Source organism: Globicephala melas, chromosome 8, assembly GCF_963455315.2.
Source record: "Globicephala melas chromosome 8, mGloMel1.2, whole genome shotgun sequence".
Taxonomy (NCBI): Eukaryota; Metazoa; Chordata; class Mammalia; order Artiodactyla; family Delphinidae; genus Globicephala; species Globicephala melas.
In genome coordinates this window covers 12,111,389-12,183,253 of record NC_083321.1, presented here as the reverse complement: position 1 = coordinate 12,183,253, position 71,865 = coordinate 12,111,389, and the positions used below count along the sequence as shown (strand labels likewise).

Sequence of the window (71,865 nt, the reverse complement as noted above, 5' to 3'; positions counted from 1 at the left end):
CAAAGACCACCCAATCTCCTCTTCCCAAAGCCATTTTCACGCTGAAAAGCTCCTGGTTTCAATGCCTCTATCTTGAGTCTCAACCCAGAATCATTTTGTCTTCTTCTCAGCAAAATACGTAAAGGGTTTTCACATCTTTGTTCTTTTAGGCACTGAAACGGATCCTAAGACAATCTTAGTGCTGGCAAGCACAGCTGCCATTCAGAGATGGAAGTGCACTGTTTTGCCTCTAATAACGTGTAATAGATATAACATAGGCTGAAATTAGGTTCCCAAGTCCAAATCATACAGGGATCTCCAATTCCAATGGTTCCAGGCATCGGGCAAGGACAGAAATGAATGAGGCAAGTACGGCCACAGACAGCAGGGACCGACGGCGCATACACTGTGTCTTAAGAAGGCTTCATACTACATACTTATACTACATCGCCCAGATTTTCTGCTTTTTCCAGAGAAGTCAAAAATCTGGACTTTTACATAATGGCAATTAATTCAAAATTTGAGAAGCACTAAATGAACAGAATAGAACATGCATCACTGTTATGACCTCTGCACCCCACCACCCACCCATCCCTTCACATGTCATCCACAAACCGTGTTCCTCACCACCTCCCTAGCCATGGTGCAGAGACCAGATAGCCCTTCCAATTCCAGGTAGCATCTCCCTGGCTGTCGATACGTATGGTTCCATTTCTACGCCTCTGCCATTCTTCAGATTGGATTGTGAACTGATGATAGAAGAGCTTTGCCTCTAATTCAAGATCCCATTTCCTCTCTGCTCTCTCCTCATGCTTGGCAACAGTGATGCTCATTTTCAGAATCATCCCCCAGAAGATCTCCCATGGCACACCAGTCAGGATGAGCTAGGTTACGCTGTAACAGCAAACAGCATTAAAATCCCCGCAAACAGCATTAAAATTCCCGCAAACAGCATTAAAATCCCCACAAATTTCCCTGAGTAGATCATGCTAGTAGCAATCTTCATCCAACACGATAGCTCCTGTTTTTGACGTCTATCAGATCAGCTTCTCTATCAGTGTGTGTAAGGTGTCACAGGATAGGTTACTCCTGGTTCCCTGAAGGTAATTTTGAACTAAAAATATAGTAATCTTTCCCCGAAAAGAGCTATAATAATTCTCTTTATTGATCTTTCAAGTCAGAAACTAAATCCTGCTCATCAAAAGACATAAAAAAATATGCAATGTTACATGAAGAAAATATTTAAATACTTGCTTAGAATAAAGATGTAGGGGCTTCCCTGGTGGCGCAGTGGTTGAGAGTCCGCCTGCCGATGCAGGGGACACGGGTTCGTGCCCCGGTCTGGGAAGATCCCACATGCCGCGGAGCGGCTGGGTCCATGAGCCATGGCCGCTGAGCCTGCGCATCCGGAGCCTGTGCTCTGCAAAGGGAGAGGCCACAACAGTGAGAGGCCCGCGTACCGCAAAAAAAAAAAAAAAAAAAATATATATATATATAGCATCTAGGGTAATTTAAGACTTTTTCCTTTTTTTGAGCCCTCAAAATAAATATGAATTTGAATATTTTCTTTTTTAACAGCTTTATTAGAATATAATTTATATATAATAAACTGCATGTATTTAAAGTGTACAACTTGATAACTTTTTATACATATGTATACTCCCTTGAAATCATCACTACAATTGGTAATAAACATATTCATCACCCACCCACCCCCAAAAAAAATCCTGTAGCTTAAAATCACAAATGTTTCTTGTTCACCTGTGCTACAAGTCCATGGGGGTCGTCTGGGGCCTCTGCTCCTAGCCACTCCCACACTAAGGCTGGTGGAGCAGACACCGCCTGAAACACTGCCACCGTAATGACGGAGAAAGAATGTGATGAACTGTACACTGACTTTCAAATCTCTTCCCCAGAGGTAACACTCATACCCTTTCTGCTCACATCTCATTTCTCAAAGATTATACGGCCATCCATAATTTCAAAGAAAGTAAAGGAATGCCATTTCCATCAACGCCTGGAAGATAGAAACATTTAGGAAACAGCACTAAATGACTTCCACATGTGGTATTTCCACTTTTCAGGGAGTTTTTTAGGTTCTCTTCAATGGTTCTGAATTCATTCTTTTATTCATTTAACAATAATGACTGAGCAAAGCTCTGAGGTGAGCAATCTGCACGTATGAATAAGAACTTGCCTCTGCCTCCAAGCGGCTATGACTTGTCTAGGGGGCATCAGTAGATCTGTGCCAGTAACTTGGAAACAAGGTACACACAGCAAGTGCCCCAGGCAAGCGTTAGCAAAATAGTGAGCATAGAGAAGGCAGTAAACATAGAGAAGGGGGTATCTGAGCAAATGCTCGGAATGGAGAAGGGTAGACACAGCAGGAAGGATGCCTATGCCAAGCTGAATCCCTCCACCCCAATACTTGTGACCACACAGCAGATCAAAACAGGATCCACTTCCTGGATAACTAGTCCTACGTCTATCCATAGGATGCAGGCAAGGAGAAATACATATGGCAGCCAAAGCAACCCCTCCCCCTATCGTGGTTCCAAGCGCAGACTGGAGCCAATCGCTTAGATTTGAACTTCAGGTCCTCTACTCATTTGCTAGATGACCCTGAGCAAGTAAGTCAATGAACCACTTGTGCCCGTTCCCTCATCTGTACAATGGGGTATTAATAGTACTGACCTCAAAGGGTTGATATGAGAATTGAATATGTGAATGTGGGTAATGTAACGAGTAAAAGGAGGCTGGGTACATGGCAGGCATCCTGTCAGTGGTAGCTATAGCATCCTCATCCTGCCCTGGTCACTGCCTCAATCTCGTTGTCTTCTTGATGTTTCTTCATCCTTCAACACCTTAGTCACAAGACTGCTGTTCCTGAAGTGTGTGCTCTTGGACATTGATGGAGACTGCTCTCAAGGGTTCCTCAGAAGGAGATTTGATCTACATAAAAGCACAGGACAGAGGCGAGAGGGCTCTATGCCCTCAAGGTAGGTCCCCTGAGCACTAGTCTGCATCCCATCTCTGCCTCATCACCAATGAACTTCTTATAAATCCATTTTCATATATCCCCACCCTCTGTGAACTTCTAGCTAAAGTCACATTTTTCATAGGTGTGCCACAGGGCACAAATCCCAAAGATAGACTCGAGAGGAAAAAAAAAATAACTTCTGTCATATGCTGCATATGGAAAACTCCCTCTCAGAGATGGGCAAAGCACAAAGCAAAACCCAAAAAAAACCTGTTTCATTTTATTTAATCCAGCATTTTCTGGGTTCAATTCTGACCATGATAGCTTTATTTTGCATGTTACACACTTTGGGGAAAGTTGTGCAAAGGCAAGAACTGTTTCTTATTGATCCACTTATCCACAGAAATGCAGCTAATGCTTGGAGTATAATAGGCATGAGAAAATAGTCAATACACTGAACTGAATTGCTTATGTAATCTCGGGAGAAATATTTATTTCCTCCCTGGGCTTCAGTTTTACCATTTTTTAAATGAGGGAATTGGACTAGAGAGCTGCTAAGATCCTTTCTATCCTCAGTTACTAGCCAGTCTCTCATTAGATGTTTTTTTCCTTGCTCTCTGCCTGGTCATTATTGAGCCTCGTCACTTTATTCAAGGTGAGAGCAAACGCAAAACCGTCAACCCCCGTGAGCAGGAAGCTAACAGGAAATGATCAAAGCTGACATTCACTGTACGCCAGCCACTGTGCAGAGGGCTTTACCGGGATCACGGCATCTAGCTGCAACAAGACAAACAGATAAGTACCATTGTTAAAATCATTCCCATTTTACTGAAAAGACTGAGGCACAAACAGACTAAGCTATCACTTAAGTAACTCTACCCAGTTGGCAGAGATGGGATTTGAACCCGAATCATGTGACACCAAACCCCATACTCTTAACCTTTAGGCAACACTGCCTCCAGGGGTGGCACGAGATAGAGGAGCTGCAAGGATTCAGAGTCTAATCCGCTCTGATGCCTGTTAAGGGAGGATTAAAAGCTTTAAAGATTTGCTTCATTTCTTCAGATTGATTCAACATACTTGTCTATCCCTATATTCTACCATTCTTTTGGCCTCAGCTTTCAGGAAAGAAGGCAGGGAATAGCATATTCCATGCACTTATTTTTATCAGTTACCATTATAATAATAATTATCTATAGAATTTCCAGGAAGCAATTTCATATCTATTATCAAGTATGATTTTTCACGCCAGCTTTTTGAGGCACACAGAGAAAATCAATATCACTGTATTGATTTTACAGTCGATGAAACGGAGGTTCCGAGAGATGAAGGAGTTTGCCTAAGACGCCAGGCCAATAAATAAATTGTGGATCCTGGATTTGAACCTGGCCTTTGGGCCTCGAGGAGAAAGTACTCAAGGGCTCAGTATGATCCAGGGCACTTGGCTCCCAAGGTCAATCCCAAGTTGGGGATGGGAAGTAGGCAGAGTTAGTGAAGACGTGGGTGTGAACTAAGGGGGAAAGTGACAAGGAGACCCTGGAGATAGAAGGAAACCCAGTTTGACATCCAGAGGGAAAGGAGTGTCAACCCTCTTCCTTGGCGTTGGCTGAGGGTACGTTCAGGGTTTAAGTGCCCTTCATGAATCTACTCTTACTCTGCTTCCTTCTCTCTAACCTTCTGCCTCTTCAAGTCACTATCTATCCATCATCTTAGCCACCTCCCAGACCTGGGACCATTTCTGCTTCACCTACAAATATTCGCTGGGTACCTACACTACGCCAGGTCACTGTTATTAGGCATTAAGAAGGCTGAAATGAGAAACGTACAAATCATTGAACTCCAGGGAAGGTGCTGACTTCACGCTCAGGAAAGACTTGCAGAGGTGGTATATTTGATCTGAGTCTGGTGGGTATATAGGAGCTCTCCAGAAGGAGGACATGGGCCAGAATAAAGATTGGACAAAGAGTATCCCAGGCAGGGCTTCCCTGGAGACGCAGTGGTTGAGAGTCTGCCTGCCGATGCAGGGGACACAGGTTTGAGTCCTGGTCCAGGAAGATCCCACGTGCCTCCCGTACGCAGAAACCAAGACCCAACGCAGCCAAAAATAATAAAATAAATAAATAAAAAAGAGAGTATCCCAGGCAGAGGGAACATGTGCAGGGATTTGGATTGAAATGTGATACACAGAAGGGGAGTGTCAAGAGCTGAGGCTCGAAAGGAAGGTACAGCCGGGTCCTGATGGGCCTTGAGGCCCAGCTGAACATATTGCACGTGATCTCTCCGGCAGTGAGGGAGCGATGACTGTTAGGGACAGCTACCCCTCTGTGCTAGGGATGGTTTTGAACCTCCCTTTGTTGTCTTGTTCTTCTCATAGGACGTCCTCCCGAGAACCCAGAAATGAATTCAGAGATTCTCATTGTAATTAGAAAAGAATAGGAAGATCAAAGAAGAGAGAAAAAATATCACTCCCCTTGGTCAAAGAGGTAAGCATATCCTAAGGTGTACCATGCCACGGGGGCAGGATGCCAACGGGAACAGACAGAGGTCTCCACCCCTCGCCTAGAGCCCAGGAGGCTGGTAGAGGCAGGTCCTCCACGTAGACCTGTCCCCTCACCTCACGGTGACTCTGTGTGCGGAAAGGAACATGGGTGCTCGTCCTGATGTCGTTGCTAATGAAATCAGTCTCCCAACTGAAAAACTTAGTGAGTGATGGTGATGAGCATCGTGGGACACGACTGACACCCTGACCTCTCCATCCGCTTCAGCCCTGGGGGAGCTGCTGTGCTGCATGCGATACACAAACCCAACACAGGGAGGCGGTGTGGGCCCACGGTCGCCTCAGCCCAGACACCGCAGAGCAGGGAACTGGGGACAAACAGAGGAGGGAAATGGACCCAGATAACAATAGTGAGAGGAAAACGGGGGGAGTTTCAACAACAAATTTGTGGAAGTTTGCTCTTACTATAAGAGACTTTCCTCTAGCAAGTGCCCCTAGTCTACCAATCCGGTCCTCTGAACCTTATAACAAACCCTTCCCAAGCAGAAATTTTATGGAAGTTCTCCGTCCCTGCTCAGTTCCTGGGCCTGGAACTTAATATCACTGCCCCCTGGTCCTAACTGCTTCCCCAGCTTTCTTTCCCTGTTTCCCTCGCCCTGCATGATGCTCAGGTCTACTTCTATTCCCCAGGCAGGTCCTTGTCTGTGCCTGTGCCCACGCTGTTCTCTGCAGCTGGAGCAGCCTTTTTCAAAAGACCCCACCTCCATATCTGATCTAATCCTAATGACACCAACACCATGAAGCCTTCCCTGACCACCACCACCCTAAGCCAGAAAGCACCTCTTGTTCTCTCTCTCTCATTCTCTCCAGTGCCCACCCCCCCAGAACATTCTCTGCTCCTCTCTGCCACCCACCTCCATCTACCATCTACCCTATGTGGCAGCCATTTGCACATGGGGGCAGAAACACTTCCAAATGTGAGCCCTGCTTCACAGTAGCTCCACAGGATAAAGGAGGTTAAATTCGATCAGAGGAGTGTCCAGAGATGTGCCTGCTTGTCAGGTGAGCTTTTGTTTTCTTATCTAGAGAAGGCTTAAGATAGAAAGATAGATCAACTGGGAACTGATTAACTAAATTATGATATATCTATGCTACAGAAAACGACACAGCTTTTAAAATGAATGAGAAAGTCTGTATGTGCTGGTATGGAAAGGCGTTCAAGATATATACTTTTATAGAAAACAAAAATAAAAGGTATGGGACTTCCCTGGTGGCGCAGTGGTTAAGAATCCGCCTGCCAATGCAGGGGACACAGGTTCGTGCCCTGGTCCGGGAAGATCCCACATGCCGCGGAGCAACTAAGCCCGTGCGCCTCAACTACTGAGCCTGCGCTCTAGAGCCCGTGAGCCGCAACTACTGAAGCCTGCGCACCTAGAGCCCGTGCTCCACAACAAAGCCCGCACACCGCAACTAGAGAAAGCCTGTGTGCACCAATGAGGACCAACGCAGACAAAAATCAATAAAATAATTAAAAAAAATAAAATAAAATAAAAGGTAAACCACTGAATAGCTTAATGACCTCATTTATTTAGGAGAGAAAACAATATTCTGTACACACACACGTAATCTTACATACATAGAAAAACTCTGGAGAATATACAAGAAACACTCACAGGAGATAATGCAGAGGAAAAGAACTAGGGTGATAAAGGAAGAAATACTTTTTCTTTGCAATTTAAGTCCTATGATATTTTTACTTTTTGCAATTGATTAATTCATTCAGTAAATATTTGTTTAAGGCGCTGTTCTAAGCACTGGGATACCTGGATATTATAAAAGGAACTTTAACCTTTCTGTAATAATTAAACTAGTTTAAAGATGGAGTGAGGGGCTTCCCTGGTGGCGCAGCGGTTGAGAGTCCGCCTGCCGATGCAGGGGACACGGGTTCGTGCCCCGGTCCGGGAAGATCCCACATGCCACGGAGCGGCTGGGCCCGTGAGCCATGGCCGCTGAGCCTGCGCGTCCGGAACCTGTGCTCCGCAATGGGAGAGGCCACAGCAGTGAGAGGCCCGCGTACCGCAAAAAGAAAAAAAAAAAAGATGGAGTGAGATTTTTCCACCTTGTCCCCCCTGCTGAAAACAATGATGAAGTTGGGCAAACTATATGAGTCAAATGTTCTGAGGCATTATACAATAGGCAACACACGACTATAATCCTTGAGAGGCAAGCCCACAGTCACCCAGCTCTCGGACCGCACACACTTCCCTACTTTGGTGCATCGAGGAGGAGCCCAAAGGGGGCTGTAATCTCACCATGCTAAGAAGGCAGATGTGGGAGTGCTGGGCAGCTGAAGCAACTGGAATGTGTAGGGTCAAGTAGCTGTTCAGAGGGCGTAGCCCAGACGTCTCTGTGGAGACTCATGGAGGGTTCTTAGTGGCAGGCTGGGCTGTGTATGCACAGGGCAAGACTCTACAAGGCTGAGCAAAGACTGATGACAAGCTAAGAGCTGAGTGGGACTGCCAAAGTGGAGGAAACCTGCTGAAACCTCAGGCATTCAGTTAAGAACTCAAAAAAAAAAAAGAAAAAAGATTTTAAAAAGCCAGGCCTTAGGAAAAAGGATCATGCCTAAGAGTTAAGTTCAAAAATGATACAGACCCACCCTATAAAGAATAAAATCAAGACTGGCGGAACCAAAGAGATTCACGAGTAACTTAACCTTTCAGAACAAAAATCAACACCCATAAGAGAATATGGCAAAACATAGACTCGATATAATGTATCATTCAAAGTAGTCGGTATACAATAAAAAATTACTACATATGTGAACCATAAACAAGGGGGGGGAGCAATCCATTCAAACAGACCCTAAAACGACCCAGATGTTGAAATTAGCAGACAAGCACTTTAAAGCAGCTATTGTAAAAATGTCCAAGGACTTAAGGGAAAGGATGGTCATAATGAGCGCAAAGCTAGGAATCACAGTGGAAGAATGAAAAATGCTAAAAATAGAAATTGTAGGACAGGAAATTACAGCACAGTACCTGAAACAGAGAAAAAATAAAATTTAACGTACAAAATCCCAGTGACCTCTGGGATGATATTAAGCAGGCTGATATACATATAATTGAAGTCCCAGAAGGGGAAAGAGAGAATAGACAGGAAAAAAAAATCTTTGAAGACAAAATCACCAGCATTTTCCCAAATTCAATTATTTTTAATTAATTTATAGATCCAAGTAATTCAGCAATCCCTAAACAGGGTTAATACATTGAGGACCATAGCTAGACACGTCATAGTCAAACGGCTGAAAATCAAAGATGAAAAGAAAATCTTAAACACAGCCGAAGAAAAAATAAGCAAAAATACAAATATCGATTGACTGCTCATGGTAAACAAGAGAGGCAGAAGACTAGGGAACAATGACTTTAAAATACAGAAAGAAAAATAAGTCCTCCTAAACTGTATATTCAGTAAAAATATCCTTCAAAAATTAGAGCAAAAGAAAGTTATTTTTAGGTGAACATAATGTGAGAGAACTCATTGACAGCAGACTTGCACTATGAGAAATGCTGAAGGAGGTTCTTGTTCTTTAGGCTGAAGAAAAATGACACCAGATGGAAAGTTGGGTCTACAAGGAAAAAATAATAACATTTTACTGTGTGGTAAATTACATGTGAGTATTTAATGTATAGGTCAATACTAGCACAGGAGATGGGTTGAGGTAGGTGGTGTTTTACTGTTGTAAGGTTCTTACATTTTACATGAACCAATGCAATATTAATTCAAGGTAGACTTGGTAAATTTAGGATACTTGTATTGCCTAGAGTGGTGCCAAAAAATGCATAGAGTTATATTTTAAAAGCCAGTAGAGAAATTAAAATGGACTGCTAAGAAATAGACGATTAACCCAAAGAAGGAAGGGAAGGAGTCAGAGAGGGAAAATACACCAATGGGACAAATACCAAGAAGGGGGATTTAAAACCAACCATATCGTTCATTACCCTAAACGTATTGAATAGATGGACTAAACCTTCTAATCAGACAGCAGGTGAGACTTCTGGTATGACAGGTAAGGAGGTCAGCAAATCCTCTCTCCCAAAAAGCAACTATAACACTAAAAACAAAGTTGTCTAAATAACTATTTCTGGGCACTGGAAATCAACCAAAGCCATACAATGAATTCATGGAAAACTTCTAAACTCTGAGTAAAAATGGTGGGAGTTTGTGACGTTCCTGCTTGGAGCAGTTTTCATCTTCCCCCACAGCCCAGCAGCTTTGCCTCCAGAGCCAGCTCACTTGGTTTGAAGCAGAAAGCCAAAACCCATGCTCGTCAGCACTGTCAGTAAAACTAGCCATCTTGGTGGCAAGTATAGGGTGAAGCCCAGTGGTCCTCCTACCTGGAGATTGGAGTCCTGGTTGGAGCAAGCAACAGACCAGAGAACTAACCAGAAATTTAAGAAGGTGATTCAGTAAGCAAGATAGCCCAGAAGAAGCTTGATAAACCCTCCACATATCCCTGGATGACCAGGAGACTGAGCACACATGCAGAAAAGACTAAGGATGGCCTAGCTGAGAGTAACAGCCAGGGTAGACTTGAAAACCACCTGAACTTTGATAAGTTCCACAACCCACATAGGCACGATAAAAGAGTGTGGAAGCCTTGCTGGCTTGAAGGGTTCAGTAGACCCAGTAATGCCCCCGATCCCACAAAGATGTCCATGTCGTAATCCTGGAAGCTGCAAAGGGTACCTTATATGGCAAAAGAGACGTTGCCAATGGGATTAAGGTTAAAGACCTTGAGATGGAGAGATTATCTTGGATTATCTGGGTAAGTTCGAGCTAATTACATGACTTCTTAAAAGCAGAGGACATTTTCCAGCTGGGTCAAAGGGATGCCACGTGATTAGGACCTGACCCTCCATGCTGGCTATAAAATTGGAGGAAGTAGACCATGAGCCAAAAAAGGCTATTGCCCTCCAGAAATCGGAAAAGACAGGAAATGGATTCTTCTTCCCTAGAATCTCCAGAAAGGAATGCAGGCTTGTGCACCGTGATTTTAGCCACAATAAGAAACCAGTTGAGCACAACTGGTGAGCAAACATGGGCTGACCACTAAACTATGAAGAAACAGAAGGAACCTATCCAAGGCTAGGAATACAGTGAAAACCAAGACAAAGTCCTTAATCTCATGGAGTTTATTTCTAGCGGGATTGGACACAACCAGAGCAAAAACAGTAATAAGAGTAATCAGGTAGTGAGAAGCACAATGCAGAGGTTTAAAGTAGAGCAATAAAGCAGAACGATTGCATGTGTAATTCAGATGAAGGAAGTGATATTTATGCCGAAATCTAAATTACAAGAAGGGACAACCACATAAAGATCAGGGAGAATAGTAGCGCAGGTAGAGGTAACAGTGCAAAGGTCCTGGGGCAGGAAGAGCCTTGGTATGTTGGAGAAAAGGTCACTGTGTCTGGAGATGTAGTGTGGGCACCGGGGAGGGCAGTATGATGTGCAATTAGACAGAAAGGATGTAAGGCTGTGTAAACCAGTGTAAGATATCTGCATCTATATGATAGGAGACGATTGGAGGATTTCAAGTCAGTTAGTGATATAACGTGATGTACATTTTCAAAGAACGCTCTCATTTCAGAGAGGAGCTTAGGGCACAGGGCAGCAAGAACAGAGGCAAGAAGATGACCTGGGAGTCCCGGCCACAGTCCAGGAAAGAGGGGTGGCAGTGCTTGAAGTAGGCTGGTGGCAGGTTAGGTGGAGAGAAGAGGACACATCTGGGATAGGTTTTGGAGGTAGAGCTAATTTGGTGATAGACTGGGTTTAGGATGAGGGAAGAGACAGAGAGAAGTCAAGGATGAGACTCCTGGGTTTGGAGCTTGAGCAGAGGGGTTTGGGTGGATGATGGTGCTGTCTACCAAACAGAGGAAGACGGGGGTCAGGATATATTGCTCAGGGCAATGAGATCGAGATGGGGACCTGTCTTAGCTGTGTTAGAGACGAGAAACTTATCAGACTTCTTAAACTATTTACTAAGTCTCGTCAACAATATAAAGATGACCAAGACAGAGTTCCCATATTCCAGGAATTCACAAGTCTAGTAGGGGAGAAGAATGAATACATAAGAATTCAAGAAAAACTGTAAATACTTTCTGTAAAAGAAAACATGAAAGTATGGGAAAGGAAGAGAGAGGATCCAGCAGGTTGGCAGGGCATTGACATCTAGGAAGGCTCCATGGAGGACGGGAGCTGTGAATTCAAATTCTAAGTGTGGGGCTTCCCTGGTGGCGCAGTGGTTGAGAGTCCGCCTGCCGATGCAGGGGACACGGGTTCGTGCCCCGGTCCCGGAAGATCCCACGTGCCGCGGAGCGGCTAGGCCCGTGAGCCATGGCCGCTGAGCCTGCGCGTCCGGAGCCTGTGCTCCGCAACGGGAGAGGCCACAACAGTGAGAGGCCCACGTACCGCAAAAAAAAAAAAAAAAAAAAAAAAAAAAATTCTAAGTGTGGTTGGACTGGAACAAGCATCACTGGAGTGTGGGTAGATTCTAGGCAGAGGGGAAAAACTTAAAGTGAGATTCTCAAGAAGTAAGTCACACTCGAGGAAGTTTGAGCAGACAAGGGTTATGAAGGTTTAGTATGTGCTGGGGAGAGCCATGGAAGATCCTGGAAAAGTATATTAGAATCAAATTATGAGAGACTTCGAAGGCAGGCTGGGGCCAAGGGTTTTATCCCGTGGCCTAGAGTGGATGGGGAGACACAGAGGACTGGTCGGCAGAAAAGTGACTTGCCTGGAGCATTAAGGTCACTGTGGCAACAGTGTTTGAAAGGTGGTGATGGATGGCAGAGAGGGAGACAGGCAGGAAGAAACAGAGCAGGAAGCCAATCTGGAGATTATCCTCTAGTGCAGGTGAGGGGTCAGGACAATCTGAAGGGAAGCATCAGGAATGAAAATGAGGGGCTGGATGGGCACGGCAGAGACTTACAGATACGGTTCAGCAATTGACTCGACGTGGGAAAAGAAGTCCAAGATAACTCAGAGATTGAGCGTGACAGTCTGGGAGAATCACGGTGCCATGAACCAAGATAAGGGACAGGGAAGGAAAGCAAGATAGCGGGGAGAGAAGAGCAAGTAAGGGAGACGATGGGCTTGATTTAGGTCCTGTTGAGCTGGATGTGCCAATGCAACATCAGTTTCCAGGTAGAAAAGATCAATCAGCACGTGGATACTTGGGCCAACGCACAGGAGACGGGTCTAACCTCAAAGTAAAGTCTTGGGAGTTCTTGGCACCAATAATAATAGCTCGTTGTGTATCAGGAGCTGAGTTAAATCCTTTACATAATTATCTCATTTCCTCTTCCATGACAGCCCTGTGAGGCGAGTACTATTGTAATTCCCACTTTACAAATGAGGAAGTTGAAAGTTCAGGGAAGTTAAGCCACTTGCTCAGAGTTACATACAAATTAAATGGTGAAGTCAGGATTTTAACGCATGCGCTTGGGCGCTGCCCTGCGTGCTAAAACCAGGGGTAAAAGGGGCTCTGGGGGCTCCCAGGGAGCTCTCCTTGACTCTGCTCAAATATCCATGGAACTTTGGGACCCGTGGACCTTCGAGAGCTCATTCTCCCAGCTCACAAATAATGGCAACTGAAGCCCAGAGAGGGAAACTGATTCACCCAAGGTCACCGTGAAGTTCCAGCTGGCTTCCTGCATGCTCAGGCCTCTCCACCTCGCCTCATTATTTCACTGTCCCTCGCAAGCCAAGCACATTCCCACCGCAGAGCCTTTGCATCTGCAGTTCCCTCCACCTGGTGCTCTCCCTCACAGATTCTCAAGGCCCCTTCCTTCTTATCAGGGGATCCCAGCTCCAGTATCACCTCCTCACAAGCACCTGCTCTGACCAGCAGACCCGATGTAACCCCCGCCCATCCACTCGCTGACATCGTACATGATTCAATTTTTTCACGCAGTTACAGCTCTCTCAAAGCACCTTATTTATCTACTTAATTGGTGATATTCTTCTCCAGCTGGCAGAAGGTACAACAACGTTTACCTTATGCCCTGAACTTGCAGCAGAACTTAGCAGGGTGAGCCCTGAACAGATGAAGCTAGAAAGGAAGGAGGGAGAGAAAGGAGGATGGAGGGAAGGAGGGAGGGAGGGAGGGAGGGAAGAGAGAGGGAAACCTCCTGTGGACAGAGCAGGCGGGAGGGAGTTTATCCAGTGCCTTTAGTCATGAAGGACCAGCCCAGGCCTCCTTTGAGCTCCACCGCCTCTACCGTGGTACTTGTACCGCAGAGACCAGCTGAGAGTCGCGGCTGGGGAAAGCCGTGGGCTCACTTGCAGGGTCAAGAGGAAAAGGTCGTAGCAGACACTGCAGACAGGCCTGGCCAGCTGGGACCAGAGCCCCACTACTGCATGTCTGTGTGCGTGTCTGCGCCAGCCCACTGGAGATCGCCCTCTGCTTCTCCCTTGAATACCCACCCCCGCATTCCCCATGGGTCCCCCTCACTGTCCCGTATCTGCCTCCTCTCCTCTTCTCCATTACCTGGCTCCCAGAGGGCTTCTCCCTTCCATCTCCCCCACCTCCCTATCTTACTCTTTCCCCCCACCCCAGCCCATTCATATCTGCCTGCTTTCAGCTCTGCAACCCCTTATCAGATGCCCCTCTCTCCACCTCTGTCCCCTTATCTGCTCAGCCCCTCGCCCACACGCACTGTTATTTTTTGCCTTCTTGATAGAGACCCACAATAAACAGCAGAGGCTCAGAGACTTGCATTTCAGGCTCTGACAGATGGGCTGAGTGACAGGCGCTCAGAGTCCAGGGGAGAGAGCGTCGCAGGGAGCACAACCCCTGAACTCACACACAAACCAAGACGTGGGCTTTGGAAAGGGTCGGGGTTCAAATCCTGCGTCTGGAGCTTGGACCATTTTTCTACCACATGCTAACTGAGAGATGCTGGGCAAATAGCTTCAACCTCCCTGAGCCTCATCTGTAAAACAGATGTAAAAATACTCCCTCCAAGGATCACTGGGGGCCAAGGACAGTGAGTGACAAATGCTAGACATGCTTCGGAAGCTCCGTGTTATTCTTCACCACCTGTGTTAATACAGGTGGAGGCACCTGTATTAACTCCTATAACTGTCTAACTACCGTACACCTGTGTACCTCCTAGCAACCCTATGTGATTGTTGACAGGCTACAGATGATGGAACGGAGACCCAGAGAGGTTGACTGACTTGCCTGAGGTCACACAGTCGGCCCCCAGTTGGCCTGCAGGGGGCCCCTCAGGCTCCCACACGGCGAAGCAGCTCTCAGTAATGAGGCAGGGACCTCCCAGCACCACCACCCCGCCACTATCCACTGTGACTCTCAATTCCAAAACCAAATGAAGTCTGCGACAGCCTTGCCTTCACCTGGGACACCCGCTTGGTTCCCAGGATAAAAGGAGAAGGCAAGAACTGAGTTTCCACCAAAGAAACGGGAGGACCCAACTTCTCCCACTGGGACCTCAGGAAATGCCTTCAGCTGCCACACGGGGCCAGTTTTCTGGGTTAATCATTTTCTCACACCAAAGAACACATCGTCCCCACCTCCTGAGCCCTACTCTTCCTGACTGTAATGAGGGGTGTCACCCGGGCGTTGCTGGGGAAAGCGACACCCAGAGCCCTTCACACGCCTGCTCTGGAAGGCACTGGTGGCCCGGCCCTGAGCTCAGCAGAGAGCCAGCTGCCGCCACCGTTCCGGGTGGGGACAGCAGCTCGCAGACCGTGTGTCTTTGCGCCGCGTAATGATCGCGCTTCCGGGGCCAGTCTCGGGCTGCTGGACAAAAGGGTCCTTAGGGACCACCTACGGCAACCAGACACCTTACCTTTCAGATGAGGAAACTAAGGCCCAGAGGGAGACGGGCCTTACCAGAATCACATAGCTCTCAGCTGCTGCGATGGGAAAGCAGCAGGGGAGGGTGTCTGCCTCCCCAGCCCATATTCCCCAGTCCCTGCCCCCACCTATGTTTAGGAGAGTGATTCTCATCCTCGGTGACTTTACCTCCCAGGGGACATGGGGCAGTATCTGGAGACATTTTGGTTTGTCTCAACTTGACAAGAGGGGTGGTTAGAAGACAAGGGTGCGGCCAAACCTCCTATAACGCACCAGACAGCCGTGTACAGCGGAACATGTCTGCTCTGAAATGTCATGGTACCAAAGTCAAGAAACCCTGATTTAGAAGCGCTCCACAGGGACCTGTGACTACCAGTCACGTTAAATGCCCTTTTTGAAGTGTCCCTCAGGTCCTCTTTGGCAATGGGTGGATTTGGACTATAGAACTGGGAATTGGGGCAGAGTGCATTGTCAAAACTGGCACCCACATGGCCCAGTGACTCCTAAGAAGATCATTCTGGCATTTCCCTACTTCTGTGCCTTTGCTCAAGCTGTCTTATCTGTCTGGGTGTCTGTCAGCTCTAACTCCATGTGCCAAATTCCACTCATCCTTTGTGGGCCACTTCAGTGCCTCCGCCTCCAGGAAGGCATCCCTGGTTTCTCCTGCTGGGAGTCATCTCTCTGTGAACTCCAGCAGCACTTCAGTGACACCTCTCTGACACACAGCAGAGCCTGCCTTGTATCAGAGTTAGGAGGCAGTATAATTCGATGTCAGGTTTGTGGGCTGTGGAGTGTAAAGCCCTGAGTGCATATCCTGGCTACCCTACTTCCTAGTCATGCAACTTAGAACAAGTTACCTAACTACTCTAAGCCTCAGTTTCCACATCTGTAAAATAGGAGTAGGGGTGGGAATAGTGCCTGTCTCATGGGAGTGTTGTGAACATATTACTTACACCATGTAAAGCACTTAACACAATCCCCAACACAAGGTTAGTGGACAGTGAAAGTTAGTGGTCATAATTATTACATAAGAATTAATCTCTCCCCTAACTAGACCATGGTATCTGTCAAGGAAAGACTCTATAAGCAACAAAGGATTTACTGTATAGCACAGGGAACTATATTCAATATCTTTTAATAAACTATAATGGAAAAGAATAAAAAAAAGAATATAGGTATATACATATATATGTATAAACGAATCACTTTGCAGTACACCTGAAACTAACACAATATTGTAAATCAACTATATTTCAATAAATAAATAAATAAGAAAGGGAAAAAAGTCATAAAGATTTTTTTTTTTAAAGAAAGATTATAGCTCCACCCCCCTGCCACTTTACCTAACACATGACCGTAAATTACCGTAAATTACAGTATTTTTTTTTTTGGCCACACCACGTGTTGCGGGATGTCATTTCCCCGACCAGGGATTGAACCCAGAACCCGGCAGTGAAAGCGCCAAGTCCTAACCACTGGACCACCAGGGAATTCCCATAAATTACAGTATTTTTTAAAAGAATGGCAAGAACATTGACACATAAGCATCCTAGATCGTGGTCATGCCCATGACACGTGACCTCCCTCACGTACGGCCTCGCTCAGTGCCTTTAAGAAGCTTGACCCACGCTACTCACACACACAAGAGACACATCCTGGCGCGTCTCCCACCTCGTCTGGTCACCGGGCACAAGCACTCTCTGAGCATTCTTGGGTAAGGAAGGAATGCCCTACAGCAAGTTTACTCAGCCTCTTCACTACTGACATTTTGGGCTTGATAATTCTATGCTGGGGTGAGTGGGTGGGTGTTGTCCTGTGTGATGTGGGATATTTAGCTGAACCTTGGCCTCTACTCACTACATGCCATTAGCACCAAGCCCTCCCCTCTGTTGTGACAACAAAAAATGTCTCCAGACACTGTCAAAGGTTTCCCAGGGGGCAAAATTCCCCCCATTTGAGAACCACTGCTCCAGGCCACATACATTCTCAGTGGGGGGCAGTATCACCCCCAAGGGAGCAAAAATTGGTTCTCAGGAGACAAAAAAATCTTATCCTTTTTAGGCATAAAACACAGATATACATGTAGTACACAAACAGCTGTGCAGTATATTTATGGTAATAAAATTCATGGAAGGAGGCAATTAGGGTGAAAAATGTCCAAAAATATTCCTGAAAGAGCAATAACTAAAAACGCTTGAGAAACACCGACCTAGGCAATTCATCCTTTGAAGAAAGTTATTCAGCTGAACCAAACCATATGTTGTTAAATGCCTGATGATAACAGCAATGAGATCTGCCAACTCTGTGCTCAGCCCTGTGTGTTCATCATCTCAGGGAAGCCACAGCCTGAGCCACCAAGTCTGTGCTTTTGCATCCGCAGTTTACAAGCCAAAGCTCTGAGGCCTAGAGATGTTCTTTGACAGGATCTGGGTCACACAGCTACGAGAAGACAGAGCCAGGACTCAACAGCCAGTCTTTCCGACCCCAGAGAGCTTTCGCTTAGCCCCTAGGCCACCCCGCCTATGACCTGCTGCACTTGGTCACGGAGCCTTTCCCGATGATTCCATGGCCACTGTCTCACCAGTGCCCAGCCAAGCCTCTAGATTTCAGCGCTTTGAGAAGATAATATTGGCTGATAATCGTTAACTGATTCCTCTGCCCCAGGTCCCTGTATTTAACTCGTGCGCTCCTGTTAGCAACCCTGGAAGGGAGATTCTGTTACGGAGAGGCTAGGTTGCTTGTGCAAGGTCACACCACCGACAGGTACAGCTGGGACTTGAATCCTGGCAGTGTGGATCGAGGGGTTCATTACACGCAGGCGCCCAGGGACCCAGAGAACTCTGGAATTCTTCAAAATCATGTCAGCCTGGAAGAGATGGGTGTATACAGCAGTGTGCTTTGTTATTGATGTTGTTATAGGCGTGGGCACGGTCATTTTTTTAAGAACGCCTTTAACCTAGACCCCCAGAATTATGCACGATTAGTGTTTGGGATATGTCCTTTCAGAAATTTTTCACGTGTAAGTGTACAAATGCAGATAGGAGGCAGGATTGGTCTCCCCCAAATTATGTACCAAGCCAATGTTAAAAGAAGAAAAAAAAAATGTCAGCCTGTTGTGGTTGCAGTCAGCCAGTGGGGAGTGAAGGGGACTCACCCTGTCTGTCCATCCACACCCTGGTCAGGAAGGCAGGAAAGGCAAGATGGTGGGAAGGAAACATAGAAAGGGAAGCTGAGCAGAGGAGGAGGAAAAGGAAGGAGAACAAATGAGGGAAGGTGGGTGGGGGGAGGCAGCTAAGGCAGTCCTGGAATGAAGGAAAGAGAAGATGAGAGCAAGGAAGTGGATGAAAAGCAGGATCTCAGTGGCTGGGGACGAGGGGGAGGCGGGAGCAGCATTGCTGAGCTATTTTTATGAACCAAATGCTGCTGATTTGCATGTTTAGCATCTCTTTGCTTATTGAGGTCAGAAGGCCCAGCTCCTCCTGTGAGGAGGAAGAGGGATTCATTAGTGCAGCCTCTGGAAGGCTCTTCGAGCACACTGTGCCCAGCTCTTCCCCACTGGAGGAAAAGGAAGGGGAGTGGGAGATCCAATCCATCCTCCCGCAGGGGCACAGCGTGTGCCCCAGGAAGGGGCACTGCCCCTACTCACAGCATCTCGCTGGGCGGGAGGCTCAGCCTCTAGGGCCTCAGTTTCCCCAACCATAAAAGGAAGGGAAGTGGGTTATGGCCTCTGGAAGGAGCCCAATCTAGATAGGCAAATCACCCATGTATTAATTCATGAAAAGAGCTCATACCTCAAAAGAGGATAGAGTCAAAGGGAGTTGTGGGAAAGTGATTGGCCAGGTGTCTCTGATGCCTTACCCTTTGCTTTGAATCTTTGGGTGCAAAAAAAGAAGGAAAGGAGGGAGGAAGAATGGAAAGGAGGGATGGAGGAAGGGAAGGCGGGAGGGGAGGAAGGAAGGAAGGGACAAAGGGAGGGAGGCAGTTTGGTTGGTTTATAAGCTAACTTATGCACTTGTCACTTGCGTTATCCTCAAGCTGCCCTATGCAGTCGATACTCCCCACTATAGAGGAGGCACGACTTGGCTCAGTTACTCGCCCACAGTCACCGTATTAGGGGCAGAGCTGTGATTTGAACCCAGAGCTCTCTGAGTCCACGGTGTATACTCCCAACCATTACACTAAAGTGATCCCCAAAGCACACCACAATAGGCAATAAAGGAGAGTTTGGGCACATGAGATGGGAACAGGAACGACAGTGTCTGTCATGACCCACATCATGTCTCCCTCTCTCTCTCTCCCTTCTCTCTGCACATCTGCTCCATTGACCTGGAGAAGACCAGTTTGGGGAGTTTCTTAGGGCTCCTCTGTGCCCCCAAACCTTTGCTTACATACAGTTTTGATTTGCCATGGCAGGAACTCTGACCCCAATTCTATGTGACCTCTTGTTTCAAGTCCCAGCATCAACTCATTGATTTCGTTTCAGTGTTTCTCTATAGACAAGATGCTGTATACCCAGCCGGTGGGCCAGTTACCCTTGGGAGGTCCCTCGGATGTCCGTCCCTGGTCCACCTAGATGCAGCTTGGAGAAACAAGGACAGGAAATCCAAACAGGAAAATTAGATGCCACAGGTACACCAGGAGGGCTAGAGGGGATTGCAGGGGGAACAATGGTTGGCATCTTCAGAGGTTCACTCTTAGAGACAATGGCCTCTGCTCAGGGCAGCCTTTGCTGAAAGGGAGATTACAGTGTCTGAGCTCAAGCTCATTGGAACGGGAGAATAAGCAGTGGAGATGGAAGTTCGAAGAGTACTCTAGAACCCTTGCCAAAAAATATCTCCTCTGCCTGCCTGCCCAGTGCCTGAAGATCTATCATGAAGGATTCATGTGGACAAGTCGTTTAACCTCCCCCTGCATGAAAAGCATAAAGGGCAGCCTTAGACATTTTGCCCCAGTGAGGGGCTAGGAAGGGGTATCAGTTGACTGTGTCCATGCTTGTGAGTGTTGGAGCAGAGCCCGCTGGCCATCTCCCCAGCATCCGTGTCCTCTTCTTCTATAAACAGGCGTCTTATCTGGGCAAGTGGCCACCCAGCTAAAAGCCACCTTTCCCAATCTTCCTTGCAGTTGGCTGTGGCCAACTGCTTGGACTGAGGCCAGGGCGATATAAGCAGAAGTCGTGGTCAGGCCCTCAAAGGGAAGAAGCATGCTTTGCCTTCTCTCCACTCCTGCAACTGGATCCGTCCACTTGGTACTTAGCCATCTTAGCCACAAGATGGAACATGCATCTTGAGGACGGCAGAGAAACAAGATAGAAATTGCCAGGTGCCCAGGGCCATGGGGCTGTTGTGTCAGCCTTGGGCTGTTGGTGCTTACATTGCTGCATGGGTGAAACATAGACTTCCTTCTTGCCAGCCAGCATTAGTTAGCTCTTAGCATGTCACTCAATGTCTTTCCTGGCCTCAGTTGAATGTGCCCCTCGTGCCCATTCCCAGGCCATCAGGTAAGCGCAGCTTGGTTCCCTTCCCAGAGCTGGCAAGGAAGGACTGGGGCCAGGGAGCCTGAGCACAGCTCTGACCTCAGCTCAGAGCCCCACCCTCAGCGGCCTCTGCTTCCTCTGCTGGGGAGACTTGGTTTTCTGATCCCCAAGTCAGGACCCATGGTCTGACAAAGGATTAGGAGGCCTCTTTGGGGAACAAGAAGCTCTGTAGGAGATACAGACTGGATGATAAAATGTTGGTATTTATGGGATATTTCAAACAAGTACAAGAACACTAGGAACCTCAGATGCCGAGTTACACTCAAAAACCCAGGATGTACAACATCTTGTTTAGGAAAGGCCTGTACTCCCAGGCCCGGTCCTCTCTTTTGTCCTTCACCCACCACCTCACATATTTCAGGTACTTATCATGAAGGCATTAGGTTTACAAGCTCTAGTGTAAATGGAGCAAAGCAGAAAGTGGCCCCAAGGAAGAGGGTAGACAGCGGGAAGCCCAGCGTCGACTTGCCTGGTTCAGCCTCCAATGACACGTTCTCCAACCATCTCCACACCCCCAGCCGAAGACTAAATATTCAAAGCCCCAGGGGAGGAGTATCTGTTTTGCTGGAGTCAGACACATGCCCACCCTTGGCTTTTCCTCAGAGTGGAGAAAGAAGTAACTAGTTTTCCTTGGCTTCTGTAGGAAAAGAAGGTGAGCGCTGGAAGTCATTTGCCCACCAAAACCCACACGTATAATGATGGAGGGTTACGATACCAGGAAGATTTGGGGAAAGCCGTGGATTCCAAGTGGCCAAGAAATGGAAAAGCATCCACTAGATCCTCCTTACCCTCTCAAGAAGTAAAGTAAAATTAAAGAAAACAGCGGCTTCCCTGGTGGCGCAGTGGTTGGGAGTCCGCCTGCCGATGCAGGGGACACGGGTTTGCGCCCCCGTCCGGGAAGATCCCACATGCCGCGGAGCGGCTGGGCCCATGAGCCATGGCCGTTGAGCCTGCGCGTCTGGAGCCTGTGCTCCACAACGGGAGAGGCCACAACACTGAGAGGCCCGCATATCGCAAAACAAACAAACAAACAAAAAATTAAATTAAGCAAGAACAGAAGAATAAAACCCCAGAGAGAAGCTCTGGAGCCTAGGGAAACTCCTTTTCCCAGAAATATTATCATTGGTGGCATAATTTGATTCTCTAGCAATGCCTGTGATTCAATAAACGAGGAGTCGACATTGTTAGGAGCACAAGTCACAGGAGAACATCGTCAGGATATAACCTCACTGACATCCTTTGGAGGAGAGCCTGGAAAGAGGGGGACAGTGGTAAATTCCCAGGTGTCAGAGCCGAGGCAGGGAAAGGGCCACCTAGGGAATAGCACTGGGTACGATGCTCTGTTTGTGCTATTTTCCCAGACTTTATGCTCTCTGGCAGGGTTCCACGGCACCCTCTCTTCCACCTGGACCTGGTGTGATATCTCTAGAAATATAGTTTATCTCATTACACACCTGAATGCCACTCAGTTGTTCTTGCAGACAGAAGGGACCATGTTTCCTATCATTACCATCTGGCCACCTGCTACGCTTCTCAGTAATGCCTCCTAAGAATACCCGTCTTCAAAACACCCTGTGAATTTAGCAGAATAAAGAGAAAAATTCAAGCTACTCTGCTCAGATTGGCTTTCCATCAAGGGATACTTTTGTAATGTGCCGTAGAGTGGGAAAGCAGATGCGTGAGAGACAGATAGATTTGGGTTAGAATAGTAAAGATAAGTATTTTTATTATTATCCCTAAGACGGATTATTACCCTGTGCTGTCCGCTGTTCTTTTCACTTCAGATGGACTATCTCATTTCATCTTCTCATCAATCCTCTGAGTTAGGTAACATTATTATCCCCATTTACAGATAAGAAAACTGACACATAAGTAATTTAAGCAACGTCACTCAGCAAGAAAATAGCAGTGGATCTGGGTCCAGAACCAAGCTTGCAACTCCTCGGCCAAATTGCCTCTGAATAAATGTTAATGCCGCTCCCATTTCTCAAATCCTTGGTTCAGACAGACTTGGGCATAAGACATTAGGCAGGTGGAAAAGGGAAGGAAGACACGATTTGAGAGGGCAAAGGGAGGGAAAACCAACAGCCTGGTTGTCTTCAGGACAGTCAGACAACAGGAAACACATAAACAGGGGCAGTTTGGGCAGCTGCTGGTGTTCAGGGAGAGCCTACAGGGCAGCAGACACTTCTCCAAACTACACGGCTCCCAACAGCATGGCTGTGGGCACTGGCCAGGGCCAGGCAGGAGGCAAGTCGTCAGGAATTCAGGAAAGGCTGGAACCAGCCTAAACATATGATAGATGATAGAGAGAGAGAGAGATGATAAATAGATACATAATTGATAGATGATAGATACATAAATAGATGATACATAGATAGAGAGAGAGAGAGAGAGAGAGATATTGGACAAGCATGCTGTGTCAGAAGCTTAGCCACAGTCACAGAGCCATCAATGAAGCCGTGGGCACATGGATGGCATGGGCTGGTATGGCATTGCCAAGTACCAGACCTGTGGCAGAGGATGGGCAGGCACGGCTGATATACCTGCCCTGGTCAGGGTTACCTGTGAAACTTGGACGGGGCTGAGCCTCCTGACAGGGGCATGGGTGACTCCAGCCAAGGAGGGCTTAGCTAGCATGAGGTTCCACCTTTGTGCCCTTTCCCACGTCTGTGCTCAGTGTGGGGCTCCAATTACCTCTCTGGCCTCACAGATCAGCATTGCTGTCATCACTCACATTTCCCAAGCATGTACTTTGTGCATGGTTCAACACACTGCACAGCTGGCTTTGCATTAAACTATCACGACAGGCATATGTAGTAGTTTGTCATTTTAGGTTCTCAGGTTGCAAGTAACAAACCCTGTTGCCTTGTTGCACTGTCTCTCTCCTCATCCCAAAGTCCTTGGAGGCTGGAGGCCACATGTTTCAGAAAAGGAAGGTTAAAAAAATGGCCTAACTTCCTTCGGACTTTAAGAAAGTAAGAAGTAGGGAACAGTTCTCAGAGCTTTCTGACGTTCTCTTCCCAGGTTATAATCTTCAAATTTGGTTCCACTAAAATTTTCCACTCTTTCATTAAAAAAACAGAAAGAAAGAAGTAAACTTTTACTGCATTAAGCCACTGAGGACTCAGGATTAATTTGTTATTGCAGCTTTGCCTGACTAATACACTGCTCATGACCTCATAGGTTTATTGTAAGAATAGAGTTTATGCATGTAGAGGATTTATAATCTTGCCAGAAGTTTAGTAAGCAGCAGTTGTTAATATCATTCTTGGATGATGGAATATGATACTGATCTCCAGAGGACTTGAGTTCTTACTGATGTTGGCATTTACTGTCCCAGCAAAAATATTCCATGCAGCTCCTGTTCATAACAGCACAGAGCTGGGGCTGGAAGTGCTTCATATTTGCAAAGGGTTTTATTGGTTTCGTTAAGAATTATACAGTAACCCCAGACTCTCAGAGTTGGAAAGGATCTTAAAGGTCATCTTGTCTATCCCTCCCCTGGGGCTCAACTCCCCTCTCCAACTTTCCTACTGAAGATTCCTGTGGCCTTATCCGAACACCCAAAGAGCTCTTGCGGCTGGAAAGTACTTCCCACGCTTGCCTGAATCTATCTCCAGTAGCCTGTGCCCTGGCCAGTAAACCTGCCCAGCCCATTTGATGGCCCAGTGAGCATTCATCCAATTCACTCAGCAAAAGGTCATTGATTTCCTACCTTGCGCCTGGCCTCACTGCTGACTATGACCTCAGGCAAGTTACTCACCTTCTCTGAGCTTCCAGTGCCTCATCTATAAAATCAGAGTATAATTCTTCTCTGAGTTGTTGTGAGGATTAAATAAGGCAATATGTACGGAGCCTGGCACATAGTGAGTGTTCAGTAAATATTCGTCTTAATTGTCACTGTTGTGGTTGCAAAGTATTGGGAAAAATAGAAGTTGAGTCAGTATTTACAAGTCTGATGAGGACAGCGGAAGAGAGAGGGTGGGGTATCACAGAAACACGGGATGGATTTGAATTGGATTTAATTATTCCATATGAAGAGAAGTGCACCTGCTTATTCACGGACCCTCAGAAAGGTCAGGAAAAAACAAGCTGAGAAAGCCACCGCAGAGAGCTTAGTGGGTCCTCCTGGAAAGACCCCAAGCACACACGATGGGAGAGCTGTTCATGGCGGGGAGCAGCAGAACAAGGTTGGTGGCATCAGAACCAGGAGAAGCTCAGGATTCAGGGCCAAAGGTGACCCAGGAGCAGGACGCGATGGTGGCTGGGACCTGCTTTTACGTGGTTCCGAGCAGTCCTAGCAGCTTAAAGGAACTGGGCAGGACAAGCGCAGTGGACAGAAAACCAGATGAGGCAGAAGTGACCTTAGCAATGACCTTGCATCCCCTTCGAGCTCCCTGACAAGGAAATCAGCAAAGCTGCAGGATGCAGGAGAACGCAAGTGATAGGAGCCACGTCCCCTGGGTGCTGTTTGCAAGTTGGGTTCCTGCTTCTGAACCACTGCTTCGCCGCACGCCAACTGAGGAGGAAGCGCAGGGCTGGGGGTGTGGGGTACAGGAGTGAGGAAACCGCCCCCTCCCCGCCTCACCGTCCTGGCCCAGCCTTACTGTGACGTCAAACCCGCCAAACGGAGCAACGTGGGGGGAGGGGGAAGGGGGCGGGGCGGGGGGGCGATTGGTCCACTCCCACCCGACGCCCTTCCAGAGCCCGGTTTGTGTCGTTGTTCTCAGGGCACCTTTTCTCTGAGGAGAGCCCAGGAGGAAGGCGTTCCCTCCTCCCTACGCGTGCCGCTTACTGGCTGGTTCGCTGACGGCCCTTCACATTTCCCGGCTGCAGCTGGGATGCGACCTCAGAAGGCAGCAACCCGTGGTGGGTGGAGGCTCCTCGCCTGAGTCACAGAGGGCATTCCCCACCCGCCCTCTTAACTGCCAAGAAACCAAGAGCCCCCGCTGTCCCTGGGAGACAGTGAAGGGTCCTGCTAAATTCTGTTTAAACCAGGGATTTTTTTTTTTTCTATTTGGGATATTTTTTTAATGATCAAGAGGGAAAAGAAAGACTCTTTTTCCCGATGTGGGGACATATGTGTATGTATAACTGATTCATTTTGTTATAAAGCAGAAACTAACACACCATTATAAAGCAATTATACGCCAATAAAGATGTTTAAAAAAACTAAATTAGTAGCCTCAGAGATATCTATGAAGATATTGCATGTGTAAAATAAGTTCCAATTCAAGAAAAAAAAAAACTCTTTTTCCCATTAAGGAGCTAAATTGCTAGATTGTTCAGTGGAAGCTCCCTGCCCCCTGCAAGGACCCTGAATAGGTTAGAGAAGTAGAAGAGGGGGTAGGATGGAGAAACTCTACCCATGGGGCCACATGGACTGTGAACTGGCACTACTCTCCAGCTGTCAGCTCTCTCCAACATTCAGGCACACAGCCAGGCCCCAGTTAGCCATTTACAGTGACAGACACTGACAGTCCCCATCAGGTAACCAGCGTGGCTCCATGGCTCCACCAACACAGTAGGGTCATAGGAAAAGCCACAACCTGAGTTGGATTCCCAACTCCATTATGTATATTCTGTGTGGCCTTCAGCGAGTCATACCACCTCTCTGAGCCTCAGCTTTCTCATCTGCAAAATGGAACCAATAATAATGACCTGATAGGATTCCAGGGAAGATTAAATAAGATGAACATATATAAAAAGCTTAACACAGTGCTGAGCCCATCGTAATCACTCCAAACTAGCAGCTTTTAAAGTCTCTATCTAACATGAACATGAGGCTGGCTGCAGAAAGCTTGTCCCTTTAAAAGGAAATAAGGGGCCCAGAATGTGTGTCACTCCCTGGAGTGTGATGACTCAGCTTCTAGAATTCTGGAGGCCACCCCTTGGGAAAATGACAAGGATGCATCTTTGTCTCTCTCTATGTTATTCGTTCCTTAGCTTTAAGACTCTTCCCTCAGATCACTTTCTATTCCCTTTATTACAACAGTAACAAAGGCTGGTAAAGACCCTCAAATAGGTGGGCTGCAAAGTGGTGGTCTGGCAGATGCCTTTGCTTCCTAAGGGAACAGAGGATGTAGGGAATAAAGCATCATAAGGGGTGTGGGGTGTGTGTGCGTGTGTGTGTGTGTGTGTGTGTGTGTGTGTGTGTGAGACCAGGCTCCTGTGAATGTACTTAAAGACCAAGGGGAGAGAGCATGCAGCATCTCAGCTGACATTTGCAAACACAGCTAAATTGAGAGGTGTCATCCTCTCTAGCAAGGTCAGAAGACTCATGCCTGCTAACCCGGAGAGGCGGGAATTGCAAGCAGCAAACAAAATCACACTGCCACTTGGAAACCTGCCAACTGCTGCAATCAGGGTAAAAATAATTGGAAAAGTAAAGCCAAGTGTGAATCAGATGCCGCGGCACCGAGTAGAGGTACGGGGCTCTGTTGTCTACCCACCTCTCCCTGCTGAGCCCCCTCCTGTGCTGACTTCTAGGACTTGGTTTCTGCCCAGTACTCTTCTGGTTGCCGGCCATCCCTGTCCCCTTCCCTGGCTGCTCGTTCGCTTCCCATGCCCTCGGGCTTGGCGCTTGGCATCCTGCTTCTCCCCGCTAATGTATTCCCTGGAGGAGTCATCCTTTCTTGTGATTCATCCTCACCCCACCACAACCTCACTGCAGCTAACCACCAAGCTAGAACCTCTAGCCTAGAGCCCTCACTGCCCCAAGCATGGCTCACAGGCCACTTTCTCTTGGATATTCCTGAGTAAGCCACCGACTCACTGGTTTAATCCATCGACGAATAATTAGTGAGTACGTGCTACATGCCAGGCACTGAAGTAGGTGATAGGGATAGAGAAGTGAAACTCACACTCTATTGGATGTAAAGAAAGAAAAATTTAAAGATATTTTTAACAATTAGAAATTGTGAAAAGATGTTATAAAAAATATAACATGGTCTGGGACTTCCCTGGTGGTCCAGTGATAAAGAATCTGCCTTCCAACGCAGGGGGCACTGTTTCAATCCCTGGTCAGGGAACTAAGATCCCACATGCCGCCGGGCAACTAAGCCCGCACACCACAACTACTGAGCCCGCACGCCACAACTACTGAGCCCACGCACCACAGCTAGAGAGAAGCCCGTGCTCCACAACAAAGAGCCCTCACACCGCAACGAAGATTCCGCGTATCACAACAAAGATTCCGCATGTCGCAACTAAGACCCAACACAGCCAAAAATAAATAAATAAAAATAAATAAATAAAATTAACATTAGAAAAAAGACTATAACATGGCCTAACATGGACAAAATTGAGGGTTGAGGGAGGGGGAAAAAATCTACTTTTTATAAAGTAAGACCACTCTGAGCTGATAGTGTTGAAGCTAGCACCTAAGGCAGATGCCTTTGCTTCCTACGGGAACAGAGGATGTGGGGAATAAAGCAGGAGTGGCTGTGCAAAGAGTGGGGAGGGATCATTTCAGAAAGATGAAATAGCCTGAGAAGGCTCTCAACAATTTCTTTACAAAATAATGGAATTTGTGTGGGACATGAAATGGAGGGTTTCCAATTTGCTGCCTACCAAGCAGAAGTTAAAGGCTGATAGACAGTAGCACCATGATAAAAGATATGCGTCAGCCGGACATCCAAATAATTACCTAAATTGTCCCAACCCTGACATTTATCACCAGCCCTCCCCATGGAGGTATGTAAGTAGGAAAATAATGAGAAGAAAGTTATTTTGTAATTACCCAACATGAATTATGACTCCGAGAGGCTATTTCCCGGGGGTGCTTTGGTGTAATTTAGTTCAGCATTATCAGAGTTCAATTTAGTATGACATCATTGGTGCAGAGAAGCTCTGGAACCAGACTCAAAAGAACAGGAGTTTCATCCTGACATTCCTAGTCGAATGACTATAGATCCTAACCCTGTTAAGACTCGATTGCCTTCTCTGTGATATGGGAATAATCATTCCTGTTTACCTACCTCCCAGGAGAGTTGGAAGAATCAAATAAGACAATGGATAAAGAAACACTTTGCAAACTGTAGAGCACTGTTCATGGGAGGGGTCATTCTTCATGTCCTTCACTGAGGTTGAAAGATCCCTTTTGGTTGCATCTGACCAAAGAAAACCTAACTTAAACTGGTTTAAGGAAGAAAAAATTTACTGGCCACAATAATGAAAAAATCTAGGATTAACTAGCGTTAGGTACAGTTTGATCCAGGGGCTCAAATAATACCATCTATACCCAGATCTCTCTCCATCTCAACTCATCTCTTCTTCATGCTGGCTATCTTCTTAGCTCTTCATGGTGGCTGACAATTGCTCTAGACTTATACCCTCCCAGGTTCAAATCCAGTAGGAAAGAGAGAATGTCTCTCTCTCTCTCTCTCAACAATTCAAGGAAAGTTATGAACCTCACTGGCCCTAATGGGATTATAGGACCATCCTGGCACTGACCACTGTGTCCCAGGAGTGAGGGCCTCCATGAACCATGTCTGAGTCACATGCTCAGCTCTCAAGCAAGAAGCATGTGGACCAAAAGTGGAGAAAGGAAGGATTCCTAGAAAAACCAAGAAAAGATGAAAGGAAGTTGAACAGCAAAACAGCAGCAGAGAACATCTCTCTACCCCCTGAATCCTAAATCCCTCCACACGATGCTCCCAGGTCAGTCTTCGGTGTCTCAGGACCAGCGGTAACTAAAGACTCAGGTGATTACAGAACTTGAGAATGGAACTCAACCCTGCTTAAGAATCAAGTTCTGCAGCGTAGCCATTATTTTCATTCAGCTGCCTTCTTTTCATTCAATCCAAAGTCACAATCATTCCTTCTACGAATGGTTAAGTTATGCTATAATTTGATTTTTTTTTTTTTTTTTTTTTTGCCTCTCCTAATTTCTTGATTCCCTCCTCCGGAAATCCTATCAGCTTGTTGATGTTACTTCCTGCATCTCTCCTCTGCCTCTTCAATTTACTTTCTATTTCTTTGTAATTTTTGCTCAATGCTCTGGAATATTTTTTTAACTTTGTTTGTTGAAGTGTGGTTGATGTACAATGTTGTGTTGATTCCTGTGCGGGAGGGTAATTCAGTTGTACATGTATATACATTTCTTTTCATGGTCTGGAATATTGACTCAGTTTTATCCTATGGGTCATACATCTGTTCTTTAACTGTCTTCTTTCTGTAATGACACTTTTCGAACGATCTAGTAACTATCATTCACTGTTCCATTGTTTGAACAACAATATGTCACTTTTCTCTGGAACATCCTTGCGAGTCTCCCTGAAGATACTAACTAGATTTTTAGAGGATTTTCTTTATTTCTTCTCTTTTACCTGTTTCATATGTTTTTAGTTGTTCTTTGCCATCTTGAGAATGACTTGGGTATATTTGTATTCTGCTTACTTGTTTTCCTACTAGCTGGTTTTCTTTGTTCAACAGTTTCTATTACTGAATAAAAGACTGGGTTCCTTTTAAAAAAAAAAAAGAATCAAGTCCTACAGAAACTCAGAGCGCACAGCTTTCTCTCAAGTCCCCAGAGTCCAGCCTGCTCTGGAGCGTCTCGTGTTTCCTTTCAGAGCCAGTCTGCTACCTTCCACTCCAGGCTGTCCTTCCAGGCAGCAGCTGACACGTGCAAGGACCTGTGTTGTCAGTTTCATCCACTTCTCCTACAAGTACGGATTCCATCCGTTAATCAACAATATCGATTCCATGTCTTTTTTGGCCCTGGCTTCTTCTCTCCTGCCCCACACTTTTTTTTTTTTTTTTTTTTTTTTGCAGGCATCTGGGCATATAAAAGATGTAATGGAACACAAACACATGATAACTGCTTGGGGGTTTGGAGGGGGGTGATTGCTGGGTGTGTGGCAGGGGAGGGCAGGTCATGGGGAAAGTTTCACAGGGGAGAATGGAGCTGAGGCTTAAGCAATGATTAAGAATTTGCTAGAACAAGAGGAGAGAAGATCATTCCAAGCATGAATCTTGGGATCCAAAGCTATTTTGCTCTCTCTTTACAAAAAAAGAAAACTCTTTTCTCAACCCAGAAGTTGCAAACCAGTGGCCCGCAGATAGATCAGGCTGACAGATGTGTTCAGTTTGGCCCATACAGCATTTTGTAGAATTTAGATTAGTTGCCAACATTTAAAAATGGTGACATTTTACATAAGGATCTGGGTTTCCAGCTGCTCTTGAAAACTCAGCAGTTCTGGCAGCCCCGGAGCTGAGTCCCCACTGGGGCAGCAGGTGACTGAGTTGAGTGGCACCTGTCCTTTTGAGACAGAGCAGGGGCCACGTGACCTGCTGCCCTCCTAGCCCTCCTGTGTCCTTCCTGGCCCTGTTGCCATTTGAGTTTGTGAGCCTGTCTCAACCCAAACAACTAACCATTGACGCTTCAGACCATCTCCCATTATTATTATCATTATATTATATTATATCATATCATATTCAACCATCTAATCTGTTTACATTACTCCCCTACTTAAAAGTCTCCATGGATTCTCCAAATCAACAGAACAAAGTCTAAATACCCAATGCAGACTGGGCCGACCTCGACCACCCGCCTCTACCTTGTCCACCAATTTCCAAGCCCCAAACCGTCCACACTGAGTTTTTACCATTTCCTAACCCCATCCTTTCCCATGACTGCATACTCTTCACACATGCAGTCCCTCCACTGGCCAGACTCCCCTCTGCCTTCAATGTCCAGCCAAGGGGTCCCCTTCTCTCTGTAGACCACCCTGACTTTTCTAGGTAAGACTGTCTCTCCCTCCTCGGGGATTCCTTGGCGGCACCGTGTTCCTACCTCGGTTCCAGCACCTGCCATGTTTCTAATTATCTGTTTACAAGGCTGCCTCCTCCACACCCACCCAGACTGAGATCCTTGAAAGCAGAGACCATGTCTGATTCATCTCTGTAGATTCAGCGCCTTTCTGTAGACCTTGGCAGATATCAGATACTCAATAAATTCTTGTTAAATGAATGAACAAAGGAACAAACACACCGGGGGCAAATTGGCATGTGTTCATGGAATGTCACACCTCGGCAATTGTAATGAAAGGAACCCTTTCCATTGAAGCTTTTCTGACTACTCTCTCACAAGGAACTCCCTTCTCTGGATCCCAGTAGAAACAGTAGTTTATGATAGGTCTTAGGTAAGTTATTAGAGGAAGCTAGGAGGAAGGTCGGATCCCTCGGGTGTTGACAGACATAGAATTACAGAGCCAGAGAAGGCCTCAGCACTGGTCTCTGACTCTCTAGCCCCTGGCAGCTACATGCACCAGAGCTCTTGGAGTAGTGGCTCAGGCCCCAACACCAACTCTCATCCTGGCAGACAGTAACTCCACAGCTGAGACACCCCAGAGAAAAGGTCTAGGATAAGTTATTACTTTCTCATTCAGTTCCAGCCACGGTTGGCCTACTTGCTCTTCCTTGAATACACCAAGCACCCTCCTGCCTCAGGACCTTTGCACTTTCTATTCCTTCTGCCTGGGATTCCCTTCTCCAGTGTGTTTACAGGGCCTACTCCCTTACTGTTTTCAGATATAAGAGCACATTTAATCTTATTACAAAAGGCTTCCCTGATCAAAAGTGTAAAACCGTAAAACTGGCCCCCATGCCTTGTCACTCCCGACCCTCTACTCTGCTTTAAGGGAGAACTGTAGGAACCAGGGCGCTGGGGACTAGAGAGAGCCAGGACCTAATGTCATCAAGACCCTCTCCTCTCTCCTCTTCATCTCTTATGTTTGTTTGTTCTGCTCGGCTCCATTCTTTTCTTTCTCTACAGGAAGCAGCAGTCATGAGTCACATCCTTCAAGCTCATAACTGAAAGGAGAAGCGATCTTTCCCACTCATCCTGGTGAGAATAATCTCAAAGAAATACCCTGATTGGCCTGGTTTGGGTCACATACCAATCCCTAAGCCATTACCACTGCAAAAGGATGTGGGTTTTTGTGGGTCGGGTGTGGGTCTTGACCCAGGATTGGCTCTGGTTTGGTTCATCCCCCAACCTGTCACTATGACCAGAGGAAGAAAAGCTCAGGCCTGGGTCACACGCAGACTTGGAGCCAGGAGTGGAGTGAATGCCAACTGAACCATGTGGTTAAGGATGGGTGAGTGGAAAATCAAGGTGTAATCACTCCAAAGACAGAGGAGACAGACAGACACTGGGCAGACGGGTGTATCAAACATGTGATTATGGCTGCACGGTCCCCAAAGCACTTGCTCTCATCCTTTATTTACTCCACTAAACCTTCACACCAGTTCTGTGCAAACACACACCCAGGTATTATTACCCCTGAAGTAATATTCAAAACACTGAACAACCAATGATGTGGGCACTGGCCAAGCAGAAGGGATCTGTCTTGGTCATTTGGAGAGAGGGTGGGGGTCTCCGCACTACCCTGGGGAAGTGGGGACTGATACCATAGACTACGTGACTTAGAAACAACAGGAATTATTTCTCACAGCTCTGGAGGCTGCAAGTCCAAGACCAGGGTGCCAGCATGATCAGCTACAGGTGAGAGCCCTCTTCTGGGTTGTGGACTGCTGACTTTTCATTGTATCCTCCCAAGGCAGAAAGAAAGCTAGCCAGCTCTCGGACCTCTTCTTATAAGGACACAAATACCATTCATGAGCGTTCCACCTTCATGAGCAATTACCTCCCAAAGCCCCACCTCCAAATACCATCACACTGGGGGTTAGGATTTCAACATGTTAGTTAGAGGGGCTTAGACACAGACATGCATTCCATAACAGGACCCCAGCTATGCACCACTAGGATGGCCACCCTGGTGAACAGCTGTGAAACAATAGCCTGATTTTACCCTCATACTGAAAGCAAGAGAGATGTTTAGGTTTGTGCCCAGACACATGGCAAATTGGTGGCAAGAAGACAAGACCCCTGGAACCAACTCTAGGCCTCTTTCCACCGTCCTAAACTACCCCTCTGTCCTCAACCATCAGGAGGTGAAATGAGGCAGGACGGAGGGAACCAGAAAAGAGTTGCTATTATGATCCCAGCCACTTGGAGGAAGCCAGCATGCCACAGCACACAGGGAGGGCTGCTTAGTGGGTGCCACGAAAGCCTGGAAAGCAGCGCCTGCCAGACAGCAAGGGTGGGGAGAAGCCGATGGGATAGGAGCTGGCAGCCAGGATGGCAGATGCCAGGAGGGCTGCAGCTATTCTGGGACTCAAGCTGTAGCTGCTCCTTCACCCAGGCCCTGCCAGCCCCCCTGTCCCCAGGGGAGTGGGGAGACCCCCACGCTCTCTCCAGCTCCTTATAGATGTAGGGTCTGAGGCCTGAGACTTCGGAGCCAGGAAGCCGAACCCAAAGGAATCAACCCCTCACGAAACAAGCATGACTCAGCATCACCTCACATCGTGGTAAGTGCTTAGTCATGGTCCTTATTAGAACTCTAAATTAACCCAGTCTCATCTGATCCAAACGCCCCATGTTGTTAGGAGAAGAAACTGAAGCCCAGGGAGAGAATATGATTTGCCCCAAATTTGCAGAAAAGCTGGCCGTTGCCCGATGTCTCAACTTAGGACTCCTTCACCTGGGTTGCCCGAGATCGGGAGATCATCCAATTCTCATTCTTGGGGTCAAACTCCTTCCACTTCATGGGGCCAGTTGAGCTTGACCTTAATGCTCCCTCATTCCTCCAGTAAGGGCCGCACCATAGCTGCAGGCGTGAATTCCTGCTACATCCCTCTTCCACGTCCTCATGTGCTGTATTGAGGACCACGTGATGCAGACTTGGGCCCCCCTCCTCTCTTCTGGACTCAGAGCCTGAGCCAGTCCCCAACATCTAGCCCCAGATCTTCACAGCGATGTGGTCCCTCTCAGCTCTCCGAGCCAAAGGCACCGCCCAGGCAGAAACACCTTAGCCCCAAATATCTCTCCTGGAAAGAGAAAAACGGAAGAGCAGGTAAGAAGGCAATTCCTACTTTTCTGCTCCTAACAGATCCCCAGCCTTCTTTCCGCTGTCTCCACCTTCTCAACCTGGGTGGGCAGCTAAGGGTGTGTCGCACAGCTCCGTCATGCCCTCTGTGTACAGATTCGTGGTCAGGGGCACAGGTTCTGGATATACTAGATAGACCAGAGTTAGAATCCAGCTCTGCCATCGACTAGATATGCGACCTGGGCAGTTTACTTCACCTGCCTGTTTTCTCAACTGAAAAATGGGGCTATGGTGGTATCAACCTTTAAGGGTTGGGAGGTTTTAATGACTTAAAGGATTTGGCTCTGTGCCTGAGATAAAGTCAGCCGTCAGTGTTTTTTAGCGGTGGGATGACATCAATGTCTGCACAACCTGGGGTGAAGGGGGACTGTCACTGCGGCCACCACTGCTTTCCCTGCTCCTCTCAGCCCATCTCCAAGCCCTGCTTCTGCCAGGAGGCTTTCTCTGATTACTCTCATCTCTCCATCAATTTCTCTTCAAAACCATCCAGCTTAGTGATGAATTAAATGTCATGTCTAATTATTCTGGGTTGGTGTTAGTCTTGTCTCTTCAGCTAAAACCCTAAATTCCCATCAGGCAAGACCAATGGTTTTTCTTCTCTCCCTGGCAGTGCAAAGCCCAGGACCAGGCACGTAGGAGTGCTGGAAAAGTTAGCAATTAGGTGAGTAAACAGCTGCTTGGTTGCTTTCATGGGAATGGAGTAAAGCCATCTGTATGGGTTCATCTCTTGCTCCTGTGATCTGTAAGGGTTTAACACCCCAGGCACATTCCCGAGGTCCTGGGGCAAGACCTAGAAATCTGTCAAGCAGGAGATCCAGCATGTCTCATCCATGACCGGAAGAAGGGGAAATTAACATCACATGCATAAAGCACTCAGTAGCTTATGAAATGCTCTTAGCAACTCATTGAGTGAAGAAACGCCCTTCTCCATTTCTACAGAGGGGCACCAAGGCTCCCAGGGGTTGGGAGACCAACCCTCCCTCACTACTGCTAAGGAGCAGTCCGGGGATTTTGGCCCAGTTCTTCTGGCCCTAGATCTTGAACTTTGCCCTCTCTACCATCTGCCACATGGAGAAGTCACACAGCATCACGTCTACTTGACCACAAGTGGACTCCACGATCCCTTCCCCTTAACCAAGCAGGAGCCGCCAATGGCTGCTTTGTTCCGTGTGCGTTTCTCTAAGGCCAGCTCCACTGGTATATTTAAGAAAACCCAACATGGTATGAAAACCACATCCCTGTGACAGGCCCGGGGACACTGTTACTGCCCAATCTCTCCCAGTCCCAGGCTTCTCATCTCCTCCAGGAACAGGCCTGGAGCAGACCCAGGAGAGAGGAGATATGCCTGGAAGGCTGTTCCCCCTCACAGCTACTCACCAAAAAAATGAGCCTCCGTTCCACTTCATAGATGTTACCCTGTGTGGTAACCAGGACAGTCATCATCGCCTGCTCACAGAGAGGAAGGTTCAAAAAGTCAGAGTGGGGCTTCCCTGGTGGCGCAGTGGTTGAGAGTCCGCCTGCCGATGCAGGGGACGCGGGTTCGTGCCCTGGTCCGGGAAGATCCCACATGCCACGGAGCGGCTGGGCCCGTGAGCCATGGCCGCTGAGCCTGCGCGTCCGGAGCCTGTGCTCCGCAACGGGAGAGGCCCCAGCAGTGAGAGGCCCGTGTACCGCAAAAAAAAAAAAAAAAAAAAAAAGTCAGTGTGGGCTTGGGCTTTGGAAAGAGAATGACCAGGCCAAGTTCTTTCTCTGCCATTTACAAGCTCTGGGACTTCGGGCAGTTCCTTCATTTCTTTGCTCCTTAACTCCCCTCTGTGTAGAAGAGGGGGCTGTCATACTTCTGTTTCAGGTTATCTCGGGGATTTTAAAAGGTAGCATTTGGAAAGCACTGAACACGAAATGAGTGTTTAATGAGTGATGGGCATCAGCTCTTCCACACCAACCATGTTACCTTCAGCAAGTTACCTAATGTATCTGGACATCAGGGTTTTTTAATCTGTAAAACTGTGATTTGAAAAAAAAAAAGAAAGAAAAGGAAAGGAAACACCTCCCTCATAAGACTTCCAGAAGAACAAGGTAAGACCATGCATGTAAAGCTCTTAACCAAGTGCCTGGGACAAAGTAAGTGGTCAATAAATTTCAGTTATGCATTGCCGTACCCTGGGGCAGAGAACTGGAGAGTAACAAAGCTACGACCAAGGTTTCCTGGCTGTCGCCCAGCATCCCCTGGGCTGGGGTGAAAATGGTGATGAAAAAAAGGAATCAGCAATGGTGGCTTCACTGACGTGGGCAAGAATAAATTTTTCCAAATATGGCAGCTTTTTCTATGCCTGAAACAAGAGATAGATGGTGCACCTTTACCCAGGCGGACAGGTAAGACAGAACGAGAAGGCATAGGTCACAAAGGTGGGCATGACCTCACTGCAGTGCCAGGGTGTTTCCAGGCGAAACTTCTCTTGGCAAGACTTACCGAGAATCATCCTATAACTAGGTCTTACTTCCCAGAGCCTGGGAAGAACACCAGCAGCTTTTCCCAATCCCTGCCTATCATCTCTTTTTCCTTCAACACTGCGGCTCTCCTTTTCCAGAGAATCCAGGGCAGGATCTGGGCTCCCTCCCACCATCCTCTTCCCAGAATTCTCAAGGGTGCCTGGGAGAAGGCATCTGCCCTGAATGAATGGATCAGAGAGATAATTCAGAGTCAGCAGCTGGTTAATAGGAGCTGCTCCATTGTCTGGCTGTAGAGTCCAGCCCGCTAAGCGCATCTGGACAATATCAGAATCACAAAGGCAAGAGATCTTGGAAGGGCTCAGCCCCAGCAGACACTCACAAAGGAAGGAATATGTAGGGAACCAGACAGGCAGGGGTGATGCTCTTCAAAGTCAATGAGTTTATATTAACCATGTTTTTTTTTTTTTACGTTTCTCTACACAGCTAGAGAAGAGAGATGGGTAGGCTATCAACCCAGAATCAAAGGAAATGTCTAAGTAGAACATTTTCTATAGGTAATGACCAGAATAGTGCCATCACGTGCTATATCAAGTAAGTCGCAAATGACTAGATGCTTTGATCAGTTATTACTGCAGAGTTGTTTTCACATGCCCACTGTTACATCTCACTGCCCTCCTGACTCATACTCAGAGGACTCAGGAGAAATAATGGCTTTCTTATTGTTGCCTCTCAGTTCATTAAAATCTGTATTTCATAGCATGAAGCTAGTTATCTCACCTGAGAGACGCAAAGACTGTAAAAGCATGTAAGGAATAAAATGACACCAAATGTTAACAATAAATAGCTTTGCAGAAGCACAAAAAGATTATCTAATAAAGCCGATATCTATAACTCAAAACCAAATAACCAGCGTCAATGAGCTTATAAAGAATGCCACCTCCCAGGGCACAGGAGGGGAGCCTGAACAAATCTGCTAGCTAATGCATAGGGGTCTCCCCCACCACCCACATTAGGATAAAGCCCTGCTTTTACCTCCATGGACCATCCTGTATCCTCCCTTTGAAGCGCTTTGCATCTTTACAATTATTTAAGATCCTTTTTTCCCTACATCTCCCCACCTCCCCAAGCAGGGACCTCACCTGTTTTCCTGACTGCTGTCTTCCAGTGCTTAGCATGGTGCCTGGTGCATAGGAGGGGCTCCATAAATATTTGATGGCCAACTTATGAGAAGATCTCTCTTCCTGAATCCCCTTAGAGAGGACTATAGGTTCATGGCCACCTGCTTCCACAATCTCTTCCTCAGAGGCTACGTAGATAGAGAGGCCAAACCGTCACCCTTCCCACCCATCAAGCCCAGGTTCTACCTCTTTTTAGGTCTGAATCTTAGGCAAATTACCAACCGCTACCCCAGTACTCTGATTTGTTTTCTTTCATAGAACTTATCATCACCTGCCCTATTTTGTTTGTGTGTGTGTTCATTGTCTCCTCCAACCAGAAAGTGAACACCAAGGGATCAAGGACTTTGCTTCATTCACTGCTAAACAGGGACAGTCAATATATGTACAGTCAACATATGTACCAACACCATGGTCACTGACCAGTCAGAATGGATGTTGGCCCCATGGGCTGTACAGGTGCACATCGCCTGTGTATCAAACCTGGCTGTACTCTAGTTCCTAGAACAGGGTCTGGAATGTAGTAGGTGCTCAATAAATATGTGTTAAATAAATGGATGGATTGCAGTCACCCTGTCTGTAAAATTGGATATTTTAGCTACCCGACATATATGGGTTCCTTTCTGCCCCTGTGCCGGTCAGCTCTGGCCAACTAAGGAAGAAGCCAGTCCCTTTCCTCTGGTCCCCAGCCTCTCTCCCACCATAGCAAATGTGACCTCTCTCAACAAGATCTCAGAGTGACAATGTCTGCTGTTTCCACTTCCTACTCTGCTGGAAATTGTGTGTAAAGTCCAATCTGTTATTTCAACCCTATACATCCGTTTCTCTCTCTTCTATCAGCCTCCCTTGGCATTACTGCCAGTGGTGAAGAGTCGTATTCGTAGATAGACATTCACGCTCCAAGGATTCATGAGGTTATTATGTACTAGACACTAGAGGAAAAAAATATAAACAAAGCTCTGTCCCTGCCCACAGGTTGCTTATAGTCTAACAATGGAGACAGAGAGGTAAAAGTACAATTACATTGAGAACTCCTGAGAGAAGAGAGTTTAACAAGGCAGAGATTGCGATTCCTAACAAACTTTAATAAAATTAACTTTTCAGAGAAACACACTTGATAAGCACTTAGAGGCTTAGGTTTTGTATCAGCGGGAGCAATTCTGAGCCTCATAGCTGCCTGGGACTTGCAGGACAGTGGCAATGACTCCAGGAAGGATCTGGCCAACAGAATACTGGATGATAAAAAGGAACTGCCCTCCACCCACCCCTCATTCCCCATCTGTCCTTGCCTCTTCTCCGCCTTTCCCTCCACTCAAGGTGGGGGCAGGGGAAGGGAGGCGGGGCAGAGAAGAGGAGCCAACTGCCAATCATACTATATATGAACGCACCGTATCCTGAGGCATGCAGGTGTGAGATTTTGCTACTTATGTTTCTATAGTATGCATATCCACCCTCTCTGTCCCCTGTGCCCCCCACACACACGCATCCATGCACACATCTGAGCACGCGCGCGCACACACACACACCTACCTCTGAAACAGCCAGGAACGATGCAGGATGTTAACACCCAACTCCAAAGGGATGGCATGGAGGATCACCAAGGCAGGGGCAGGAAGCAAACATCAAAAGAGCTCAAGCACTGGTCCAGAGATCCAGAAACCAAGAAGCAGAAAGTGTGAGCAGTTCACAAGTTAAAAGGATGGGCTGGGGTTGTTGCCTAAGAACCAGTGCTATGGTTTGAGGTGTGGTTCCATGCTCACCTATCCCCAATCCACCCTATCCCCAAATAACAATAGTAGTAATAATAATAATAGTAGTTAAGGTTTGTTGAGAGCTGACTGTGTGTCAGGTACTGTGAACCATTTTATGTAGGTCATTTAATTCTTATAATAATACTGAGTCTGGTTTATTATTACTATAACTCCACAGCCCTTGCTGTAACCACTATGTTACATAGACTCCCGCCATGTAATATCGCCTCCCAGGTTGAACAAAGAGATTTGAAAGAGTGAGGAAGGCATTCAATCCACTTTTATATAATGATACTAATAGTATCGGTAACGGCTAATTCATGGAGCTTTTAGAAAGGAACAGGAACTGTGCCAGGTTCTACACGTAATGCCTCCTTCAAATCTCCTGGTGGCCTCTTTCAAATCTTTAGGTACAAACTAAACTCATACCCATTTTAGAGATGAGGAAACTGAGTACTAGGAGGATGAGTAACCAGCCTAAGGACACACAGCTAATGAATGGTGGAGTCACTATGAGTTAACTGTTGCTCTGCTCTATTCAATTAACATGATTCTGCTTGCTTTCCAGGTAGCAGTATCACCCATCAGCGTACTACAATTGGTGATGTTCTCCATGGTTTTTCTTTTATATTAATATGGTGTTCGCTTAGCACCCTCTGTTGCTGGGCATTCCTATTATTTCCATTTTCTCCTTATCATAAATATTCCTGCTATGAATAATTTTGCATGAACTAATTTCTTACTATTTGTCAGATCAAAGAGACCAGCAATTTTCTAAGCAGGCCCGAGCCAATGCCCAGTGCCTGCAGGAAGTGTTCACATATCTGGCTCCCCCCTACTCAGCTCATGGAATTTTGCAAATGTATTTATTGTTACTCATGGAACGTATTATCACAAAATGGGGATTATTTTCATGCATTTAACTGCTAGTGAAACGGTGCCTTTTTCCACATAATGTTTGTATTAGTCTTCTGTGCTGCAGAACAAATTACCACAATCTTAGTGGCTTGAAAGGACACTCATGTATTAGAAGTCCTGGCACAGTGTAAACGCTCTCTCTACCCGGGGTATCTCACGAGGCTGAAGTCAAGATGTTGGCCAGCTGAGTCGTCATCTGAAGCTGCAGGTCATCTTCTAAACTCATTGGCAGAATTCAGGTCCTTGCCGTTGTAGAACTGAGGTTCCCATTTTCTTGCTGGCTGTTGGCCAGGGGTCGATCTCAGCAACCGGAGGGCTCTTAGGTCCTTGCCATGAGCCCCCTCCCCCATTTTTAGAGCTAGCGATGGCGAATATCCCTCAAATACCCTTTCAGGAAGGGCCCAAGCCCTTTTAAGGGTTCACCTGATTAGGAAACACCAATCTGGATAATTTCCCTTTTGATTAACAAAAAAACCAACTGACTATACCATCATATTCACAGATTCTGCTGAAACTCAAGGGAAGGGGGTGACATGAGGTTATATACCTGAGGGGTGGGAGTCTTGAGGGCTGTATTACTTACCTATGGCTGCTGTAACAAATTACCATTATGCTTAGTAGCTTAAAACAACATACATTTATACTATCTTTCTGGTCTGGAGGTCACAAGCCTAAAACGGGTCACCAGGACCATCATCTTTTTTTTTTTGCGGTACGCGGGCCTCTCACTGTGGCCGCTCCCGTTGCGGAGCACAGGCTCCGGACGCGCAGGCTCAGCGGCCATGGCTCACGGGCCCAGCCGCTCCGCGGCATGTGGGATCTTCCCAGACCGGGGCACGAACCCGCGTCCCCTGCATCGGCAGGCGGACTCTCAACCACTGCACCACCAGGGAAGCCCCATCATCTTCTTTATGAATATCATCTGTACTTTCCTGCCCATTTTTTTTTTTCTCCCAGATAGCTTTCACTACCAGTTCATCAGATTCTGCTAACTACTTCATTAAATTATTATAATGTAGAAAGCAGAAGAGTCACCTTTATTATCATTAAGCTTTCTCAGCAACTGGAGAGATTAGCTTTCTATTTCTTCCTGTAACTTCATTCTACTAAGGTTTCATAATTTTCCCTGAACAAATTTCTAATGTGGTAGATTAAATTTATTCTCAAGTATTTAAAGGTTTTCTATCATTATTACAACGAATTTAACATGTATGTCAAGAAATCATAACAGGAATGAAAATAATTGTTCAGTTCACTTGTATCTACAACTGTTAGATTAATTTCTGTGTGTTTTCCCAGTAGAGTAAATCCTTGACATTCATGATTGAACAGTCATGGTTTCAATAACTTGCAAGAGACCCTGAGAGGCCATGATGTGTAATAATTTATCATTTTACTGGGGTTCAAAATGGAATCACTCCTGCTGCAAGGTTGCTGTGTAGGAGAAAGTCATTTTGCTAAGGGGAGTAGCCAGCCACCCAGCATAAGAACAACACTGGGTATTATACACCCTTCGCCCTCCCCCAGCCCTTTCCCTTGATGAGTCACCACGAATGTTTGCACATTAAAGCCTCTGAGAAATTGTGCAATAAATGAATTTGTTTCATTTTGTTTAATTAGTGTTTCTCAAACTTATTTGAGAACAAACATTTTTCTCATGGTGCACAGTGTACCATGAGACACCAGTTTAGGAAATAATGGTTTAATACTTAACCTAGAGAATGATTACGGGTAAACAATCATTTAAAAGATAATTACCTCCGTTTGACTTCACTTTTACACAAGACATATGCTATGATGTTTTTGAGTTGGAGTTTTCCCAATGGTTTTGAGACTTACCTTGCAGAAGAATACCTTCAAATCATTGGCAGATGTGATGCTTTCCTTTCTTCATTTCCCATTTTTGTGCCATTTGTCTTCCTTGCTGCGTAACCATTTTAGCAATTTTATAGTCTGCCGTTTTATTTTACTTTATTTGTTCATTAAACAAACACATCTGTAGTGCTTGCTGTATACTGTTCTAAGTGCTCTATTAATAACAATTCATGTAACCTAAAACAACCCCATGAATTAGGTGCCATTCTAATTATTCCCATTTTACAGCTCAGAAAACTGGTTTCAAACGGTGACAAGGCATTCTTGCCTAGATCCTAGTTTTTAAGGAAACCATCACAAATATTTTCCTTCAGTCATAGTGTTGGCTCTAATTATAAACATATTATGTAAAAGAAGAAAACATTCTTTTTTATTTGTTTTTAATGTGCCTTTAATCAACATTAAGTATTGAAAGGTACCGATTACCTTTCTTAGCTTCCATTGAGATAATTACGTTTCCTACCATTTTTCTGTCAATGATAATAAGGTATTATGCTACCTTTGTTTTACTTGTTTATAACAGGTCATTTGCTTCAATGTGTTGCTGTGTTTTGCGGGTTAAGATTAAGATTTTATTTCTAAGCTCAGAAATGAATTGAATGACAATTCCCTTCTTTAGGGATGGAGGGTGATGCAAATCGTATTTTCCTCAGAGAACTCAATGTGTCAATATCAATGCAGTGGCTACCCTGCTACTCTGCACTGGACACTGTAGAACGTGGAAGATTCCAGATGGGCTTAATATGAGTAAGAGCAGTGGAAAGGGATGTGGACCTTCTACGGCCACACAGGAAAAAGGATCATGTTCGAGAAGACAGTGATTTTGAGAACTTTGTAAATGCCCCGAATCTGTACAACTGGACACGTGTTTTCTATTATTCCATTGCGGTTTCCCCCAAAGACCTAAGATATTACTGAAATAGAAGTGGCCCCAGATCAACTGAGTGAACACGTTAGCTCTGTATTTATTTATTTATGAGTTCGCCCTTATAAGGGCAGACCCTACATCCATCTTATGGGTGGCTATCTGCCCACCATGTACCCAAGTGCCCGGCATATGGTGAGTGCTCAATAATTAATGATTAAAAGAAGAAATGATGGGGCTTCCCTGGTGGCGCAGTGGTTGAGAATCCGCCTGCCAGTGCAGGGGACACGGGTTCGAGCCCTGGTCCGGGAGGATCCCACATGCTGCGGAGCAGCTGGGCCTGTGTGCCACAACTACTGAGCCCGCGCACCACAACTACCGAAGCCCACACGCTCCGGGGCCCGTGCTCCGCAACAAGAGAGGTCGTCGCAATGAGAGGCCCGCGCACCACAACGAAGAGTGGCCCCCACTCGAAGAGTGGCCCCGGCTCGCTGCAACTAGAGAGAGCCTATGCGCAGCAACGAAGACCCAAAGCAGCCAAAAATAAAAAATAATAATAATAATAAATAAATAAAAGAAGAAATGAACCAGCTCTGTGACCAAACCAACTAGTCAAGCTGGTTTTTGAAATGCAGGGCAGCTAGAGACTGGTTCCATGGGTCACCAAGAAAAGAGGTTTTGCAAAGACTTCACCCTCATCTGAAGTCAGTCTGGGGCGGGAGGGAGCAGGAAGCCTGGAGAGATGGAAACAGGGCAGCAGAGTCCCTGGGCCTGGAGAAAGAGTCAGAACCACAAGGTTTTTCTGGCAACTTTCACTCCCTGAGAGACACATCTGTCTCTACAGCCCCAGGTACCCCACCTGGAACGGGCAGTCAGCACTTTGCATCCCAAAAGCTCTCAGAGCTCATGGGGTCAGGACTTAAGGACAGTTAAGGAACCCAGAAAAGTTCTCACCTCCTATAATTATCCCTGACAAGCCCTGAGCCAGTCTCGTCACCTGGTACCTAGTGACCAAAATACATTCAGACCCAGGGAAACAGATGCTGTATATGGACTGAATAGACAGACCCCATCAAGTGAGCAAACTTGTCTCATGCACTTCTCTTTTTTCTTTCCATCTTCATTCATATCTTTATTGCCTCCCCACTCGGTTCCTTTCTCCATTCCAAGCCCTCCCTCCTATCCCATTTGGGTCTGATGCCCTTAAGTCTCCCTTCCTCCATCTCAGAGGCCAGATTCATGCTTCTGCCCCTGTTCCAGTCTCTCCCTCTGGGCCCTGTTGCCCTCTCTCCCTGCCTGCTCCTCTGTCCCTGCCCCTGTCCTGGCCTGTCTACCCGCCTCGCCCCTTCTCCCCCTTTGTCCCATCACTAGGATCCTGTGGGTGTGGATTCTGTGACTGCTTCGTTCTCTTCTCTGTCATCTTGGTGGGGTCCATAGCCAGCTCTCCTGTTGCTCAGAGATGTGGAGGCAGTTGCTAAGAGACAGTGAAACGTCAGTACCTGGCCCTCGAGGAAAGAAAGGGAGCGAAAAAGGGAGAGAGGAGGGGAGAGAGGGAGGGAAGGGGGAGGGAGGGGAGGACCTGGCAGAAGCCACATACCCCAGCAGCCTCAGCACTAGCTGAGTTTCGGGAAGAAGCATTCGGATTCTGTGAACTTTCTTCTAAGCATCCTCTCTCTGATTCCCCTTTTGAGTAAAAGAAAGGAAACGGCACGGGGACCACAGGACGGGAAACCACAGAGGATGCTGCCCAGGGATCCCGGAGCCATGGAGGAGAGGCCGGGGGAGGGGACAAGCCTGTGAGGCAATCTCTTCTCCTGGAGCAGCGAGCGAGCGGGGATTCCAGGATGAGGGAGGGAGCCCCGTGTCTGCTGCAGATTGATGGCTGTGTCCTTGGAACAGAGTAAGTGGGCTCCTGTGGGAGTGCAGGGGGAGACCTTGGGGCTGAGAAAAAGGAGTCTGGTTAAGGGGAGCTGGGGTGATTTCCCAGTGGGGGGGATTGAGGCTGGAAGCGGTGAGAAGAGAGGCAGTGCCGGACGAGGGGGTGAGGGGAGGACAAGTGAGGACAGCAAGTGGGTGCGAGAGAAATGAGGGGCCACGGCGGATGCGGGGTGGGTAGCGAGCTGAGACACTGGGTGTGTCATCACGCTCAGCCTCTCTGCCTGACCCAGTGTGGGTGTGGGCTCCCACTGCGGGGCAGAGGGGAGAGTGGAGTGTTTGTGGAAAAGGATGCTGGGATTAGGGGTGCGCACCAGGGGTGAAAGATGGTGGGGGCAGACTGGGAAGGAGGCTCTGCAGGTATGTGTATGCAGAAGGAAGCGGGAGAGAAAACTGGGGAGGTGTGATGGCCGGGCAAAATATGGGGGAGTCGCAGGAGAAGAACAATGCTCGTGTGTGTGTGTGTGTGTGTGTGTGTGTGTGTGTGGCGGGGGGGGGAGATGGGAGTGCTGAGTGTGGAAAGGGGGTGTGCAAACGGCCAGTGTGTGTATGCATTTTTTCTTAGAGAGTTATTCAAAGGTGGGGTGTTGGGTGCTGATGTGGGTGGGGCTAGGAGAAGAAGACAGTGCACCTAGCCCAGGACAGACACCTAGGAGAAGGATGGCTGCAGGTCGGCGGGGGGAAGGTTAGTGGGTGACAACAATATGAGAGTGGGGTCTGTCCCCACACTTGAGAGACAGTAAGCAGAGAACTTTGCGGTTGGTGGCCAAGAAGGCAGCCAGGGGAGGCAGCCAGGAACCTAGGAGGACAGCAGGGAGGACACGCACTGGTTCGCTCTGCCTGAGTGCTTTCCTTGTTGACACAGGGAATTCGGCTTCCGCCCACTGAACACGGAGCCCGGCTTGGGAAGTCCATCCCCTGAGCTCTCCTAGCCGACCCTCATCCTGCACCTCCGGGACACATGGCTCTTTCCAGCCGCAGTGGCCGACCGTGGGGCTCCTCCCTTCCCTGGGGATTTCGGTAGACACTGAGGCTGAGTACCGAGGCTTTCAGAGGCCCATGGAGACCCCCTCCCCTCCGGGTTCCCTTCCCCAAACGCCCACTCCAGGACCCTCTTGGACTCGAGCCCACTGGGCCGTCAGTAGCAATGGCCTCTGAGACCTTGAATGCGGGAGGTTCAAAAGCAGCCCTGGCCTCCTAATGGGTCCCAGACTTGGGACAGGGCTTGGGGGTTTGCAGACATGCCAGGACCTTTAAAAGGCACCTTCCCTGTCCTCCAGTCCCCCTCCCACCTCTCAGACATGGTCCAGAGAGGAGCACCCAGAAGTCATGGGTGAGAGGGACATAAAAGACCTGCAGGGACCCTTCCCCGACCTGCTGGCAGCTGGTCCAGCCCCATCCTTGGGTCATTCCTTTCTCAAGCTTTGATCATCTTTTCAGACCCTGGGGGACCTCAGCTGGGTGTACGGCCCCCTAGGCCCCAAAGGGGACTTCCTGTGGAGCTCACGCAGGGAGCCCTCTGGTGCTTAGAGGCTCCTGGGAAAGGCTGGAGCCATGATACCACGTGCCGCCAAGCCCACCTGCCAGGGGTCTGGCCCCTGATACAGCTGCCTTTCTAAGACACTGACTCTTGATTCCATGGACACAGCCCCAGCCCCGATGGCCTCCCTTCAGCACCGCTCTTGCCAGCAGCCTAAGATGGGTGACACCTGGTCCCAGCTGCCCTGGCCTGGGCCCCCCCGCCCGGCCATGCTGCTCGTCTCCCTCATCTTGGCCGCAGGGGTGATGCCCTCGGATGCCGGCACCAGCTGCCCGGTCCTTTGCACGTGCCATAACCAGGTGGTGGATTGCAGCAGCCAGCGGCTCTTCTCCGTGCCCCCGGACCTGCCGAGGGACACTCGCAACCTCAGCCTGGCCCACAACCGCATCGCCGCCGTGCCGTCTGGCTACCTCACGTGCTACATAGAGCTCCGGGTGCTGGATTTGCGCAACAACTCCTTGGTCGAACTGCCCGCGGGCCTCTTCCTGCACGCCAAGCGCCTGGCACACCTAGACCTGAGCTACAACAACCTCAGCCACGTGCCGGCCGACATGTTCCAGGCCGCCCACGGCCTCGTGCACATCGACCTGAGCCACAACCCGGGGCTGCGGAGGGTGCACCCGCGGGCCTTCCAGGGCCTGGCGCAGCTCCGGGACCTGGACCTCAGCTACGGGGGCCTGGCCTTCCTCAGCCTCGAGGCTCTCGAGGGCCTGCCGGGGCTGGTGACCCTGCAGATCGGCGGCAACCCCTGGGTATGCGGCTGCACCATGGAGCCCCTGCTGAAGTGGCTGCGGAACCGCATCCAGCGCTGCACGGCGGGTAAGGGAGGGAGCCCGGCCCCGCGGACAGCAAAGGCTCCGCGGGAGAGGGAGGGGCTTAGAGACCCTGCGCACCTGCTGAGGGCCGACCCGGGCTCGCCTCCTCGTGCACCGGTCTTGCACTGCCCAAGTCTTTGCCGAGTTCTTGCTGTGCGTGCCCGGTGCAGGGGACCCGGCATTAATGAAACAGACGCCACCCTCGTCCCTGTGGCCCTGATGACCTAATGAGGCAGACAGAGAGCAAACAAGTAAGAACAGCTCATTAATAATAGACAGTGTTTATTGAGCGTCCACCATGACCTTCCAACTTGGCAGGTGTTATCTCATTGGACCCCACTCTTATTATCCCCATTTTACAGGTGAAGACACTGAGGTTTAGAACAATGAAAAGACTTGGCCAGAGTCACTCATTTAGAAAGTGGCAGAGCTGTGGATAAAACCCAGGTTTATTTGACTTCTAAGCTCTGTTCTGCTCTACCAGATTGCTTTTTAAGTGTGCTAAGTACTAGAAGAAATAGAAATGGTTCACCCCATTTATTATAGAAATAAATTGTAGAAATAAATAGAAATGGTTCACCCCATTTATTGTAGTACTTACTATCTGCCAGGCCCTATTCTAAATATATTACATGTTTTAGCTCATCTCATCCTCACAAGAACCCCGGTGAGACACCACACACACACACACACACACACACACACAGAGGAGGAAACCAAGGCACAGAGAGGCTCAGTAACTTGCCCAACGTCCTACAGCCGTTAAGGGTTGGAGTCAGGATTTGAACCCTGGCAGCCTGGCTGCCCTCTGGCTGTATCCTGATGAGTCAGGTTCTAGGCTACCAGGAGTAGGCAGGACTTGAGTTCTGGGCTGGCCAAAGGGCCTTGGCAGAATTCTGCAAGGTTTGGGCATGGAGTGTCGATCTGAGAAGAGAAACTATTATGTGGCTGTTTAACGAGCCAGCCTCTACTGGGAATGGACTGGGGACTGAAGGAGCCTGAATCCCACAGGCTCAGTGAGCCTGCAGGCAGGCAGTGTTGAGCTGTGGTCCCCAGCCACCAGCTCTCCTGTGTGGCAGCACCGAACCTCTGCAGTAGGGCTAGCCGGGGGGGGGGGGGGGGGGGGGGGGCGGGGGGGGCACCACCCGGGGGCTTTCCCAGAGCCTGAGCTCAGAGCGAGTTCAGAAGCAGCGGTGCTGGATGAGGTGGGAGGGAGAGGAGGACTGAGTGGGGAGCCCAGGATCAAAATAGTTTGCGGGGGGCTGTGGGTCACGATTCCAGTGTTCCCACAGAACTGCGGGAGGAAGATCTCTGGGACCAAAATAGCTGGGGACCGAGATGGGCTGAGGGGAGGGCACACGAGGGGAAGGCTGGCTGCCTGGATCGATCTCCCCACTAGCCTAACCTCTGCAGGCTGCACCTCGTCCCCTCTCTCTTGTGCACTAAGGACAGAAAGGGCCCGCAGGGTTCCTCCAAACACAGGGGCTTCTCCTCTTCTGGGATCTCGGAGGTCCCTGCTGCCCTTCGGAAGAAGCCCAGGCTCCCAGTGAGCAGGAGGGGGGTCCAAGATCCCATCAGCGAAGTCTCATGTCCGTACACATGAGGGACCCAAGTTCCAGAGAGGGAAAGTGACTGGCCACAGGCCACAGCTAGAGACGCAGCTTCCCTGTTCCTCCACAGAACACCCTGCACGATGACACACTCTCCAGGATATTTCGTCTTGGAGGCAAAGAACTTGCCAGTCTAGGTAGGACTAGGTGACACTCTTCCCTTTGTCTTTTTCTGCTTCTTCCTCCCTTTTTCTTCATGGGATTCCCATTACTATCCCTATCTTTTGGACAAATCCCAACACAGAGAAACATAGGGAGACCTTGGGATATAAATCAACTTTGAGACTGGTCCCTTGACTTAACAGAGGGCTTCGTCAGCCCCCGGGCTCCCATCCTGCCCTCCTGCAGGCTCTGTCAATTGCCCTCAGGGTCCCCACATCCCCCAGCCTCGCAATGCATCACCACCACCCCATTCATTCACTCAATAGACTTTGGGATTCAGCGTCTTCTGGTTCTGGATGTTCAACTCCAGGTGCCATCTCGTCCTGGCTGGAGTCTGGGGTCCTATGCATACAGCCTACAGAGACCCTTCAGCCTGGGCTTTGGGGAAGGTTGCAGCCTCCCTCTGAACCTGACTCTCCATTTCTAAGGAGAATCATGCTCATCCGTTTCTCAAAAGAGTCAATCCAAGTCCATCATTTTATTCTTCTCCCTCAAAGACGGCAGAATGAATAAACACCATTTATGCACCACATAATTTAAAAAGCTCCTTCACATTGACTTTCTTAGACGATTGAGACCAAACTATCCCCTTCTTACATTTCCCCTTTCTTCATAAGACCCAGAAGAGTAAGAAAGACTTGCCCAAGGAGAGAGTTGGATTAATATTTACCCACTGAACGAAGGAGTGGCCGGCTGTTGGAAGGCCAGTGCTGGCACTGCGAGGCAGAACTGCTCTCTGCCTGCCGCTCTCCCTCCCAAGGCAGAGAAAGATGCAGCCACTGACAGCCACCGTGCATTTGTACCAGTGACCCTGGAAGGGTGAGCTGGGGCCATCAGTGATGGAGAGAACAGCAACCCCACCGAAGGAGAAGCCCCTCCTGTAGAAGTCTGTGTGCAGAATATGACCCCACTGACCTGTCCAGAAAGACCAACCTAGGATGACAATAAAAACACGCACCTATGTAGTACTTACTGTGTACCAAGAATATATCATTTCTGTAAGTTAATTCATAGAATCCTCACTACAATCCCATGACATAGTTACTTTTATTATCCTTATTTTATAGATAAAGGAACCACAACACAGAGGTGTTAAATAACTTAGGCATAATCCTACAGCTAGGGAGGGAGAGAGAGGGGATTTGAACCAAGGCCGATAGCTCCAGAGCCCAAACTCTTAACCCTACACACTCTGTGTATCTGGAAAAGCCATATGGGGTAGTAGAAAGACCCAATGCTTTGGAGTTGGACAGAGTCATTCATTCACATATTCAATTAACAAAGGTTAATTGAGCATTTAATGGGCAGGCCTCTGTTCTAATGCTAAGGATACTACAGGAAGAACTTATATTCAAAAGGAGAAAACAGATAATAAACAAACTGTGAGACAGTGATAATTACAATGGGGAAAAAAATAAGCAAAGTAGGTAAGAGAGAGAAGGCCCAGAGAAAAGTGAAGTGGGGTTGCTGTTTTATATAGAATCCGAAAGGAAGGCCTCACTGAGAAGTTGATATTCAAGCAAAGTCCCAGAGGCAGTGAGGGCCTGAGCTGTGCAGAGATCCAGGGGAGAAGCACCCTCACGAGGGGACAAATGCAAAGGCTCCCCCTCCCCACACTGAAAGGGGACATGCTCGGGGTGATGGAAGAATGAGCAGGAGGTGTGCGTGGATGGATCCGAGCAAACCAGGAAGAGAGTGGAAGGGATGGGGAGGTTCTTCTGGGAAGGAGAAGAAGCCTGGGGAAGGTTTCAAGCACAGAGTGACATGGCAGGACTTCAGGTTTAAAAGGATCACTCAGCCAGCTGTGTCGAGGTGGATTAAGGGCAGAAGCCTAGAAACCAGTTGGGAGGCTATTGTAAGAGATTACAATGATGATGAAATCCCACAGAAGTCCCAGATCTGCCGTTAGCAGGGGCTACGGGACTTTAGGCAAGTTACTAAAGTCTCCGAGCAGTGATCTCCACCTCTATAAAAACATATATAGGGGCTTCCCTGGTGGTGCAGCGGTTGAGAGTCCGCCTGCCAATGCAGGGGACACGGGTTCGTGTCCCAGTCCGGGAAGATCCCACGTGCCGCGGAGCGGCTGGGCCCGTGAGCCATGGCCGCTGAGCCTGCGCGTTCGGAGCCTGTGCTCCGCAATGGGAGAGGCCACAACAGTGAGAGGCCCGCGTATCACACACACACAAAAAAAACCATATATAAGGCTCAAGAGGGAGGGGATAAGAGGACATATGTACGCATATGGCTGATTAGCTTTGTTGTGCAACAGAAACTAACACACTATTGTGAAGCAATTATACTCCAATAAAGATCTATTAAAAAAAATTAAAAAAAAAAAACTTGCTGTGAGGGTTGTTGAGGGCACTAAAGAAGGTGAGTGAAACTTTTGGCACATGGAAGAAACTTCATAAAAACCCAGCTTCTCCTGGGAGGGGCAGGGGCTCCCTCTTCCTGCTCTCCCCTAAGCCACTCACCCTCCCTGGCTTCTGTGTTGCAGATTCTCAGCTGGCTGAGTGCCGGGGCCCCCCAGAAGTCGAGGGCGCCCCACTCTTCTCCCTGACCGAGGAGAGCTTCAAGGCCTGCCACTTGACCCTGACCCTGGATGATTACCTCTTCATCGCCTTTGTGGGTTTTGTGGTCTCCATCGCATCCGTGGCCACCAACTTCCTCCTGGGCATCACGGCCAACTGCTGCCACCGCTGGAGCAAGGCCAGCGAAGAGGAGGAGATTTGACCCGGGTACCTCCATGCCGCTGACCACCGGGCACCCTCCCTGGCTGCCCACTCTGGCTCTGCCCCGGCCAGAGTGGGCAGCCAGGTCATGGCTCAAGCAAGGTCAGGAAACTACCTTCGTGTGAGCTTCTACGGTGGGCCAGACACTGTGCTAGGAACTGGGACCGACCTACACCTTTGCCCCTCAAGGCACTTACCTCGGATAGAGGAGAGAGAGTCGAAAACTCTTCCCTTTAAGACCTTTTATCAGCACACTGAGTACATAGTTATGGAAGCCCAGAGGAGGGGTCATCAACTGTGTCTAGAAAAGTCCAAGAGAATTATAAGAATGGAGGTGATTTTTGATGACCTAGGTGAACTGGGTCATCAAAAAATTGTCTGCTTTGTCCATAGACAAAGAAGGACAGACAGAAGCCAATGACAGAGACCAGAGTATGCCTGGTGTGTTGAGAACAGTGAACGATACCTGTGACTTCAATGTACAGAGCGGAAGTGACACAGGACCAAAACTTTCCCCCTGACACCCAATCTGTCAGCCCTCGGCGTTGCCCATCACTGCCTCTGAGGGCGAGAACACCTCCATGCCAGCCCCCTGAGCCTCCTCCTACCAACAGCTGCCAGGTGAGACCACCTCCTGTTGACTGCCCTCCCCCCATCCTATGTGGCCAATTGTAGCATGCTGGCGAGGTCCAGGTAGCAAACTGAGGATGGACACCTTCAGTGCTCTTCTCCTACCCCTGTCTCTTGCCTCTCACTCGAGCCTGGGCTTCAGAAGAGGGAAGCAGGAGTCCTGGCACCCTGGGACTCCTAATCTTGTGACTGTTCTTGCCACGGTGCTCATGCCAAGGGATCTCGACAGGGCAGCGCACCATGGGCTGCAGCCCTGTAGCATGATACCCAGGACGGAAGGAGGAGAAGCCTGCCACAGTCGTAACCATCAGAGGATTTGCTCCCCCTTCTAAGCAACTCACCCACTTCAGCATAAGAGTGAGAGAGCTGTTAATTACCCAGCACTTGCTGGTGTCAGGCACTGTGATAAGCTCTCTCCAGAGACAATTCCCTTTAATGCACACAACAACCTCTTGAGGTGAGCACTGCTGTCCCCATTTTACAGATGAAGAAATTAAGGCTCAGAGAGGTTAAGTCACATGCTACTTAACGAGTAAAATAAAATCTGTGCTCTTCCTACTACCCCATTCAAGTTGGGGAACATCACAATTCCCTCTAAAGTTATCTAAGTTCAAATTCCAACTTGATGAAGCTCCCAAAAAGGACCAGGCATTCTCCTGGGTACTTTTAAATCTGCTGAGTCATTGATTTCAATTCTCCCAGCAACACTGCCTAGTGAGTTTTATGATTCCCATTTTACAGATGAATTAATTGTAGAGAGCTGAGTATCTTACCCACCATTATCCGGATAAACTCTAGAAGGAAGGTGATAGGCAGCTCCATTCAGGGAACCATGTCTAAGCAGTCAAAAATCAAGTAATCTCATGTGCGAAGCACAACTATCATCATCATCATTGTCATCATCTTCATTGTCAGTTTCATCATCTTCATCATTATCTTCCCTGTATTTGTTCAGTGCTGGACAGTTTGTGCAGGTACCTTGGCGTCATTCTCCTTGACTTTGCACGACCCTGTGTGGGAGACAAGCCCGACATCATTACTCTTATTCTACAGATGGAGCAATAGAGATTCAAGACTGGGTGTGACCTGCTTACACAGCAGGGTTGCGACTCAACTCCATCTCGTTTCTCTTTCCAGTGCTTTCCCAGGTGCTTGAGGAAGAAACTGCCTGGGAGGGCTGGGTAGTGGGTCCCTAGGATTCACAGCCATGAAGGTCCTAGTAGATCAGCTAAATAAAGGGCAGTAAAATCAGGTGCCCTGCAGATTTAGATGTGCTCAGGGCACATCAGCCCCTGAAACAGAGAAGCAGCACAGATAACATCTGAATAGGAGACACCTGCCTTACAACGTGTAAATAACACATCAAGACCGGTGGCCACGGTGGTAGTCATGCAAGAAATAAGACTTCTGGAAAACAGGAGAGGAAGCTGCGTTCCTACTTGAGCCCTGCTGTGCAGTTTTGCAAGAGATACAAAGGAAGCAGGAAAGCAGTGGGATGAGAGCCTCTGCAGGATAGGGGAAGACTTTAAGACCCAGTCCGATATGTTGGCAAGGCTGTGCCCAAAATGAGAATTAAAACGAGGACATTCTACCTTGCCTTCAGCTCCAGCAAGCTTGCATCACCCATCCTCCTGGCACATCATCTTCCAAGAAGTCTTCCCCTATTCATGCTTCCCTGAGCTAGTCAACCAAAAGAGTGCCCGAAACTTTGCTAGACCTGGGGTACTTGAATCTTGTCTCCTCTGCATCTCACTTACAACACCTGGGTCAGAACCCCGCTCCCGTGAGAACGGGAGCAGAACTGTGCCCACTGTCTTCTTCAACTGTGTCCAAGGACGAGCGGACCAGGGCCGCTCTCTCCACGAGTCAAGCTGACAGCCTAAAGTATTTGAGGAAGAACTTTTAGAAATAATAGTCCTGACACAAACAGTTAAACCTCTCACAGAGGGACACCATATACATCTATCATAATCTCTTAGAGACTCTGGTTTGCTGAAATATAGTTAACATATTTTAAGACATGTGATTTTTTTTTGCATAGAACTAGACCAAACAAGCTAGCCCTTGAGATCAAATGTCCATTCTAATAATATTGTTTAGTTCCCATTAATGGCAAACCTTTCTGAGTAGGATACAGGCTTTTAAAGAACAGATGCTTCTCCAGCTACTAGAAGGTCCCCAGTTAACTAACCCACAATGTAGAAAGCATTTAACTTCCCTACCGCCAAGGAATTTGTGCTTCTTCCCTGCCTGCCACCACCGCCATCTCGTGCAGGCTATCAGAAGCAAACTTCTAGTGGTATGCTTCTAGGGATAATCTAGCAGTCCTGGTTGGAACTCTTCCCACAACCCTACTGACCAAGAACCCATGATGTTGCCCCTACAAGGCTTCATTAGGTTTTCTCCAGACTGGTTAACACGTAAGCCTGGAGGTATCTCTGAGTCCATGTGTCTGTTCATGAGGTTCTGTGGATGTTGGGTATCTACTGATATGAGGCCAATCTCTCTGGAGCCTGAGTTCAGTTCTCTGACATGGTCTACCCAGCTGTCTGTTTACTGTATCGCTTACTACACTAAAATGGAATCCCATTAGGGTTGGGGTAGGAATAGCTGCTCAGAAAATATATGAGAGACAAGTATGTAGCTGAGGCAGCCTAATGACAGCCTGATTGCTTCTCTACCCCTCAGAGATCTGTCCTCATCACAGAAGATTTTTTCATGCCGGGCCTGAGGATAGCAAAGTTTAGGTAACCAACAGGGCTATGATGGTCAAGGTCTGGACCAAGAAAATTGTTCTTTAGAAAAGACCCCACATCTGAACACACCACTCTGGACAAGTTGCCTCTGGTCACCCTATGACAAACCCTCATCTGTATCTCCATTCCTGCAGGGATTCCCAGGAAACCCCGCAGAAATAGATCCCCTGAGTTGCTATAGAGTTTACTGGTTCCTTTCAAGGAACTTGGTGTACGGAATTTGAACAGAACAAGACAGCTACTTCTCCATCAGGGAAGACCTAGAACCCCCATTTTCCCTAGAGATGTCTTTGTTTGTATCACTCTGACATCCTTTCCAGCTCTAGAAGAGTAAAAAGAGACACCTTTGTCCACGCCTCAAAAGAACATCTTCCCAAAGCTAGAGAAATTCATCTGCTCTCCCCACTCCAGAAGCAGGCAAAAGGGAAGTGAAGGAGGAAGTTGCAAGGTCCTTTGCAAATCACCGTCGTGTTTGCCACAGCACTGGGTGGAGAGTTCTGGATGCAGAGAGCTCTCGACTGTGGAGTGCTGTTGTCTGGGGGCGGGAGGGTTAGGGCAGGGAGGGGAAAGGGAAGATGCCAACCTTTGTATGGAGATGATTTTATAACCATGCACTTTTGTAACTGTGAAGAATTTTTCATAAATGTACATTAATAAAAAAGAGTGTACAGTTTAACAAATTTTCTAAAGAGTTGTGAAGAGGAGGAAGGGGGAGGGAGGCAGAAAAAGAAAGAGAGAGAGAAAGGAGCTAGGCGGAATCAAGAGAATGTGTGCCAAAATATACACACAAAGGGCCTATGGGGAGGGTGTAGATGGGAATAATTAGGAGGTGTGCCAGCCATGGAAGGGCATGTGTGGGAGTAGAAGGAACATCACAGAAGCATATTTCTACCAGGCAAAAAAGAATACACTTGCGTCTGTAGGCACACACCCCTATGTGTAGGCATATTTTGGTGTCTGAAATTACACAAAGAGGAGAGCATATGTCTTATACATGTTGGTGTTTGCAGCTTGGGTCATCTGTAAAACATGCCAAGGCAAGTGGGTGTGCCTGTCTAGTTAGCATCACTAAGGAGTGTGTGCTAGGGAGATGGTCCATGCCAGCTGCGTGGGCATAAGGACACTAGATCAGGCATACAGGTAAACCAGGCATCTAAATGCATGGTGTAGGACGGATGAGGTCATCACTGGTGTAGGTTCAGTCTCTGTTCTCATAGGTTAATTTTTAAAAAGGAAGGGATTCTAAACTTCCTGAGTCTTGCAAGGGTTGCCTACACGTCATTAGAAATGAGATGGTTGGACAGTGTACCTTGGGAACAGAGGCAGAAAAAGAAGGAGCAAAATCTACTTGTATGTGTATGTTGGCAGCCATGGTTATCCTGGTACTCTAAAGAGGAAGTGGCTCTAAGCAGGAAGTGGTCCCTTCCACCAATGCATATTTTAACCTCCCTCTATTCCTCCCGCTCCCACAGAGTACAAATACTGCACTCACAGAGTAAAGCCACTAAAGGGAACGCACACACTGACTCAGAACACTCAGATAGAAAGACAAAGAATGTGCACAACAATAACCAGTGTTTTCTGGAGTCGTTTGGAGAGGGGCAAAAACTTTCTCTTAAAATTAAGGACTTAAGAGAGCCTATACTGAACAAGTGAAACATCAAAAATAAGGGTCATGAAATGAGCAGATATCTCACGGAAGTCCAGACCTTGTCTATCTCATTCAGTGCTGTCTATCCCTAGTGCCATGCCTATACCTAGCAACTTATGATGATGATGATACTGATGAAGCATTTATGGAGCAGGTCATATGACCAGATACTGTGCTGAGCACAATGCATGAATTAATTTACTTAATTCTCACGACAACCCAAGACAGGTACTCATTAGACCCATTTCCAGATGAGGGAACGGAGGCTCAGACAGGTCACACAGCCAGTAAGTAGTAGTTCTGGATTTAGACACTCAATAATACCTGGGGACTGCCTGACTTCAGGGGACAAGAACAATATGAGACATTAAGAAAATCCAGTCTCAATCAGAAGTCAGCCTTTAGTCACAAAGACCCTCTATAATTACTTGGTGAAAAAAAAAAATTGGAAGGGGATAGGTAAAAACAATACATATCCTGTATGTTTCATTCTGTATAACTTTGATTACTACATTAATCAAGGTAGGCTAATTGTGATAACAGGTGATACCCAAATCTCAATGGGATAAAGCCATGTTTACTGGGTTATTTAACACAATAAAGGCTTATTTCCTGCTCATGTCACATGCCAATGCATGTCAAAGGCTCTGCTCCACATGGTTATTCAGGGACCCTTGATGCCTGCCATCCATGAGGCCACAGAGCCCTCCACTGCATTCTCTGCAGTGTGGAGAATCTCAAGGGAGCTTTGATGGGGGGCAAAGCTGGAGGTATTGTACGTAAATTCCAGCCATATTTCACTGGCCAGAACTCAGTGCCTTGGCTCCATTTAATTTCAAGGGACTAGACTACTATGTACCTTGAAAGCAAAGGAAACAGGGTTTCGTAAACCCCACCAAGTCTCTAACACCATCTGCTCCACTCATCAGCAAATACCGTTTCAGTCTTCCACCCGCATTTATCTTATCCTGTCACCACATCCAACTCAAAGCTCAAGATTGCCAATGATGCAGTATTTTCTCCATTAGGTCTCCTTGGGGTCCAGTGACCTATGAACTAAAAAGGAAATTCATCATTCATCCACTGTACACATACCCAGTACACAGTAGTGGCACAGGGACAGAGTAACAGCAAATTAAAACCCTTGTTTGGAAAGAAAGGGGGAAAACGAAAACACAGCAGTCGTGGTCCATAGCAATTCTGAAATCCTGATGGAAGAGCATTATGAAGGCCTCAGATCAAGTTCTTTATTAGACCCTGACTCTGCTTTCTGGTAAGAACTCTTTTGTGGGTCGTTCTCTACTCTGACTCTTCCTTCTTGGAGGATCTCCCTTTTCCATTATTCATCCTGGCCATATCTAAAGTGGGTATTAGGGGCCATGCACTCTTTGGAGGTTGTCCATCTTCTACAACCAGCCTCCTGCTGGTGCAAGTATGCTGACCTGAAATTTGTTTTGGGTCTCAATAGTCAATAGCTTTTCGAATCCAGGTTCATGGTTTCTTAGCAATTCACCTCCCTTAAAAACTTGATAAGACTTTTGTTCTATTTGCTTCCACTAAGTTCCATGTTTCAGTACAAACACAAAGTTCTTTCCTAAAAAGTGTTTTCAAGCCTACCTTGATTCCTTGCTTTCTCTTCCCAGGTGCCTTCTTTCTCAATGACAACCTTGCAATTATCTGAAACAATAGATGGGAAGTCACATTCTTATTCTTATTTGTTTCCACTTGGCTAAGTTGCTTTAACTGAAAATTTTTAATGGGCCTTTTTGCTCAAAGCCCTTTTCTGTTTTATCTCTTGTGATGTAGGTCTAAAAACAGTCTGATTTTCCAATTTTTAATGCTCAAAATTTTTTTTTACTTCCTCTCTGCTCCTTTTTGTTTCTACTTTCAATCTGCTCTAAAACTATTTAAAACATTAGAAAATGAATTTGGATCCATTTGGGCTGAGACCAAAAATGTTTGAAGCACATAAACAGTAATGCAACATGAACTTTGTAAAGGAAATGAACCTCCTTGTGGAAAATGATCTTTGTGATGAAAGGTAAAGAAACAGAAAAAAAAATACTACCAAGTTAAGAGTTAGTGCATGGCATTCAGATTTCACCATTCAGATGCAGATTAAACCTACTGCAGGGATAGGTTTGCCATTGGAGGGATAAGAGAGATTGATGGGGAAGAATCAGTGCCCATAGGTGGTGACTGAGAGGCTATTTGAGGAGAAAATTTTAGCTCTATTGTGTCACTGGTCCTTATCCCCAACTCACTCACCACGGAGAGCAGAGATGATAGAAGGAGAAAAACACCACTAAGAGAGGGTTATGATAAAAAGAATACTATAGTGTTCCCCCCAGCTTTACACTTAGCTCATGTAATCATTTGGGAGTACATTGCATGAAGCTCTAGAAAATATATAATAATGTAGCTGATTGTTCACAAAACTGAGGATGCTCCTCCTATAGCTGAGCCAGTATTCAAAAGAGATCTCTATGCAAGTAAGTTAAAAGCTAAAGCTATGGGAATGGTTCATACGGGAAGTTAGAGTCCCATATAAAGGAGCAGTTTATGGCTTCACTCATTCAAAATTCCATGTGATAGGCATGTTTCAGATGCTGGGTTATGACAGTGAGAAGATAAAGTCTCTGCCCCTCGGTGCCTATTTTCTATTTAGGAGTGGGAATTGGTGGGGGTGGGGGATGGAGGTTAGATCAGATAATAAACAGTAAAAAAATTCCAGATAGTGATAAGTGCTGCAAAGAAAACACAGCAGGAAGAGGGTTGGGGGGATGAGGTTGAAGAAGTATGCCCACATCAAGCAGGTCCTTGTGGGCCTTAGTTGGACTTCACATTAAGTTTAAGTGCCCTCGGAGACAACTGGAGGGTTTTGAGCAGGGGAATGACATAATTTGATGACATTTTTCAAAGCTCAGGTCAAACGCTGTATGGAACCTGTTCCAAAGGTGGGAAAGGGTGTAGGCTGGGACACCAGCGAGGGGTCTTCTGCATAATCCAGTTGGAAGATGTGTGAAAAGGCTACCAGTGTTGGTGGTGGGTAAGGAGACAAACTGAGGTTATATTTTAGAGGCAGAGCCAATGGGACTTGCTGATGTATTAGATACGGTGAGAGAGAACAAAAGAGGCATCAAGGATAACTCTTTTTTTTTTTTAACTTCAGCTGTACGTATGCTCAACCAGACCCAAGTAGCAGAAAGGCTATCTTCATTCTATGAAAAAAAAACCAATCCCAACAGACAGCCAACAATCTGTAAGTGACAAGAGGGAGAGAGGAAGCAGATCTACAAACAGATGCATAATGTCAGGAAACAGCTCAAACCTGAAGACCAAGAGACAGGGGTAGAGAACTCGGGACATACGGTGCTGGTTTAAATATGCTGTGTCACTCTGAGCGCCAGGTACTGAAGCCTAAATAACCAGCAGCACCTTCAGAGTACAGATTTGTAGGTTTGTATCCACTGACATGCTAGAGGCAGAGCATCGATCCAAAATGATTTTCTAGAAGGAAAGTATGACTCCCTCAGCTGTAGACAAAGAAGCAAATCCAGGAAACAAATTATATTTGAGATGAGCCCAAATATATTCGAAATGGGACTATTACATGAAGTCATTTTTTTTTTTAAATGGGAACGAACAGCTTGTACTGATTTTAACCAAAGAGTGAAAGACGATGGTGACAAGCCGGGCCTCTCAGGATGATGTTACACTGTGAACGTTCACAACCACTGCCGACTTTGTACGTTTATATTGTACCGCACGCTGCACCAAGTGCTTTACCTGCCCTATTTCGTTGGCATCTGCCTGAAAGACGCTACTCTCGAGAAATGCAGAGCATAACGAAGAGCATGGACCTGGGGACCTGGGTTCAAATCCCAGTGCTGCCGCTTACCAGCCATGTGAACTTGGGCAGGTGACAGCCTCTCTTTGTGTCTGAATTTCCCTGTTGATTTGAAAGGACAATGGTAGACACTTGATAGGGTCTCTGAGAAGATTAAAGGAGATCGAGTATGTAAAGTGCTGAGAACGGTGCCTGGCACACAGTGATATGCAGTTCGTGATAATGACAATGAACCACTAGCTTCCCGCTCTTACAGGGAAAGAGCTAGACGCCAAGAGATGTTTAAGTCACTTATCTAACATCACACAGTCGAAATGGGACAAAGCCAGGGTTTTAATCCACATCTGTCCTCCAGACTCAGTGTGCTACACTGCTATCCTATACCAGATAGGTCACGTTGGCCAGCTGCGACAGTCTGTCTCCAAACACGGGACCCAGTGAATCATGCCTTGGTGTGGTCCGCCCCACCCTGAATCTGTGCTGGCCCTGCAACTCAATTTAACCAGAGGAAGGTAGTGGAACTGAGCTGTGCCGGTTCTGGACCTAATCCTTACGAGGGCCTGGCAGCTTCTGCTTTTGTGGTCTTGGGAGCCTTGAGCTCCCACGGATTGTCTGATCCATGGAGACAGACGAAGAGTTCACGTGGAGAGACCACGTGGAGAGAAAGAGGCTCCGCCATTCCAGTGTGCCAGCGGAGCCCAGCTTTCCAGCCAACCGCTCCAGGCACCAGGCACATTAGTGCATCTCTCTGAACATTACAGCTGCAGCCACCCTCTGACCACAGCCCCACGGGAGATCCCAAGCAGGACCAGCAAGAGAACTGTCCAATGAAGCCACAGTGGGGACAACCGTTAAATTAATTAAACAAGAAGGCCGTTACACTGAGCTGGCCAAGTAATTTTTTAAGCCTCTATGTTTGAGGCTATTTGTTATACAATAATACACAATTGAAACACTAGCCTATGAGGAAAAGACTTATTGAGGACAAAAATGTGTCAGCAATATAAGGCTAAAGCCGGAGCGATCATACCGTCCCAGGAGCAACGTGCAGAGAAGGTAAGAGCCCATGCTCCGGGGTCTAACCAACCAAGTTCAAGTCCTGCTGTTGTCACTGCTAACCAGATAAGTTACTCAATATTGCCCCGACTCATTCCCTTCTCTGTATAGTGGGAATACTACCTATCTCATAGAGTTGTAGTGGTGATTCAATGATATAATCCCTACTAATGACACTAGAATAGTGTCTGACTTATAGTAAGAAATCAACAAACAATTAGCAACTGCTATTTTTATTAATAAAAATAGTATTCTAGATGCAATTAAATTGACCAATGCAAGGAACAGATGAATTCTCCAGTTATTGTTTCTAACTTCTCCAGGCATAACGCCACTGGAAATTTGCATCACTTTGCTTTGAGAAATGCCAGTGCACAATATTTTCAGAGTTTGACAAGGACAACAAAAATTAATAATGAAGAGAAGATTACCAGCCATCTCAAACTGGTCTTGAAGAGTATTGACATCCCAAGCAATTACTGCAAAATAAGATTTTTACAGAGAAACGTATAATGGCAACATGCTTTCCCCCAAAAGAAAAGTCATTTACAATCCGGACACGAGGTAGTATGTGACTCCTCCAAGCAAAGTTAAGAACCCCACCCCCTCCACAGTAGTGGAAGAATATTGAGCTTTTGGAAAGAATGCAGCAGCCTAAGGGGCACAGATGCAGCCATGGAGCCTATGACGTACCAGGAGGAGGGCGGCTGCGCTGCACAGTTGCTATTTGGATGAATAAGAAAAGGGAGAAACAAAGCAGTCCTCAGAAATAAAGGTGGCTTCTAAGGATTACTTTAAGCAAAATGTTTAATCAATAATTAAGCCCCTAGGGCTTCCCTGGCGGCGCAGTGGTTGAGAGTCCGCCTGCCGATGCAGGGGACGCGGGTTCGTGCCCGGGTCCGGGAAGATCCCACATGCCGCGGAGAGGCTGGGCCCGTGAGCCATGGCCGCTGAGCCTGCGCGTCCGGAGCCTGTGCTCCGCAACAGGAGAGGCCACGGCGGTGAGAGGCCCGCGTACCGCAAAAAAAAAATAAAAATAAAATAAAATAATAATAATAATAATAATAAAGCCCCTAAAGGAAGAACTAGACATTCCAACAGAGATCAGATTTCAGGGGACAAGAGCCACATGGAACACCCAGCAGACATCCAGGCTGCACAGGACAGACTCACCGGCCACAGACGTGAGAACTATTACCAGACCTTGGGTGAAGTGGAGTCAGGCACTGATACTTGAACCTGTTCTATGTCCTACGTCGCTTCGTCAGAGATGTTTAGTTGATAAGAAGTCGCTCCTTGTTTTGGTTTAGACCCTTTCCCTCTATCACTCGTGAGGTGTGGACTTATGGATCGCATGAACATTTTCTCACGACTAGAGTCTTGAGATTCTGCTGCCCGGAGCTGGTAAAACCAAGGATGCAGCCGCTCTCTGAACTCCTCCTTAAAGAATTGATTTATTTCCGGCTTCCCTGGTGGCGCAGTGGTTGAGAGTCCACCTGCCGAAGCAGGGGACACGGGTTCGTGCCCCGGTCCGGGAGGATCCCACATGCCGCGGAGCAGCTGGGCCCGTGGGCCATGGCCGCTGAGCCTGCACGTCCGGAGCCTGTGCTCCGCAGCGGGAGAGGCCACAGCAGTGAGAGGCCCGCGTACCGCAAAAAAAAAAAAAAGAAAAAAGAAAAAAAATTTATTTATTTCTGTCTGAAAGTGCTACGAGTTACTCAAGGAGGCTGGTAATTATAGAAGGCAGCTGTAGTGAAGTGGAGGAAACGCCAGGCTGGAATTCGTCTTATTCACTCAACAAACACTGGTGTGGGCGAGGCAATGTTATGTACAAGAAAGAATGACTGAAGACCAAAGAGACCGGGATCCCTACTTCAGATTTTATCCACCGTGCCTAGCACAGGACCAGTGTATGGCAGCTTTCCAACAAATGTTTGTTAAACCAATTAATCCTGCCACTAACTCACGAATTTCCCTCTTATAATTCCCCCGAATAAGGGTTCAGACATCACCTCTTATTTTAAAAAAACAGTGAGAGACACACTTCCCAAACTCTAATGTGCATAACAATTCCCGGGGGGCCTTGCTAAGGCGCAGACGCTGTACCAGCAGGCCTGCATTTCCAGGAGTGGCATTTCTAACAAGCCTCCTGCATCACTGGTCCGTGGACCACACTTTGAGTAGCAAGGAGTGGAATGATCTCTCAGGGAGAGATTCTGGACACACCTGAGGGGTCCTCCAACTCTACATTTTTTTAAGGGTGGGAAACACTAGCGATTCTAACCGTGGAAGTAAGAGGAAGAGAAGCGAAGGGGGCCGGGCATGGTGCCGGGCTGCACCCAGGTTAGTGGAAGCTTCTCCCCAACGCCGGCAGGAAAGGCCCACTCTTTTGTCACGATGCATAAACAAAGCTTTTGGTGTCTGTAAAAAGAATCAGCCATGATTCTGCTGGCTCAGAAGGCTCTGTCTTTTAATGATTCTTCCTGTTTTTCTCAGCCTGATCCAAGAGAATGAGAAAACAGCCCTGGTGAAGGTCAGGCGAGGTCAGGGAGGTCCCTGGAGAGAGCTGCTTTTGGCCCACACTTGGGGAGAGGAGGCAGATGGAGGCCCACCGCTCCCCCACCCCCAGCTCTGCCTAGTTCTAGGCCTACTCCTTGGCTAATCCAGCCCAAAATCAGAGCGTTGGAGTAACAAGGGATCCAGGATGGGGAGCTCTGCACTAGTCAACTCCATTCAGTTCCACATTCATTACAACTGCTGTGTGTGCCAATGTGCCAGAGGATGCAGGATCAACAGAGTCAGGGCCTGCTAGCAGCTCATGTCTGTAAGGGGAGGAAGTCATGACAGGAAGGAAGACCACAATGCAGAATGCAATTAAGGACACACCAAAGAGACCCACAGGTAGTAAAGAAATTTAGAGAGGCAAGGGGACACCTGAACCTTGAAAGTGGGTATGGGATCCTCAAATAAAGATCGAAATAAGAATATTCCAGGTCAGGGAAAAATAGGAGAGAAGGCACAGAGGGGAATTTTAATGCATGTTCAGCATGGAATCCAGTGTGACTAGAACTCGTAGGAAAACAGCCTGGTTAAGAGCGGCTGGGATGCCAAGGGAGGAGTCTCATCATTAGGGCCTTAAGTCTCTCTTTCCCATTGTAGGGTCTGATAGAAGCCCCACATACACACACACTTACCTGGCCCACTTTTAGGATCATGCCTGCAAAAAATGATACCACAATTATCCCTGGTGATTTATTTGTCTAACAATCTTTAATTGAACCCCTAATATACATGAAGCACTGTCCCGGGGACTAGGACTACCACAGAGGAATAAACCAGACACGTTCCTGAGTGCTAGACAGACAATAGGTAACACGAGGCAGTAGAAAGAACACAGGACCTGAAATCAGAGATGCCTTGGGTGCAAATCCTAGCTGTGCCTTGTACATGAAAGATTTCACATCTCTGGGCCTTGGTTTCCACCTCCCTCCTGGGGATAATTATGCCTATCACACAGGATTGTTGTAGAAATGAACCTATGAGGAAAGAACTTCATTCTGTGTTGGGTACAACGTAGACACTCGTTATCGGTTTGTTCTGTATTCAGCCGAAAGGAGTCTGAGAGAACTAATCTCCAGGGTCCCTTTCAGCTCTCACATTCTGCTTTGGCGGTTCGAAGACTCTGCAGCCCCTGTAACTGTGTCCACCACCAGGGACCTGGAACGTCCCAGCTAGTGGGCTTCTCCCCAGCCCTGGGCAAAAAGCTTCCCCCAGGGCAGCCTGAGATGAAGACAGTGGATCAGGCAGACATGAATCAGGCTGCCCCCCTGGCTGGACCAGGCGCCAGCGGGCCAGGCAGTGTTCTGGTTGCTCAGCTGCCCAGATCGGCTTCCTCACCACTCCACCGACCCGTTGCCATGGCAGTGAACCCCAAGAGAGAGCTAGGAGTGGCCAGAGCCAACGAGGAAGGCTCTGTTCTTCTGATTCTATCTGCCTCAATCTTGGCTGATTTCAGGGTCCCAGACTGAAAATCACAGAGAGAATTTAAATTGACTGCACGTTTTTTTCAACACTAGACAATATGTTAAGTGCTTTCCATCAGTTATTTCATACACGTGATGACACTGAAATAGGATTTCTCATCCCCGCTTAGCCAAACAGGAAACTGGGGTTCAGAGAGGTGAGTACCAATGTCACCCAGGTGGTCAGTGAAGCCAGGACATTTGGGGCCCCCAATCCCACCCCCCCCCCAGGGTTGTATGATTCCAGAGACTCTGCACTTTTCCACACGCCACAGGCTTCCCAAAAGCCAGTGCCATTGTCCCCCTTGCCTGAACATTCCTGGAGCTCAAGGGGGCAGCTGCAGAGGATGGAGACCCTGAGTCCTTCTGGGACCCCAAAGATTCCTCTGAGACAAAGCCAAGTCACTCTGACACAGCACTACTCAGGAAGCTGCCCGAAAATATTTTCAGGAATTTCCTAATGCAATCCCAATTTCAAATATTCAGCCTGATTTCTCAAAAAAAGAAAAGAGGGCTTCCCTGGTGGCGCAGCGGTTGAGAGTCCGCCTGCCGATGCAGGGGACACGGGTTCGTGCCCTGGTCTGGGAAGATCCCATGTGCCGCAGAGCGGCTGGGCCCGTGAGCCACAGCTGCTGAGCCTGTGCGTCCGGAGCCTGTGCTCTGCAACGGGAGAGGCCACAACAGTGACAGGCCCGCGTACCGCAAAAAAAAAAGAAAAGAAAAGAACCAACATTTTAGCACCCACACGAACACATCTCCAGAATGATCTCCTACATCTGGACACAGCACAGTACTGGATAACATCTGTCAGACCCTGTCCCAACATTCGATTCTGAACACCAAGGTCCTTGTATTTAGGCACAGACTGGCACCATCTGGTTTTAGCTGTAGGGCTGTGTCCGACTGGAGGGGCACATCCGGGGCACCCAGGGAAATCAGCCTTCTCCCTAAGCTCAGATGCTGGGAAACTCACCGAAAGAACAGGGTTGGCTTCCTTCCCTGCCACCCACCCCCTCCAGAGTGACTGCTGACCTACTGAGTCCAAGCACTGGGAACCCATGACGTGGGAAAATCGGCTGGCCTCGGTGGCCCCAGACACCTGGATCCCCTAAGCCCAGGCAGACAGCAGAGACAAGCCAGTGGCGCAAGGGGACTTGGGAAAGCGGTTGGAGGAACTTCTGCCAAGTTCTCTGCCTCCTGAACAAACACTTGTCCTGCTATCTAGGGGTCAGCAGAGCCATGTTTATGTATGCCTAGACCACGCCATTCATTAATTAATTAACTCCCTGAGTGACCTTTGGCCCCTAAAGCCTTCCCTCTTTGGGGCTTCGGTTTCCTTATCTAGCAAATCTAAGAATCAGATGATTTCTAAGGCTGCTTCTTGCTCTGGCGCTTTCTGATGCTAGGATTCTACCATAAAAGAACAGGAGGAACAGTGCTGGCTCCAGTGCTGGCTCTGCCTGACTGGTGTGGGCAAGTCCCTCCCTGTCTCCCAGCCTCAGGCTCCTTGTGTTGTCACGCCCTCTGCATCAGCACCTGAGTGCACTCCAGCACCCTCCAGAGCTAACCATCGCCACCACCACGGCCCGTCAGGCTGTCCTCATCTCCTGCAAAAGCCTCTGAGCGTTGGCGTCTAGCAACAGCCATCGTCTGCTTCTCCACCCATTCTCCTCCAGGCATCCAGGGTGATGTTTCTTGGGAATTCCCTGGCGGGCCAGTGGTTAGGACTCCACGCTCTCACTACTGAGGGCCCAGGTTCAATCCCTGGTCGGGAAGCTAAGATCCCATGAGCTGCACGGTGTGGCAAGAAAAAAAAAAGAGAGAGAGACAGGGTGATGTTTCTTTTCAAAACACAAAGCCAATCCTACTAGCATCCTGCTAATGTGGTTCCCCATTGCTTTTATGGTGAAGAACAAAAGCCTCCATGCAGCCTGCAGGACGTGCAGGGCTAACCCCAGCCAACCCTTCAGCACCCGGTCCCATCAGCCCCAACACCTTCCCTCAGGGCACCAGTCACCTGGCCTCCTTTTACCTTAATGGGCAAAGCTCCCTAGCCCCAGAGGCTTTGTTCACGCGAGCTCTTTGTCTAGAATCTGATCTGCTCCCTCTCTATCTCACCCCATTCTTCAGCTAGCAAATTTCTTCTCTTCCTTTAGGCCTCACCTCCAGCATCCCCGCTCAGGACTCCACCCAGGCATGTACCTGGAGAAAATCATAATTCAAAAAGATACATGCACCCCAATGTTCATTGTAGCATTATTTACAATAGCCAGGACATGGAAGCAACCTAAATGCCCATCAACATAAGAATGCATGAAGAAGATGTGGTGCATATATACAGTGGACTCTTAGCCATAAAAAGGAACGAAATTGTGCCATTTGCAGAAACGTGGACGGACGTAGAGACTGTCATACAGAGTGAAGTAAGTCAGAAAGAGAAAGACAAATATCATATAATATCACTTACATGTGGAGTCTAGAAAAATGATACAAATGAACTTATTTGCATAGCAGAAATAGAGACATAGAGAACAAACATACGGATACCAAGGGGGGAAGGGGAGTGGGATGAATTGGGACATGGGGACTGACATATATACACTAATATGTATAAAATGGACAACTAATAAGAGTCTGCTGTATACAAAAATAAAATTAAATTAAAAAAAATTAATTTAAAAAATAAAAAAAGAAGTCTGCCCAGAAACTTGCCAGGCTAGCTCAGAGTCCCTGCTTAGACCCTCCCAGGAGACCACACCCTTTCCTACACAGCTTTCCTATCAGTTTCCAAGTATGTGTTCTTTGACAACATTATTTGTTTTCTCTCACTCTTACTCCCCCGTAGTTTACACTCAATACATATTCCCAAGGTGGGCAGATGGAGCTGGGAGTCCTGTCCTTAGGAAGACCCTGCGATGGAAGGGAGGGAGGGGGGTGTCATCTCTTCCAGCGAACCCTGGCAGAGACCAAGGCTATGTCGGCTCTGATCTAAGTCTTTGAGGCTCCCAAGGAGACATCCTGCTGACTGCTGGAAAACTCTGCCCAAGGCAAGCTTGTGACTTAAACTCGAATGTGGGCTGTGCTCAGAGTTCATCCCAGAGACCTCTGTTGCTGGCTGCCCTCCCAGCCGTGGGTCTCTCCAGAGCATCAGTCAGACGCGGGGAGGGAGCTGGAGTTTTATGTTGCAAAGGTAAGATGACTAGATAGATTCCTTGTTCTCTGGAAATGTCTAAAGTACTTCCCCCCCCCCCCGCCTCCTTCCACCAACTGACCCACACTGATCATTCAAATGTGAAGGTAGCCTTCCTGCACCTCCCTGGCTGGATGAAGGACCCTTTGTCTGCTCCTGTATACCACCCACCCCAACAGTCATCCCTTTGGCATTGTACTCGGTACCCTGCTCTGAAAGTATGTGTCTCCACACCAGGCTGGAAGCTGCCTGAAAGAAGTGACCTAGTCTTTTTCACGTTACAACACCAGCACCCAGTGCCCAGATCACTGATACTACTTGGAAATCTGCTGGTGTATAGATGAGGAAACTAAGTCCCTGAGAGGAAGATTGAAGTCTCAGCAAGGCCACGTGACATGTCACTCACTGGCATACCACCCAGGTCTCCTACTCCAAGATGCCACCATCTTTTCCCATTGCCTCCCTGCCTTCGAAGGAATGGGCCCAGTTCATGACTCTAGGGACAGGGCCTCCATAGACTCAGGCTGGGAGTGCCCTAAAGGCAGGACCCCTGGGGTCCCCCATAGGCTGTTGTGTCCGCCACCCGCCAGCTGGAGAGGCGGGCCCCACTCAGGACTGAGATTCATAGAGAATCCAACCTCGTTTCCAGCAATCCATGGGTACAAGGTAGCAATCCCTCCCTCCTCTGCAGGCAGAAAATCCAGTTTCCAGGACACAGAGTCCGTGGCTCTCCCTCCATCCCCTATCCTGGAGCAGTTGCTTTCTAAGAATCAGCCGGCATTTACCAAGCATGTTGTCTCACTCCGCCATGCACCCCCCAGACCGTAAGCTTCTTGAGGGCAGGGAAACTTACATTACGTTTAGATCACAGAATATATTATCTGAAAGGGGTTTGCAGATTCACCTGGTTCCACCTTTTTTTTTTTTATTTGAGAAATGGGATCCAGAGGAGGTAAAGTGACTCTCTCTGGTCACAGGGTCTGGGGTCTGAGCTCTGCCCCTCTGTGTCCCACACAGATCTCTCTACCCCACCGCACTGGACTCCAGCTCTGACAAGCAGCTTCCTTGGAGCTCCTCCAGACTTGAGCGCAGAGCCAGTCCCTGTGAAGGTTTGGTCATTGATGGGAGGGGACACAGCAAGATTCAAACCACAAATCTGATCGCGTCACTTCCCTGCTTAAAAGGCTCTGGTGGTTTCCTGCTACCCTTCAGATGAACTTCATCCTTCTTGATGTGACCCACACCCCCAGGCCCCTGCTTTCTCTCCAGCCACAAACCCCTGGTTTGCTGGGCTGCTGTCCATCCCAGCTGAGCTCTACTCAGCTCCCCTCAGCTCCCCTCACACACTCAGGGCTGTTCCCATCTCTTTGCCCGGCCAACTCCTGCTGGCCCTTTAGCTGCATGCCCATCTTCCTCCACCATGAAGCCTTCCCTGGGGCTCTCCCACCCCCATCCGACCCCCAGGCACCCATGGAATCCCATTCAGCTCACTGTACTTGCCCATCATCTCTGCACTCCATCCAATTACAAACTCCCCAGGGGCTGAGACAGTATCTGTCTCCACCCTCATTTTATTTCCACAGGCAAGCTCTGTCCTCAGCACACAGAAAACCTGCAACAAATCCTCGTGTTTTGATTGGCAAGTGGGGACCACTCCCCTTCACCTGACCTGCTCCTTGACTCAGTGGAACCATGAGAGGCTAGTGAGAGTGGACCCACAGGGCAGCTGCAGCTGAGGCAGCGGTTGGACGGGAGCCGCTCACAGGGAAAGTGCCAACAATCTACCCCCCTGGAGCGCCCATTTAAGACCGCTGCTATTCCAGTCTCCGTATCAGTCCAGGATGCATGTGGAAGGGGAAGTCTTCATCTCCCTCTGATCCCCGGCTGCTACTTCCTGAGCTTCCTTAGGGCTCAGGGACAGACGGGCAGACCGGTGGGCAGTGGGGCTGCCACACGCCCCCACCCCTGGCACACATCCTGTCACTGCCTCTTCTGGCAGGATGTTATTGCAGAGTGCTGGGCTGTTATTGTCAGGAGATGGGCTTTCCTGAGCT

General features: G+C 47.9%; 1 protein-coding gene across 2 annotated transcripts; it reads left to right on the top strand.

The window, feature by feature from the left end:
• Positions 1 to 45,443: 45,443 nt before the first annotated feature.
• On the top strand, positions 45,444 to 56,585 carry LRRC55 (leucine rich repeat containing 55). 2 transcript variants are annotated; one of them, XM_030864401.2, is made up of 3 exons: positions 45,444 to 45,762; positions 46,663 to 48,156; positions 52,422 to 56,585. In XM_030864401.2, the coding sequence occupies exons 2-3, from the start codon at positions 47,436 to 47,438 to the stop codon at positions 52,655 to 52,657; spliced, it is 957 nt and encodes a 318-aa protein (XP_030720261.1). In that variant the 5' UTR covers positions 45,444 to 45,762; positions 46,663 to 47,435; the 3' UTR covers positions 52,658 to 56,585. The 2 variants fall into 2 exon arrangements, with proteins under 2 accessions (XP_030720261.1, XP_060159175.1); XM_060303192.1 differs by lacking the exon at positions 45,444 to 45,762 and adding an exon at positions 46,063 to 46,157.
• The last annotated feature ends 15,280 nt before the right edge of the window (positions 56,586 to 71,865 follow it).

What these genes read in the sequence shown, in the direction of transcription:
- LRRC55 (XM_030864401.2), top strand. Translation starts at nt 47,436, where the DNA reads ATGGACACAGCCCCAGCCCCGATGGCCTCCCTTCAGCACCGCTCTTGC. An exon ending in CATCCAGCGCTGCACGGCGG is followed by an intron (nt 48,157 to 52,421) that starts GTAAGGGAGGGA and finishes TCTGTGTTGCAG; the next exon opens with ATTCTCAGCTGGCTGAGTGC.